This window comes from Fundulus heteroclitus, unplaced genomic scaffold (assembly GCF_011125445.2).
Source record: "Fundulus heteroclitus isolate FHET01 unplaced genomic scaffold, MU-UCD_Fhet_4.1 scaffold_209, whole genome shotgun sequence".
NCBI lineage: Eukaryota > Metazoa > Chordata > Actinopteri > Cyprinodontiformes > Fundulidae > Fundulus > Fundulus heteroclitus.
Genome location: NW_023396621.1, coordinates 194,777 through 266,865, shown reverse-complemented (window position 1 = coordinate 266,865; position 72,089 = coordinate 194,777). Strand labels below are relative to the sequence as shown.

At 41.3% G+C, this 72,089-nt stretch overlaps 1 protein-coding gene across 1 annotated transcript; it reads left to right on the top strand.

The window, feature by feature from the left end:
* Window positions 1-17,319: 17,319 nt before the first annotated feature.
* On the top strand, window positions 17,320-64,463 carry LOC118559042 (NXPE family member 3-like). Its single transcript, XM_036129733.1, has 4 exons — window positions 17,320-17,352; window positions 61,474-61,544; window positions 62,912-63,109; window positions 63,188-64,463. Exons 2-4 carry the CDS (start codon window positions 61,484-61,486, stop codon window positions 63,760-63,762), a joined length of 834 nt encoding a protein of 277 aa, XP_035985626.1. The 5' UTR covers window positions 17,320-17,352; window positions 61,474-61,483; the 3' UTR covers window positions 63,763-64,463.
* Window positions 64,464-72,089: the final 7,626 nt, after the last annotated feature.

Below are 72,089 nucleotides of genomic sequence, written 5' to 3'. Positions count from 1 at the left end.
TTGACTCGGACTTGAACACTGGTGACTCGAACCTGGACTCGGACTCGAGGCATAGTGACTTGACTACAACACTGGTGCTAACTATTACTTACAATGTGGTGTGCTATTGATATTTACTCTAGAAATTCATAGTCATGATGAATCGACAATCATTTGTAGAGTGTGATTTATTTTGTGACCCTTGTCAGGGTCACGGGGGGAAATGTAGTAGATTAACCTCTCACAGTACTTGTATTTTCTTGTCACATTAGTTAAAGGGTGTGCTTATATATCTCACAATAAATGTATTCCTATCACTATGATTAAAAGTGTGCCTTAACATGTATCTGAGGGAAATGTGTGTGTCAGTCTTGAGGTCAAGCTGAAAGTTAGACGCACACAGGCAAGGCCAGTCAGACATACATGGTGCACCATGGAAACATCATGATCAGAAATCAAATTATGTTGTATTGTGAACAAAAGATGTATGGTAAAGGTCCAGGAAGAGGAAACGATGTGCAACTGTTTAGCATGGCCACATGATGTTAATATAATGGAGTGTTGTCATCAGCAAAAAGATAATGATGGGGAGCCAGTTTGCAATTGAGGTTAACATAATGAGGAGGGGCCATGTGGAAGGAGGCAGGACAATAAAGTGTTTTAAAAAATATGCACCCTCAGGAAGTTTCCACTGATATGTAACAAAATAATAAAGCTATCCGTGGAAAAGTGATAGAAAATGCGTAATAAAAAGGTGGAGCTCAAAGGAGGAGCTCCAAGACATAGAGAATGTATATAAACAGCCCATTTTCTGTATGTTGTCAGATGATGTTGATGTTGTCCGGAGCTCATCTCACGTGTGGTTGTCTTGTGTTGTTGCAATAAACCGCCCTGGACCGAAACTCAGCTACTTTTGTTCACCTTTTGACCACTGTTGGATATTCTTAACTGCCTTATCAAGAACTTAGAATTTTTGAAGGACTTTGTACAAATTATTACGTTGTGGGAAGAACGTTCCACGCCAGCTTGTGGAGGAACTGGCTGCTCACTCCCGAGACTGATCTTGGTCTTGAGCAGTATTTAAAGCCTGACCTCCTGTGTACTCATTGCCAGATGGTCACCGCTTAGTTGGTAGATCGCCAAGCATCTTCTCTAGTGAAAGCCACCTTCCCTTCCATGGTGGACATTGTCCTTTTTAGCCACTCTTACCGTTACCTTTGTGTTACTAGGGTAGTAGCATCCCAATAGTGCCTTATTGTCTTCTTGAGTCCATTGACTTTGTGTTCCAGTAGCGCATTTGTCATCTTACTGTCCTGGCTTCTCAGCACCTGAAGCAACCTTAAATGAACCTTATATGCTACTATCACTCCATATATAGTGGGCTGTACAGTGGCGCAGTGGGTAGCGCTGTTGCCTTGCAGCAAGAAGGTCCTGGGTTCAAGTACACCCCTGGGTCTTTCTGCATGGAGTTTGCATGTTCTCCCTGTGCATGCGTGGGTTCTCTCTGGGTACTCCAGCTTCCTCCCACAGTCCAAAAACATGACTGTTAGGTTAATTGGCTTCTCCAAATTGTCCTTAGGTGTGAGTGTGTGCATGAATGGTTGTTTGTCCTGTTTGTCCCTCTGTGTTGCCCTGCGACAGACTGGCGACCTGTCCAGGGTGTACCCCGCCTCTCGCCCGGTGAACGCTGGAGATAGGCACCAGCACCCCCCGCGACCCCATGAGGGATAAAGCGGTTTGGAAAATGGATGGACTCCATATATAGTGCCCCAGTATGGCACATTGAGAGTCTGAAATTTTTGCCCATTCCTCCTTGCAAAATAGCTTTGAGCTCAGTGAGGTTGAATGAAGAGCGTTTGTGAACAGCAGTTTTCAGTTCTTTCCACAAATTCTTGATTGGATTCAGGTCTGGAATTTTACTTGGCCATTCTAACACCTGGATGTGTTTACTTGTGAACCATTCCATTGTAGATTTTGCTTTATGTTTTGAATCATTATCTTGTTGGAAGATAAATCTCAGTCCCAGTCTCAGTTACTTTTTTTGCAGTTTTTCTTCCAGAATGGCCCTGTATTTGGCTCCATTCCATTTTGCTATTTATTTTAACCATCTTCCCTGTCCCATCTGAAGAAAAGCAGGCCCAACCATGAGGCCACCACCACTATGTTTGACAGTGGGAATGGTGTTTTCAGGGTGATGAGCTATGTTGTTTTTACACCTAACATAACGCTTTGCATTGTTGCCAAACAATTTTTATTTTGTTTCATCTGACCACAACACCTTCCATGTTTGGTGTGTCTCCCAGGTGTCTTATACATATCTTTAAAAATGGGTTTCTTATTGCCACTCTTCCATAAATAATTAATATTTATATTTGTGCAGTATAGGACTGATTGTTATCTAATGTTATCTAATGAGTCTTCCCCTTCAGCTGTAGATCTCTGCAGTTCATCCAGAGTGATCATGGGCCTCTTGGATTCATCTCTGATCAGTTTTCTCCTTGTATAAGCTGTAAATTTAGAGCACAGGTCACGGATTAGTGGACCAGGGTCCGGATTCCGGACCCGCCTGCTGGCTAATCCTGACCCAACCTGATTTAAAACATTTATATATTACTGCATGTCATCCGACGACATTGTCTAACTCAGATGTTAAAGTTCTCCATTGCTGTGACGGATTTCCGTCATTTGGAAATTGAGCGCAAAAAGTCCCGTCTAGACTTTTTATTGTGAAGCTGCTCTCAACCAATTAAACCTGGCAGAGCCGAGACATTAGCCAATCAGATAGAGAGTAGGGCAGGTCTTTGCAAAGCGGACATTGCCAGTCTGAGGTTTATCGGTGTTCAATCATTTTAACTTTTGGAAGAACATTTTAAACTGACCACAGATGGTATGAATAAAAGCAGTGGTGGTGAAACGTTTTCTTTGGATTAATATGAATCAGCAGATTGTTCCATGTACAATGCAGACGACTCTCCCTGTGGCTCTACGGTTCCCCAGGAGTGAATGCTGCTTGTCGGGAATTTGATGCAATCAACTGGTTTCCTTATATAGGACATTTTTGACCAATCTGTATAATCTGACCCAATCTGTATAATATGATTGAACTTGATTTTGTAAAGTGCCTTGAGATGACATGTTTCATGATTTGGCGCTATATAAATAAAATTGAATTGAATTGAATTGAATAGAACAGCTGACAACAACTTCCCTCGGTAGGTGTTTCTGTCGCTGCTCATGGAATTAATCAATGAGTTATTCAGCGTTTATTCCCTCGCTGATAAACGCGGCAACCAACTGGGATCTCCTCGTGATTCGCTATTATGTTTTATTTAAAAACACAAAGAAGAGTATCTCGCTAGCTCAGGCTAATTTAGCATGACCCTTGAATAAGAAAAGTCGGAATGTGAAACGATGTCCTGCATTTGACTGGGTTCGATTCAGAAATAGTACAAAAAAAAAAAGAAACCCTGCGCTGTTCTGAAACAAAGAAGGCAGAGCTGCATTGGCTGTCGGTATGCAGCAGTGTTCACCTGAGGAGCAGCTATGCTCCAGGACACTAAATAAAATGACAAGGATTTTGATGCTTACAGAATTGTTAACAAAACTACATCAAAAAGATAAAACAAACTCCAGCTACAACATGGACTGGAGAAAGGGTTCTAACTGGGTGAGGCCAGAGAAAGGCGATTCTCAGAATTTTTTTATGAAGTTAAAGTGTAGCGCGGATACAGGGTTCATCCTGGACAGGTCTCCAGTCACTGGGCTAAAATATAACCATTTCACTAAACTTCAAAAAAGTTAAATCATGCCTTTTTATAAACTGTAATGATTAATTGGTGAACAATAACTTGCAAAGGGGAGACTGATTATTGTGCGATCTGTGTCAAATTAAAATGTATTATGTCATGATGGTGCTGGTTATGTGTCCTTCATTTCCAAGGCTGTTGTTGGCCTTGTATGATCATAATATTGGTTTATATTGAATGTGACAGGGAGCCAGTGGAGTTGATGTACAGGTGTGAAGTACATGATGTAATGATGCAAGCTGCTGTCCTTTGAACCAGCTGCAGTTTATGGAGGTTTTCTGGAGGACAGAGAGGAAAGGAAGCTGGGATTGTAAAGTGGACTGTGGACCAGTTTGTCAAAAGTGTGAAGGAATAACTTGATGCTGCAGAGATGAAAGTCACCCAGATGATGATGTGGATGTGGAAAGTGATGGGGAGGCTGTCCAGGATGACGCAAAGGCTCTAAAGCTGAAAGGTGGCAGAGATACAGGAATTTTCAATGGATATTTTAAAAGTACCAGATTTGGTTGACTTTGCACACTAAGCAAGTGAGCCAACTAATGCGGCATGAGGTCCACGGCCCCGGGAATATATGGGCTGGTGAGAAATTTTTTTTCAGTCAAACATTATTTTTGCTACAACCCCTGTGCTAACTTCACTTGCGCCGCTTCTCTTGTTAATATGGCAAAGCCATCCGGAGTGTCAGGCACCAGGATGCACCTGATGCAAATTAGCCAATGAGCTATGTCAGTAAGGGTTGCTACTGCTGGCTACTTCTTAGACACAGCAGGCAAACCTGTGGCAAGCTGGGTGGTGAGAAACAATGAGAAGATGCAGTGAAAAAGAGAGTAGAGTGGAATTTTAAATCACAACTCAAAACTCATCTGTTTAAGACCGCCTATTCTCTTTAATTATCAATTTCCCTGTCCCAGCCTCGGTATTTATTTATTTTTTATTTATTTTTTAAATGTTTTTTGTTTTGATTCTGTTCCTGACATTCTGTTTTTTACCCTTCTGTACGGCGACCTTGAGTGTCTAGAAAGGCGCCTTTTAAATAAAATGTATTATTATTATTATTATTACTGCTGGAACAGGTGGCGTACCCTGGTGAAAGAAAAGTGAAGTGTCTCATTTGTTCTGAGACAGTCGCTCTCATTAAAAGCAGCAACATAAGGGCACAGCACATGTTCCCAAACATATCTGCTTGCTCATACATACGGAGAAAATAGCCGATTTAAAGGCGCTGAATGAATGAGCACCTTGATATGTGCTTGAGGTTGGCTTTGTTGCCAATCAAACCCAGGTTTAAAATCCTTGCAGTGCAGCCTAAAGCTCACTTCTCTCATTAAGCCATAAAAAGCCATAAAAAAAGTTCAGGTGTGAAAGTCATGAAATTGTCTATATACCAAACTGTGAAAGATTGAGGTTCTCTATTTCAAAAAGCCCTTTGGATTTTAAAATTGAAAAACTTTCTATTTCTATGTTATTTTTTGTTTAAAAAGTCAATGTATAAGGTAGTTGCATAAACATTTTATTTCAGTGTTAAATACTGTTTGAAGTAACGGATTGTAACTAAAATTGTGTCCGGACCTTTACTGGTTGTTGATTTTTTTTTATTCGGACCCTGCTGATTTTTAATTAGTGACCCCTGGTTTAGAGGGACAGCAGGGTCTTTGTAGATTCGTAGTGGTCTGATACTCCTTCCACTTCAATATCATCATAGTTTTCCTTGAGATGTTTTAAGCCTGGGAAATCTCTTTGTATCCAAATCTGGTTTTAAACTTCTCCACAACAGTATCTCAGGCCTGCCTGGTCTGTTTCATGTTCTTCATGATACTCTCTGCGCTTTAAACGGACCTGAGACTATCACAGTGCAGGTGCATTTATACGGGAACTTGATAACACAGGTCGATTCTATTTGTCATCATCATCAGTCATTTAGGTCAACATAGGATCATTCACAGATCCACAGTGAACCTCTAGAGAGAGTTTGTTGCACTAAAAGTAAAAAGCGCAATTAATTTTGCAGGCCCCTCTTTTCAGATTTTTATTCTGAAAAAGTTTGAACAATCCAATAAAGTTTGTTCCACTTCATGATTGTGTCCCACTGGTTGACTCTTCACAAAAAAATACAGTTTTATATTTTTGTGTTTGAAACCTGAAATGTTGCAAAAGGTAGAAAAGTTCAAGGGGGGGGCGAATACTTTCGAAAGGCACTGAACATACATGTACCTAACTAGGTAGGTATAGAGGGATAGGTGCACAAGGAGCAGAACCAAGCTGTCAAACTCTGTCAAATACAAGAAACTTGGGCTACCTGCAGGCAGAAGGGTAACACTGCTTTGTTCTGATCCTTGTGCTCCTTAGTTACTGTAGTAACCTCTCCTAGTATGGAAGTTTATTTCAGTCATTGTTCATTCTAACAGCTGTGCATATGTCAATTAGAGTGTCTAAGAAATCAGCTAAGAACTCTTGAATTTATGTTAAAAATATAAAAGTATTACGAACATCATAAAAAAGGCACCAGTAGCACACAATTGCACTGAAGTCTCCAAACCAAATAACACAAAATCAATCTTCCATCATGTTGTCATAGTAACCACAAAATGTTTTACCAAGAACCTTACAATATGAGTTGTAAATTTAACTTAATACATGGTAGATATAATAACAGATTGCAACCTATTTAGACCATTTACAGTTGAAATTGACCACTTCATAGTGACACTAGAATAATTAGAGACTATTAATCATTAACGGTATAAGGTTTGATAGATTCTTAACATGTCAGAATAAATTAACTAATAAAATGGTGCAAGGAGACACCTTTTTATTTTAATGTAGAAGTTTTTCTTTTATGCCACACATTGACAATTATTTCGATATAATTTTCCTTGGAAATCTCTATACAAACTAAGTAAATGTTGTGAAAAAAACAGTTAAAATGGAACAACCTGCCTAGAGCAATTTTTCTTGCCCAACATGTACAAAAATAGCCCAATTGACAACCCTTTTTTCAGCACTGAAAAAACAAATAAAATATTTGCTTAAAAAGTGTTCACTCCTGAAAGCTCCATTTTCAGTTTTTCTGCAGCTGGTTCTGTGCAAGTGTTCTCTGTGCATACCATGAGTCTTGAGGACTGCCTGCAGATCTTTTATCCTTTCTAGTCAGGCGTACCAAGCACCTACATTTCTTGTGGCAATTTCTTTTAATTTCCCACACTTTCTGCCAGCGGCATGTTATGGGGCATAGTAGCATGTTTGTTAAGCTAGTTGGCACTTAAAGCCTTTTCTTCTGCAGCAGGCACCCACCACTCACCTGTCAATAAGACACAGAAGCTGTGACACCGTTCATCCTTTCCTGTTTGATGCAGTTCAGCGCATCATTAACATTTTGATACGGAGACTTCTTCCAGCTGAGCAGATTACTGGGTGACTGCAGTCATAAAATCAATAGTGTTACCTGCCTGGGCTCATGCCTGCAAGTATGTGGGAGGAAATCTTTAGTTGGCACCACTTTTTTGTTCAAAAAAGTGATCAGCTCTTGCTAGTGCTCATATTTCAATTTGATGCTGTATGTGTGTGCTAACCTTTCCACAGTGTTCTGTTTGTTGGTAGATCAGAGGTTTAACTTTACTGTAAATTGTGCAATTCTGTCCGTGTTTTCTGCATTGTTTAAATTATGGACACCAGCATGTAGCTACTATAACAATACTTGATCGACTACATAATCCGTCTGAAAACAACATCTCATTAGCTCTGAAATACCAGTTTAACACTCTGTAGGTATTATATGAAGTAGGCTGCTGATGCAGATAGTTGCGTGATGCACACGAGTGAGGGCGGATAATCTTTTAAAATGGTGTATTATACTGCTATAAGTATACATCAGAAGATGGGTACACTGTGCTTGTAAAAGGATGGACATGGACAGGAACAACACCCAGGTTGGTTGTGGTGTTTAAACAATCTTGACAATGTTAAAGCTAAAATTTAGACACATCAGATCAGGCAAAGTTTTTCCAATGTTAACAGTCCAGTTTTGGTGTCTTTGTGCTCCTTGTAGCCACATTTTCACATTGAAATTCTTGTAATCCATTTAATGTGGTTTATATTACAAGCCCTGATCAAAAATGACACCAAAGTGTTTTACATTATTATCAGACACCAATTTTAGGCCATCTGGATGAAGTGACTGAGTAATCAGCTTGTTTTTCAAACATCTGTCCCATATATTTTCTCCTATATACTCCTCAATATATACATATTGTTTATAGTTTTTAATTTCCCTCTTGTTTAATTGTGGTTTGTTGTGTGCATTCCATTTATTACATCAGCTTTGCAAATAACAGCTGTTCTATTTTATTCTATTCTTTTCTAAAGGCCTTTTATATACACAGTATTCTGTATACTATAGAGTATTCTACAGTGCTTGATATATTTTTAGCAGTCCCCCATCAACCAACTGTTACCAATATTATTCTCTTCTTGTTTTAGAAAAAAATAAATATAACAGATATATCCATATATGAGAATCTCTAATTTGACTTTGTAATTCTATAGTATGTATTGGTGTAATACTTAAACCCGTTACCAATATTGAAGAGTGTGTTAGTGTGTGTTAAGTACCAAAAATGGCCACTAGTTGGCGAAAACGAAAATCATGATTTTTTTAAGACTTTGGAGATTTTTGGTTAGGATCATGTTGGGGTGTTGTAGAACACTCTAGTATGCTCCGAAAAATTAGGACCTAAAAAATGTCCTCATATTTCTAAGCATCCTGATAGTGAAGGTGTGTTATCACAAAAATGTCCTCATATGTGATGTAAAAAAGTGAACACACACACTAATGGAACTATGACAGACTGGTTTTAATAATACATTTTTGCCTTGTGAGAAAATACTCCTCTTTTGTGTAATTCAATGTAAGTAAAGCTTGTGCTAGCCAATAATCACATGGCATAAGTAGCTTGAAAGGATTACACAGTTAATCTCCAGAAACCTGCCCACAGAACCGCCATAAAAAAGTTGCTTTCAGATTTTGCATGGTGTGACGGCAGTTCAACAGATGTGGTTGAATAACACTTTAAAGCAACACACCCAAGTCTCGTTATGTATGACCAGAAAAAAAAAATACCAAAGATGTCTTTTGGCACTGATGAGCAGATACACACTCTGATGCGTTTGTCATTTACTGCTTAAGGTGGTAGATTTACCAGTTAGGCAAATCTTGATTCAACGTGTACTTTCTCACACAATACAGATTTGCAGGAAGTGCTTCTTGTCTTTTTTTGTTTCTGCTTGGTTGAATTTACATCCTCTTGAATCTTGCCAGGATGGGTACATGTTATATTCCCTCCACTCACCTCAAAAAATTACAATACTTACAGAACTCTGCTGCCCACCTACTGACCCGCACTCAGACCAGAGATCCCATCGCCCCTGTTCTCCAAAAGCTTCACTGGCTCCTTGTCCAATACCGCATCCAGCACAAGCTTCTTCTCAAAACCTACAAGTCCCTTCATAATATGGCCTCTCCATATCTGACTGACCTCCTGAAAACCCACAACCCCTTCTACTCTGCATACACCATCCTCCTTAAACCCATCACTCAAACCAAACACCGGACCTTAGGGGACCGAGCCTTCCCTGCTGCTGCCCTGACCTTTTGGAACTCACTGCCCCAAACCATAAGAAACTCAGACTCATTGGTTAGAATTATTTCCTTTTCAGTTAATAACTGAATCAACTGACATTTTCATTGGCTTGTGGTGAAGGAGTAAGGATTAAAACTCCAATTGCTATTATAATGAAAGTTATCAATATTTGCTGGACAAGTCTAACCAGTCAACAACTGGTAAGGAAATATTTTTTCCCGTATAATTAAGTTCATAACTGCTAATTAATAAACTAATTGTTAGTGTTAAGCATTACAGGCATAGCCCTTGATCACAACCATTTGATTTAAATTTGTTATAGCTATCCTTTGACTTTGAATGATATATTATTAAATTATAATAGCAAATTATACTTAATAATAATCTTCATAATCATACATGTGTAAATGCATAACAGCCATAAAAAAGGTTGCTTTCAGATCAAGTCTCATTATATATGGCCAGAAAAAAAGAAAATACCAAAGATGTCTTTTGGCACTAATGAGCAGATGCACACTCTGATGTGTTTGTCATTTAATGCTTATGGTAGTAGTTTACCAATTATGCAAATCTCGATTCAACGTGTACTTTCTCACACAATACAGATTTGCATGAAGTGCTTCCTGTTTTTTGTTTCTGCTAGGTTGAATTTACATCCTCTTGAATCTTGCCAGAATAATATCGGTGCATGTTATGTTCCCTCCACTCACCTCAAAAAATTACAATACATGCAGAACTCTAGTAGCTGCCCATCTATTTACCCACACTCAGTCCAGAGATCCCATCGCCCCTGTTCTCCAACAGCTTAACTGGCTCCTTGTCCAATACTGCATCCAGTACAAGCTTCTTTTCCCCACCTACAAGTCCCTTCATAATATAGCCCCTCCATATATGACTGACCTCCTAAAAACCCACTGCCCCTTCCGCTCAGCATACACCATCCTCCTCACATCAAACACCAGACCATGGGGGACCGAGCCTTCGCTCAGGGTATCAGCTTCAGTAGGGAGGCCCAGACGTCCCTCTCCCCAGCCACGTGGGACAGCTCCTCTGGGGGAATCATAAAGGCGTCCCCATCCAGCCAAGAGACATAGTCCCTCCAGCGTTTCCTGGGTTTCCCTTTGGGTCTTCTCCCAGTGGGATGTGCCGGGAACACCTCACCAGGGAGGGGTCCAGGAGGCATCCAAACCAGATGCCTGAGCCACCTCAACTGGCTCCTCTCGACGTGGAGGAGCAGCGGCTCTACTCTGAGTCCTCCCCGGATGACTGAGCTCCTCACCCTATCTCTAAGGGAGAGCCCAGACACACTACGGAGAAAACTCATTTCAGCCGCTTGTATCCGGGATCTCGTTCTTTCGGTCACGACCCAAAGCTCGTGACCATAGATGAGGGTAGGAACGTAGATCGACCGGTAAATGGAGAGCTTCGCCTTTTGGCTCAGCTCTCTCTTCACCACAACAGACCGGTATAGCGCCTGCTTCACAGCAGACTCCGCACCAATCCGCCTGTCGATCTCCCGCTCCATCTTCCCCTCATTCGTGAACAAGACCCCAAGATACTTCAACTCCTCCACTAGGGGGCAGCACATCCTCCCTAACCCGGAGAAGGCATTCTACCTTTTTCTGGCTCAAGATCATGGTCTCGGATTTGGAGGCACCGATCCTCATTCCGGCCGCTTCACACTCTGCTGCAAACCGCTCCATTGAGAGCTGTAGATCACGCCCTGATAAAGCCAATAGAACCACATCATCTGCGAATAGTAGAGGCGCGATCCTAAGGTCACCAAAATGGATCCCCTCAACACCTCCATAAAAGTTATGAACAGAATTGGTGACAAAGGGCAACCTTGGCGGAGTCCAACTCTCACCGGAAACGAGTCTGACTTACTGCCGGCAATGCGGACCAGGCTCTGACCCCGGTCCTACTGAGACCTAACGGCCCTTGTTAAAGGACCCGGTACTCCATAGTACCCTCCACAGGACCCCCCGAGGGATACGGTCGAATGCCTTCTCCAGATCCACAAAGCACATGTAGACTGGTTGGGCAAACTCCCATGCACCCTCCAGGATCCTGCTGAGAGTGTAGAGCTGATCCAGTGTTCCATGGCCAGGACAAAAACCACACTGCTCTTCCCGTATCCGAGATTTGACAATCCGACGGACCCTCCTTTCCAGAACCCCTGAATAGACCTTACCAGGGAGGCTTAAGAGTGTGATTCCTCTGTAGTTGGAACACACCCTCCTTTCCCCCTTTTTAAATCGGGGGACCACCACTCCAGTCTGCCAATCCAGGGGAACTGCCCTCAATGTACACGTAATGTAATTGAATATTGTTGTGTTTTTTAATTGTTTTGTAAAGCGTCTTTCAGTGTTTAAAAAGCACTATATAAGTTTGATTTATTATTATTATTATTATTATTATTATTATTATTATTATTATTATTATTATTATTATTATTGTTGTATTTTGATGTAGTAAAACTAACGATTCTTAAATGGTGTGTAATTTTATTTTTTTGGCAACCTTGTAACTGGAGATAAAAAAAATAAGCCACCATAAAATGGAAGGCCTGAATGACCTAATGGCACATTTTGTCTTTGTCATGATTTGTTTACCGAAGAACTCAGGAAGCACACACGGAACTAACCTCCTCGTGGGTCTTGGACAGAGGCAGGTCCTCCTGGACCTCCTCTTGGTACGTGGACGGAGGCAGAACAGACTCCTCGGTGGCCTCGGGCAGCGACGGGCTACAGGCTTCGGAGGGCGGCGCCGGGCTACAGGCTTCGGAGGGCGACGAGGTTGGAGGCAGAAGCGCGTCCTTGGCGGACCTTCCGTGCCGGTGGTCCTGCCGTCCTTGCCAGGAGGAACCAGATGAGGAATCCGGGGCAGTCTCGGGGGTAGCAGCTGGCCAGCAGGGCAGAAGGTCGTCTCGGTCACCGTAGTAGAAATCCCACACCTGACTCTCCTTGATGCGTGGGGCTCTGTTAGTTGGGCCGATGAGCTTCACTCGAGGGGCCAGCTGCGAGTCATGGAGGTGATGACAGAGACGATGAGAGGCTGAGCGGCTTCCCTCCCTGGGCTCCGAGGTAGCCGTAACAACGCCCACGTGGACCACCAGGGGAGTGGAGTCAACCCGGATTGCTGGCGTAGGGTCCCGGGCAGAAGCCATCTTGGCGTACCTCTCCCTCATCTGCCGTTCACACATCTCCACATATGCGAGGATGTCCGGGTCGTCAACTCCTGCAGGTAAGCCCCATGAGGTCCCTGAGTTCATCTTAAGACTGGGCCGTACTGTCATGATTTGTTTACCGAAGAACTCAGGAAGCGCACACGGAACTAAAGTTTAAGCGTCTTTATTTAAAGGAAGGGTGGTGATGGCTAATGACGAAGTCCGGAGGTTCAGGGCTGCAAAAGGTCAGTGTTGTAGGTGATGGCAGGAGCTGACGGCCCGGAGAGAGAGAGTCCACACTCGCTAGGTGCTGCTCGGCTAGTAGGCCTCATAGCAACACCAGGACTCAGGGCGGCTAGTCAGGTTAGCAGTTATCCGGAGACACCAGGGCACAGAGCAGGGCTTCACCAGAGCAGCTTGACAGGTTAGCAGTTCTCAGGAGACACCAGGACACAGAGCAGAGCCTTTCCGGAGCAGCTAGTCAGGTTAGTAGTTCTCAGGAGACACCAGGGCACAGAGCAGAGCTTCACCAGAGCAGCTTGACAGGTTAGCAGTTCACAGAAGACACCTGGACAAAGAGCAGAGCTTCTCCAGGAACGAACAGTAGAACACAAAGACTTACAGAGGGACTGGCATGGAGTGGTGTATAGCAGAAGACGGCCCAGTGCTGAACTGAAGACAGAGGGAGGTTTAAATAGAGCACTAACAGGTGAAACAAGGGTCTGGCTAATTAACAAGCAAATGATTATCAGGTGTGACTGACTGCCACTGCATGAAAAGTGAGATTTTCGTCCCCGTAAACTACCGCAGATCTCCCTCATTTTCGGCAGTTAACGACAATTTGCAACCCGCGCTTGTCGCCGTTTGTCAGTGCCACAAATTGTCGGAACCGGACAATGACGTATGTGGAGAGCGATCAGCCGTACTAATGGCCCTAATTAGCATATGAATGCAGCGAACCCGCGCGGCGGGCCAGATCTGGCTTGAATAACCTACTCAGTATTGGCTGAACCCACTATTTCAAACAAGTAAAATCGCTCCTGATTGGCAGCAAAACCACACGTGGCCAGGCCAGGCTTGAATGTTCTTACTCGTGATTGGTTGGCATATATATATATATATATATATATATATATATATATATATATATATATATATATATATATATATTTTTTTTTTTTATATATATATTTATTTATTCATATTATGCTGTATATTCATGTTATCCTACACTACTACACTATTATTAGGCTACCATCAAAGACATGAATGAATTTATACAGGAAATGAACATTTGCCAGGAAGATGTTTATGCAAAGAAAGAGCTTTATTAAAACAAACAACTATATACAACACGAGGATCTGCCCACACATGCGTATCCAAAAATTACAGCTCCATGAACTGTCCGTTTGCCTCCTCGGGGTTGTAGGTAACTCGCAGCATTCTCTCCGAGGCAGGTCCGTTGTGCAGACGCCTAGTGTGCGTGGCTCTGTACTTCGGCGTCACCTCTAACCGGGACTGCAGCTTCACACAGAGTTCAGAGAGATCCGGCCTACGAAATGACGGCGGCCGTACAATCCATCCAGAGACCCCGCCAACGACGCCATCTTCTTCGCCAGACATGAGGTCGACGGTGGCGGACTTCCAGAGTTCCACTTCCTCATCAGCTAGCACACTCTGCCTCGATTTCAGCAGCTGTAAAAAAACAAAAAAAAACAACAACAATGAATCAGTACTGTGCGATGGGATGCACTGCGTATGGATACAACACATCTACAGGGTTTCCCACAGCGCTATCTTGGCTAGGCGGCCAACACGTGACGTTAACACGCGGTTTTTTGTTGTTTCTTTCGCGCGTGCGTAAATGGCAGGGGAAAAAACGCATGGATACCCCCCGCTCTGCGAGTCGGTCCGCTCAAAACGTGTCGTCCCCCCCCCCAACTCATCGCCTCGCCTAAGCAAACTCCTGCGGTAAACACTGATCTATCAATGCACCGGAAAAAATAGTCACCAAATAAAGTCTTACCCTCTTTCTTCTAGCTCGACTCCGAGCTGAATTCTTGGCAGCTTCAGCTCCTGCGTACCGTCTCATAATACGTCTTGCAGGCGGCTGGAAAACAATTAAATGAGAGTGGTATGAATAAAAATCAAACGCAAGTCACAGTAACAAGGAAGGAGAAAACAGTAAAACAAGTCACTTACACACAATGTCGTCTTTATCAACATCGTGTAAATTTGGACTTGCAGTTATTGTTCCGAGCAAATAGGAGGTCACTGCCTCATTATGAGGCGAGATTAGTCTGTGAAAACAAAATGTACAGTTATGATCGGTATCTATCCGTATCTATTTCCTTTTACCGCAGAATGAAAGCATATTCTTTAAATCTTACCCTTGCTCCGGTTCGTAGCGCCTGAGGAAATGAACACACAGGAGTGGAGCGCTCAGCACGTTTTTTTTTTACTTCTTCTTCTTCTTCTTCTTCTTCTTCTTCTCTTCTATCATGGCGGATCGCAAGCAACTTTAAGGTGCATACCGCCAACTACTGTTCATGAGTGTATAGCAACACTGTTTTACATCTGTTAAATTCTATTTGTTAATTTTGTATTCTGAAGATAATACATAATAAATAAATAATGCTTTCCTTAATCTATAAATATCCTTTATATTTCCTTTATTTCCCAATAATCCTTTAAGACTCCATTCTTGGCCTGCCCTTTTATTCCCAACAAGTTTGTAAAATTGTTGAACTTACATTTTCATCCATACTACTTTTAATTTTCATCCAATATACTAAACCTAATTTTATTCTTCTGAATTCCAGTGGAGTTTCTCCAGTCTCTACTAAAAGAGCGTTGATAGGTGTTGTTTTCACTGCTCCTGTGCATATACGTAAAGCCCTACTTTGTAATCCATCTATTCTTTGTAATGTTATTTTAACTGCTGCTCCATAAATGAAACTGCCATAATGTATTATCGATCTCATGAGAGCCCTATATATGTTTAATAATGATTGTCTATCTGCACCCCAATTATTTCCAGCCACTGCCTTCAGTAAATTTATAACTTCTAACAAAATAACACATTTTACGAAGTGATCAGTCCACAAGTGAAAAACCAGGAGACTTGTTGATGAAACTTCTGGCCATGATGCTTTTGTCATGGCAATCAACCTTCAAGATTTCTGACAATGCCATCACATCACTTCTTCTGTGCATCAAACATTTCATGTGGATACTTGGAAATGTTGTCTGTGTGTGCTAATTCCCTCACTGCCTTTGCAAGCAATATTCCAAAGACTTTATTCTCCTTGAGGAAATGGACTGGTGTCCTCCGTGACAACTTCTTACAGTATGTGGTTTGTCCAAAATGTATGACAGTATACATGCTTACTGAAACCTACGAGCTCAGACGCGATGGCACAATGGTTTGTAAGACTTGTGGTCACATACCATTCTACAATCACCCACAGCTAAAGTCTGCACTCTGTCTTGCTAAAGGCGAAACCTCCCCCTGCAACACTGATTTGCGTTTGTATAGCTCACAGCATTTTCATTTACATGTTAAAGCCTCCCCTAGAATTAGGAGGAGGGGGGTCATGGGGGGGACAACTGCCACGTCAATTTCTGACAATTCATGGCAGTTTTCGGTGTTGCCTGCAAATTACCGTGAACAGCCGTTAACCTGAACTTCCACGACAATCTACAGTGCCGCATAGTGACGGAAATCACACTTTTCATGCAGTGTGCTGAGGAGGTGAAGTGAAAATTGACAGAAAATAACTGATGACTGAAAACTAACAATAAATAAAGTCAAACCTAACCCAAAAGAGATGAAAAAATTAAAACAGAAAAACAAAGCCAAACCAAAACTCAACCATGACAGTCTTTATGTTTTGATCAATGATTATGTTTGAAGAAGTACCCTTTCTATTATAATTACCCTTAAAAAAGCACAATTAATTATTTTTTGTCTTATTTCTCTTCCAGGGCCCTGTTTCAGAAAGCTGGGTAAATGGATATTTAGAGTAATTTCTGGGGTAAATTCCTTCATGTCCTGGCTTTTCCGTTTTCCGAAACAACCCTGCCACTTACAGAGTTGTTACAGCTAACTCAGAGTTTTTTTCCTACTTCTTAGCTGAGATCTGCATAAGGACGTGTCAGGAAAGGTGTGTCCTTTTCTGGAAGAGCCTGTATGCTGGAGCAGAAAGTCTCTACAGAAATCTCTGTTGCAAGAAGTTTATCAGATCATGATGAACTATCTTATCATATCTGGATTAGTGTTTTAAAGCGTCACCGTTTTTCACCTCTGTCAATTATTTATCCTAATAGCCCACACATTGCTTTTCTAATACAAGGGGAAGCGCTCAGTTCTGAACAATTTCTTTATGTTGCACTTCGTTTTTATGCCAACAGCAGCTTTCTGTCTCGCAAATGTATTTTCCTGTGAGTGCTGCGAGTGTGAAGTTTGTTGAGTGAGTGAGTTGAGTGAGTGAAGTTAGTTAGGTAGAGCTGCATATTTTACTCCAACCAATCCTTTTAATGAAGAGGGACATTTGGTCTGACAAAACAATAAACTTACATTATTTTTAAATTAAATTCTTTGGACAATTTACATATGCAGCAATATCAACTAAATGAAATGGTTGACGTCATGGAATGAGGAAGCATGCAGACAGACAGACCAGTATCATGACAGTATGACAGACCAAACACAGGAGGCGCAGAGGACAAAGGAGGACGATGTCGGAGGAAAAGAACAAGGTAAATAAAGAGAATTTTTTTTCTTTGTTTTATATTTTACTTCTAGAACTATTTTACTTCTGAGAACTAACATCTAATGCCATTACAATTAATAATCATCAAATGGGAGCAGATCACTGTTTGGCTTGTGATTATCTTGAGATACATAGATTTTCTATCTTCACATAGACTATATTTTTAGATAAAATATATTTTTCTGAATCACATAACAATAGGAAGACTACTTGTTTTGTTGCTTTTAAAGCTTCAAATATTGTTGCCAATGATCAGTTAAGCATGCTGCATTTGTCTTTTTATGGAAAGAGCAGATGTATGTAAATCTTTTAAGAATTTCTTGTTTGAATTCAGTTTTAATTATTTAACTAAAATATTTATAGATCCATATACAAAAATGGATACAATTTGTTTTGTTTGTAATTTGATAGAAAACCTGTCTTTTGCCAGCTTCAGATAAAGTACAGTTTATCCGAATTCTCTTAAAAATTTATTTGATTGAATCTAAAATAAACTCAACTCAATTCTTCATATTTTTTGAACGAAATTATCAGTCCCTCACAGCTTAGTGGAGCTCTTGCTGCATTGTCTTCTCTCTGTTGTTGCTCAGGTGTATTGGGAGGTAATTGGACTGCTTTGTGAAAATAACGCTAACCGGTTTTTCCATGGGAGTTCCTAGCCAGGGATTAAACTCACATTTGTCATCTTCTGTGGGTAGGGTTTTGGAGACAAATTAAGCCTGTTTTAAACTTCCAAGTACTTCCAGCATAAGCCTGGCAGAAGACCAGAAAATTATTTTAGAAGCTGATCCAAATTTGAAACAGAACTTGAATGTTCCTGCTTTTTTTTCTTTATGCTCCATTTGTTCCAACTGGCTACTGTAACACAAATAATGCTATTGTTTAGCATTCTTATTTTGAGAACTGGTTAGAAAAATATATTATATATATTCAGATGAAAAATGTGGGTATCCTTTCCCTAAATAAACTGAAAACAGAACCCCAGCAAATGTTGCAAAAAGTCACAATTGTTATAATAATTTTTTGTTTGAAGATATTTCTACCCATTAGAATGATTTGCATTAAGTTGAAATTATGTTAATAACATTATAAACCTTCTCATAAGAATCTCCTTAAAAAAACGACACAGCACATTCTTCTGATCATAGGGAGCAAATGGAGCAGTTTCTATGTCATTCAAGAGTGGGTTAGGTTTCTGTTCCTTCATTTGTTTGACCCCCAAAAATCTGATGACTCCCTGCAGTCTAACAAATACAGAAATTCCCTTTTGATTATGATTGTACATATTTTTAAACAAGCAGGTAAAAATAATTATTAGAAATAAATTCCAAATTTGCCGTATGACCACGGGAGACACGCACCAGCAAAACTGCACAGATAAATGGGTATAGGCAATGGATGGAAAAAAAACTTAGCATATGGCTACAATGACGGTGCACTTTTGTTTGGAATTAATGGGTTCAACTGAAGCCACACAAACAATGATTGGCTCAACTTATTTACTATGATGAATAATTTGTTATTTATCACACAGCTTTTCTACTTTTTGTGTGAAGTACATTTTTTTGTGGTTTGTACACAGTTAAATTTACATGTACTTAACAAACCTGCTAAACAGCTGATGATGTTTTCTTGACTTGACAAAAACAACCAGTTGAAACAGGGTGTGGTTTATACCATGTGTGACTGCATAGAGAAGGCTTGCTTTTTTTCCTGCCTGTAAATCTATTCTAGCTCATGAAGCCTCTCTGAATAGAAATCCCTAAATAAAAAATTTATAAAAAAAGCTGTTATGCTGTACTACACATAATTACTTTTTGAAAAGTATAAAATGTTATTTTAAAGAAAATCAGGTGCTACCTAAACGAGAACTTAAAATAAATGGCATCCTGGGGGCACAGAGTGTCCATAGCAAATTTTGGACAACCTTTAGCAACCTAGTATAGAAAGTTTGCCTGCTACCTACAGACCAACCAGTTGTTAAAAAACTGGCATATTGGGCACGCAGATGGCGCAGCGGGTACCTCAACCCATGTACAGAGGCTTTAGTTCTAGACGCAGTCGACCCGGGTTCGATGCCGGCCTGTGGTCCTTTGCTGCATGTCTCTCCCCCTCTTCCACGCCCCTTTCCTGTCAGCCTACTGTGTTTAAAAAGCAAGCCATTCGAGTTAAAAAAATCTCAATAAAAAGATAGCCTTGCAGAAAAAAATGCCTTTTCTTTTGTACTGTCACAAATTGGAGCACGAAGATTTGACTAAACTATTCTCTCTGCAAAATACTAATCTTTATCATGATCCCCAGTAGTTTGATTGTTATCAGTTTTACGTTCCTGAACATCCTACATTGTTCTGTATTTCACCTTTTTGTGTTATTTATCTGTACATTCTGTTTTTTCTTCTTACTTGCTGGTCATCATTTAGGTCATACTATACATGCCATTCTGTTAAAGGTGTTTTGAGCAAGGTTTAAATTTAGAAGTGTCAAGGTTTTTAAGTGTTTAGCCCACATGCAGATACAGACGGGAGACAGGAATAAATTTAAGATGTTTATTAAAGGCTCAGACAATGGGGAAAGACACAACGTGTGGCTCGAGCAAGGTCTGAACGTCAGTGCTGGAACGACTACGGAAAGAAAAAGGAACAAAGTTACGAGAGATCGAACCAGGGGAAAATTCCAGAAGCTGCGCCGCTTACCATTTAGTTGAGAAGACTTATCCGGAGAGAGTAATGACGAGGGAACTCTGTGACCGTAACTCATTGATGGTAACAGGTGGCTGAGTGACTGGGGGGCTGACAGATGGTAATGCTGGCGAGGGATCCAGAGCGCACCACAGTTGACGGCAGACGGGAGGAGCAGATGGAAGAACCGGAGTATTGCGGGTAAATCCAGGGAAGGGGATCCCACGCCCGGCTTGGTACCACCAGGAGAGTATGAGAGGAGCTGCCAAAGCAAAATCTGAGTGACGGGGATTCTGAGGAGCTGGTTTTTAGAGCACGACGTAAAGGCAGGTAACTAAATCCAAACACGAAAAACCGAAGAACACCAAGAGGGACAAAAATTATTCCAAAAACAGGATTTCCAAGAACTCACAAATATAAGGCACAGGAGACATGTCAGAGGCCTAGGCATACCACAAATGGGTTAACACTCTGGCGTCTTCCATCTGTCTGAGCACTCCTTAAGAAGCCAGTGGAAGCCGCTCCTGATGAGCCGCAGGTGTGGGCCATGCCCCCTAGTCAACTAGAACCACCTGTGGAGCAGAGTTAGAGCATGGAAAACACAGAGAACCCTGACAAGAAGTAGACAAGACAATTTTCCAGTGAAGTGTAGATCCAAAGTTAAAAACATGTTTGCTCATTTGCTTTATTAAAAGATGGTCACCCAGTTTGCAAATTATTTAGGCAAAGTTAAACACAAACAGCATTTCTTTTGGTGTAGCAATATAAGAATAGGACTTGGGCCAGTATTCTTTTTGTAAACACTTAATGTATTTAGATTACTTTAATAAATCAATTCATGACAGATTTTAGCATACCGAATTCTGCATTTGAGTTAAAGATCTCGGAGAGATGTAGACCTATTTACAATGAAATTAAAGAAAATTTAAAAAGTCTGGTTAAAGGATGAATATCTTGGGTTATACCTAACATTTATTCTTGTCTTTAATAACTTTTCCCTAATTAAAAATAAAGTTTCCATCTGCATCAGCGATCTCTGTGCTGGTCTGAAAAGCAGTTGGGAGTGGGGGGGGGGCACACAAAATCATTCCAGGGAGCACAAATGGCCCCCTGGCCGCACTTTTATGGAGTGAGGATTGTCTTAAAAAGATTTGAATAAATATAAAAGGATATATATACACATATACATACATTTATAAATATCCAAGTACAAAATACAAATATAAAAATGTGACATACAAATAAATAAACAAAATACAAATATAAAAATGTGACATACAATTAAATAAACAAATTTATATAAATAAACGTGTCTAAATATATTTTCGAGATTTGAAAATAAATATGCTTGACTTTGTATGTGGAATCTGCATTTGTGAATCTCCTTTTTGCATTTGTGAATCTCATTTTTCCTTTTATGTCGATGACGTAATTTTGAGACATTCCTACTGCACGCCGAGATCCACAAATAAATACCACTAGATTTGAATGCGAAGACACCCTCCACTGAACAACCAGCAGATGGCAGTGCTGTGCAACGATAGCTAGTCTGGCAGAGCCGAGGCCGTTTCTCAATTCACGAGAACGAAAGTCCGTACTCGCGTTCTCGTCAAGTCTGTTCTCGGTAAGAACACAGGAAGATCGGACTTGACGAGCACGCAGCACGTATTGTGTATTGGAACAGAAGTATACTCGTGACGTCATCACACCCGCAGCTCTTGAGCATTTCTTTAACGTTCAAAACTATTTATACACTACACCATCATATCCTATTAAAAACGTTTTTTTTTAATTAATTTCTAAAAAGTCTAAAAAATATCTAAAAAATTACAGAACTTTGGGTATAAAACCAGCAGTAGCGGGAATTTCTTTGTTGGGAGTTGTAATTGTTGTAGTTGCAGAGGTGATTGAAACTTCTTTAAAAATCAGCCTTTTGTAGAAGCAAAATGAGCAATACCAGCAATATTGCTGTTGCTTCGGTTGTTGGTCAGCTTTACCAGCAGGCTGAAGAGGAGGTGATGCAGTTGAGGAGGCAAATCCAAGCAAGGAGAAGATTGAAGCGCCAGAGGAGGCTCAGAAGGCAGGCTTTGCTCTCCCATCTATTGCCAACTGGTAGGCATTTTAAGATTGACAGCCTATTTCTGACTTTTATCTTTAAAAAAAAACATTCAGGATGGTATTAAAAACGTGATCAGGTAGAAAATGGGACTATTTTTCTCTAAATTATTCAAATGAAGAACCAATTTTAACATTAGTAAAACTAGGGTTAAGCTACTTTATTGCACCCACCTACTGACTTCACAGCATTGATCATTAAGAAAGTTCAACTCCCGGCGAGATGAACCAGAGGCGGGGCGTCTCGGATGAAGACCCCGGCGAGACGAATCAGCGGAGACCTCAGACTGGGGAAGCGGAGCAGAATCCTGCCAGCTCCTGCACCAAGCTCTGTGTGTGCCCGACTTGAACAAAGAGTTCATCCTTTGGCCGACTCGTATTGTCATGATTTGTCTTGGTTGAACCCGGACACAGCACGCACACACAGAGCTGGTTTCGAGAGTTTATTGCAACAATGGTTAATGGATGGTGAGAGCCAGAGTCAGTTTACCAGGTGGGGTTGAAGTGTGCAGGAGCTGGCTGGCGGGAACGGACCGGAGCAGACAGAGCAGGATCTGGAGACGGACAGGAACAGGACAGGCGTGATGTTCTGAAGACTGAAGACGAGCCAGCAACCACAAACAGACTGAGGTGACTCTATAAAGGGGTGTGAACAGGTGGAGCCAGTCATTAGTTGATTGCAGCCTGACAGGTGCTACTAATCAGGTCTGCACTGAGAAAGGAAGAGGCAGGAAATGTCCAGAGCCAAAAGGCTGCATCATGACATTTATTAAAAGATTTATCATCGAAAATCCTATTTTCTCTCTATTTAGTAACGACTTTAAGTACTGTCGTTCCTCTGAATACTTATTACATTCAAATGATACATGTTCCACTGTTTCTATCTGATTACAATAATTACAAGTGCCTGTTTCATGTTTCCCTATTCTGAAAAATCTTTGCCTGTCTGCCCCGTCTTCAGTTATTTATATGTGGGTTTATTAAGGCAATGAAGATAATGAGCTGAGGGGGAGTGAAGTCGATCAATCGGTGAGAAAACAGAAATCTAACAGAAACAAGATACCAAACTAATAAAGAACAAACTAACAGAAAACACTAACTAAATCCCAAATGTAAACATAAACAAACACAAGGGTGTATTCCAGATACTTTCAAAGAGCCCCCTTAAAAAAAAAAAAAAAAAAACTAGAACTGCAAGCAGTTAGTAACAGTTTCCAAGCCCACCCACGGCCCGCCCCTTTGAACATGCTCCTGGACTTCAGTTCAGTGTCCAACACCCTCATCCCACAGCATCTGGTGGAAAAACTGAAACATGTGGGCTTCAGCACACCCCTTCGCAACTGGCTGCAAGACTTCCTCACCTCCTGACCTCTGTCGGTCCGGGTCAGGCAGAACACCTCTGATGTCATGACCCTTAGCACGGGCTCCCCTCAGGCCTGTGTCCTGTGCCCCCTGCTGTTCACTCTTATGACACAACTGCGTCCTCAGGTTCACCACCAATCACATCATGAAGTTTGCAGACGACACGACGGTGGTGGGCCTGATCATAGACAAGAACGACCAGGACTACAAAGAGGAGGTGGAGCTGCTGGTGGGCCGGTTCAGAGTCAACAGCCTCATCCTGAACGTGGACAAGACAAAGGAGATCATGGTCGACTTCAGGGTTAGGGTCAACAGCACCAAATTCCTCAGGGTGCACATCATAGACAACCTCACAGGGTCTGTGAACACCACATCACTGGTGAATCAGAATCAGAATCAAGTTTATTGCCAAGTAGGTTTGCAAGGTTTGCACTTACAAGGAATTTGACTTGGTGTTGATGGTGCAGACAAAAGATAAAATGAAATAAAATAAAATGGATATACTGTATATACAGAAGCCATATACACTCTGTAAACTGTGGGTTAATGTAATGCAGAAGCTTGTAAGTACTGAACGAGGGAGAGAGACAATGTCCAGTTTCACGGGCGGCTCTTTGCCTTGTTGATAAGGCTGGTAGCAGATGGGAAAACACTGTTCTTGTGGCGTGAGGTTTTGGTCCTGATGGACCGCAGCCTCCTGCCAAAGGGAAGTGTCTGTGACTGGGGTGCGAGGGATCAGCCACAATCTTCCCTGCATGCCTCAGAGTCTTGGAGGCGTACAGGTCCTGCAGAGATGGAAGATTGCAGCCAATCACCTTCTCTGCAGACCGGATGACATGCTGCAGTCTGCCATCGTCCTTAGAGGTGGCACCAGCATACCAGATGGTGATGGAGGAGGTGAGGATGGACTCAATGATGGAGGAGTAGAACTGCACCATCATTGTCCTTGGCAGGTTGAATTTCTTCAGCTGCCGCAGGAAGTACATCCTCTGCTGGGCTTTTTTGGTGAGGGAGTTGATGTTCAGCTCCCACTTTAGGTCCTGGGAGATGATAGTTCCCAGGAAGCGGAAAGACTCCACGGTGTCAAAGGTGGAGTCACAGAGGGTGATGGGGGCAGCTGGGGCTGAGTTCTTCCTGAAGTCCACAACCATCTCCACTGTTTTTACAGCATTGAGCTCCAGGTTGTTCTCCCTGCACCAGGTCGGCCAGATGGTCAGCCTCCCACCTGTAGGTGGACTCGTCACCATCAGAGATAAGTCAGATGAGAGTGGTGTCATCCGCAAACTTCAGGAGCTTGACAGACTGGTGACTGGAGGTACAGCTGTTGGTGTACAGGGAGAAGAGCAGAGGAGAAAGAACACAGCCCTGGGGGGAACCAGTGCTGATGAGCTGGGAGTCAGAGTCATGTTTTCCTAGCTTCACCTGCTGCTTCCTGTCAGACAGGAAGTCTGTTATCCACCTGCAGGTGGAGTCAGGCACATTCAGCTGGGAAAGCTTCTCCTGAAGGAAAGCTGGGATGATTGTATTGAAGACAGAGCTGAAATCCACAAACAGGATCCTGGCGTAGGTTCCTGCAGTGCCCAGGTGCTGGAGGATGTAGTGAAGGGCCAGGTTGACAGCGTCGTCTGCAGACCTGTTGGCTCTGTAGGCAAACTGTAGGGGGTCCAGGAGGGGGTCGGTGATTTCTTTTAGGTGTGAAAGCACAAGGCGCTCAAAGGACTTCATAACCACAGAGGTCAGAGCGACGGGTCTAAAGTCATTAAGTCCTGTGGTCCTTGGCTTCTTGGAAACAGGGATAATAGTGGAAGATTTGAAACAGGCTGGCACATATCGGCTGTAGAGCAAGTCCCAATGCCCTATCTGTCCCCTTGTGAATAAATATCCGTATTCATGCCAAAATATTTTTTTAACACCTTAAACAAAGATAGGCATAATACTAATTTAACATTTTAGGGACATAAAAAGACAACAAATAAGCATTAAAGTACGGTTTATTGGTTGGGTTCTGCAATGTTAGAAGATGAGTATAAAACTCATCTTTAGAACCAATCTCTTTTCAAAATGGTGATCTGCACCGCCTAATCTACTTCCAGCAGTTATCATAAGGTTAGACTCTTTCTGAGTATTCTCTCTACTGCTGTCAGGATGAGCCACAGTGCGTTATGAGGTGGAGGGATATTTCGGCGTCACTTAATTTAGACCTCAAACAATCGACTTCACTTTCAGAAACAAGCCCAAAAAAACTGCAACCCACAACTCATGAAATTTACAAGCGACATTAGAAAAAATAAGGCCAAAGTTGCATAAAATAAGTGGGCTTCGCAGCAGTGAGCATGCTTTCTAAGTGTGTCGTATCCCTCCGCCGCTCTCGTCGGTAAACAAATGTTCCAGCAAACTCTACATTAAAAAAAAGAATAACCTACCAAAAGTCCTCGTTCTGATGTCATGTTCAAAAGATTTTTCTTCGAAATGTTGGCTGCATGACGTTGTTTCTCTCTGGCCAGAAGTTAGATGGCAAATCCTCTCTCTTCAGGTGGGTATTCCAACAAAAGTACCCGGTGGATCATGAATGGGAAAAGTGAAAAAACTAATGTTTTTTCCACTTTAATCCGATGTATTGTTACATCCAACTGCCATGCACGTGGGCATTGTTGCTTCAACAATAGCTCTCGTGAATTTCAATGGTGAAGTACTCTGGAAATCCGAAATAACCGTTAATACAGGCCGAACAGCAGGGTCTACCCCCACATACTATATATCGAAACATTCGTCTCGACGTCTCGCGAAGCGGGCTTTTTGTACTTGACGCCATTTCCAGTTATGGTTGGAACAAAATTAGCAAAAAAAACACCAGAAAATTGCCATTTTCAACGCTCTACTGTGTCGTCATCCTTTCACCTACGAACATCGTTTAGCTTCCAGTTTGTAGATATATCTTTGATCTATTCAGAAGTGAAAACGGAATGTGGATATCTTTTATCGTTTTCTCATCACGCCATTTTCAGTTACCATGGTGACAAAATTCTCCAAAAAACACCGAACAACTTTAGCCTACTCGCTCAATTATCACTCTACGTGCAGAAATTATACATCAAAACATAGGTATTTCTGTCTGGATTTAGGAAATGTAACCCTCATTGGTGTAGGTCTTATAGATTTTTCGCAAATAACCTCAGACCGGCAACAACCCCAAACCCTTCCCAAATAGAGCGAGTAAGCTGCAGTTGTTGGGAGTTTTCCGTGCTGCAGACAGGCAGCCAGGGCTGGTCCCAGCCATAGGTGAACAAGGGGCCGCTTGGGCCCACTGGTGCAATGGGGGGCGGTCCCAAATTTTCCTTTTTTTTTTTTTTTTTTTTTTTTTACAAGTAACAATTAAATAACTTGAACAACTGATATAAATGAATGATGATAAAGGAATTTGTTTAATTTATTTCATTTATTTTGTATTCAGAAGTTTTAAGAAAACATTAAAGTATTTTATGTATTGTTTATTAATTTATTTCATATTAATACATAACCTCCTCCTTTTCCTGTCAAATCCTGCACCTCTATGCATATCCTGCACTTGGGATCTCACCTGTTATGGTAGATCCAGGCCTCTATTACTCTGGTACTCAAGCCCTTTCATGATCATTTATATGAATGTATTCATGTATGTATGCATGTATGTATGTATATATGGAACAGTAAATATCTATACATATGTAGAACAGTCAATATATTTCACTTAACTAGACAGACTAAAAAAGAAACAGTGGATCCATCCCTCTGGAAACGTGGATTTTGTCGACCACTAAGAAGACAGTTTCTGGTTAACATTTTTGCATGTGGTGTTTGTTGCATCTGCTGCTTATAAAAAAAGCTTCTGTGTTTGTTATAGGGCATTCCTGGACTTAATGCTGGGAGGATTATTACTGTCATGTTCCTGGTCTCTGCGTGGATGTTGTCACTGCTTTTTCAAAATAGGGGACATATACTTGAAGCCATGGCTGAGCTACAGCAGGAACCGCACCTGTCTTGGTTTTGCTTTTTCACTTGCCGGGGATTTAAGGAGCTGCACCACAAACTTTTTTCTTTTTTTACAAGTAACAATTAAATAACTTGAACAACTGATGTAAATGAATGAAGATAAAGGAATTTGTTTAATTTATTTTGTATTCTGAAGTTTTAAGAAAACATTAAAGTATTTTATTTATTGTTTATTAATTTATTTTATATTAATACATAACCACCTCCTTTTACTGTCAAATCCTGCCACAACATTTTGCTGGCTCTCCTTAATATTGAAAACTTTGTAATGTAACAAGAGCTCAGGGACATCCTCCATCGGGATAGAATGGCACCTTTTGACACCCACTGCATTGGCTGTGATGAATGTAGGAATCTGAAATTCGCACAGTCACTTCCTCTTAATATTTTTAAATTTTCCAGTGATTATCAGCCGTGAATCACTTTTCTGTCCCGTTTTGGATTTCACATGCTTTCCTATTGGCCCTTGGACTCCAAGAGGATCTGGCAGGATGCCCAGACATGACCTCCCCCCCCCCCCTCTCCCGGCCAATACAGCACCACTCACCTGTGGGAAATGGCGCTACACACCATTTTGGTCAAATGTTGAGTTTCCTTGCCCAGATTTGGTGAGGCTTAGTTGCTAAAGGAGGCCAATCTGACCCATGGCCTTTGGTGAGCTTTGGTGACATTAAGTATTGGCACCCTTTTTGAGGAACTTCCCAGTACAGGATTTTGACCAAACTAACAAAGTACAATCACCCGGTGATACTGGACACAACCATGTTAGCGGCTAACGCTTAGCATGTTGCTAACCGGAAGTAGCTCTATCTAGGAAGGTCTCACCAACTTCTGCTTCACAGAGTTTGTACTTCCTTTAGTACTTTGTAAAGCCTTTAACATTTTTATTCACATATTTCATTTTTTCATGCTACATTGAAGTATTTAATCATGTTTTAATAACACCAATTTCCCATGCTGCTTGGATGCAGACCTTTTCCTGTCGGCTGGTTTTGATGAAGACAAATCTTTTTCACACTCAGAAGATTTGATTTAAAATCCCCAAGTGATAAAAGCCTACGACCAAGGAACTCGGAAGCTTTTGCTTTGACGGTTACGCGCACCAAAAGGCGGGCGCCTTCTTCAACTTCTTCAGAAGTTGAACGATTCTAGTTAAAAGCTCTTGTTCTGCTTGGGAGAAAAAATGTGCGTGTTCTTTGGCCATGCTGAACAGCCAATAGCAGCGTTGCTGATCATTGTTTCTACTATCAATACATTTCCCCTTTTAAAGCGCATGAATGCGCAGTTATCTCAGATAACTCAATCCAGCGATGCTAATCATAAACAACAGGTGTGTTTGAATAACCCAATTAGCCGGATCATGGTTAGCACGATGATATCATCTTGGATGTCTCATTTGATCTCAGATGTTTTAAGCAACGTACGAAGAACGGACCTCAGTTGCTGACTGAGTTAGACTTATATAGCAAACGTTGACAACTTTAATTATAATTGCAAATTGAGTATTAACCATTACTCATTCACCACAAGTTAATGAAAATGTCTCAGTATATTCAGTTATTAACTCAAAAGGACATAATTTGGTAACTCTTTGAGACAATTAAATTTCTGATACAAACACCTGCGATTTAGCTAGCTTTTATTTATCAAACTGATAATTCCCTGTCACAGAAATTATTTCCTTATATAGGACATTTTTGACCAATCTGTATAATCTGACCCAATCTGTATAATATGATTGAACTTGACTTTGTAAAGTGCCTTGAGATGACATGTTTCATGATTTGGCGCTATATAAATAAAATTGAATTGAATTGAATCGAATTGAATTTTGCTTACTGATAGTACTAGAAACACTACTCGCTGGTATATAAAACATGAAAAAGAAACAAATGAAAATAAACTCAGTCAAAATGGAATAGTGATAGGTAGTAATTTATACTCAGTTCACAGTTTATTATGAATTCTATTGGTTTCAACACTGGCTATTGTTAAAACTTCGGTCTGTTCCTACTCCATTTTACCACGGCCCGTCTCACCCATCCGGTTCGATGATTTGGCAGCAAGGAAAGGAACAATGATCAGAGACCAAACACTTAAAACATACATATATTTATTACAATTCGGAATTCCAAAATTGGGAGACAACACTTATGGACTTATAAGCAACCCGCATAACCTATTTTATCCCGACGTGCCTTCTATGAAATTGCAAGTTGTTTTCCTTTCATCTAAACCCAAAACACGTCTTTTTAACCACACCTCACGTACTCCCGAGGGGGTTGGGCTAACCCCCCTTGCCGACATCCAGTTTCTAACAGACATGTGCTATCTGACAGTTCAGCCATTAGATGTAAGTAATGGCCCTGGTCTGTTTCTTGAGAGTGGACTAAGATAACCTTCAGGGACATGAGAAAGTTTTAAAAACCGTTAACTAATCTACAAAACTCTCATATCTCCCGAGATTTTCTGCGCCTGGCACCATTTACTGAAGCCTGAATGCAGTCATTGTTCTGCAGAGAACTCTTCATCCTAGTTACTGTGTTAAAGGTTAATATCTGTATAACTTCAAAATACACTATTATCATATAAATGATTATATATTTTCGTAACACTATCTTAAACATGTCAGCACTTTGAGGTAACAGCACTAGCTCTGAGGTAGAAAAAGGCTGGTATACACAAATAGCCCTGAAACTTTAATGGCAGACGCTTCTGGCAAAACTAGCCACTAGCAGTGTTAGTTCAAGCAACAGTGAGCTTCTAACCTGTTCTAATTGGGGCTTCTAGGTGCCGATAGGCTAACCATACCTAGTCAGTTAGCATTGATTCACACAAAGTATATGTCCAGATTATAGATGTGTGTGTGTGTGTGTGTGTGTGTGTGTATATATATATATATATATATATAAAGAAGAGAGTGAGAGAGAAATATATATATATGTGTATGTATTATGAATATAAAAATCAATTGGTTAAATCTAAACATTGTGGTCTTCATTATTTCATGAAACCGTTTGAACCTTTTAAGATCTCCTCTAGCAACAGACTTTTTGGGGGAGTATTAGGGTTAAGAGATAAAATCACTAATATGAGAAAAAATTCATAGGAGAAAAAAATACAAAAAAAGACAAAAATGGTAATATTATGGGAAAAACATCATATTATGACAATTAAGGGGAAACATTTCCAGAATAGTCACAATTTGCAGAACTATCTTAGTCCTGGAGTAATAGGGCTAGGTTAGATTCTTATAATTTTTTTTATTCTTTACGAGAATAAATTCAGGAGAACGAAGCCAAAGGGATACGAAAATAAGCTTGTAATATTACAAAAATAAAAATATTACAAATATAAAGTATATTCTGAGATTAAAGTCCCTCTGATACTAATTAAGTGACTGAGTCCAACTGCAGATTTGCCACATTCAACATGGCAGACACTCCGATGCATCCGCAGCATAGGCTGAACCCGCTCAACGAGGCGTCTACGTTTATAATGTCTATGTTCACAACAGCCTGCAGCTAATGTCAAACGCGCAAGATGGTGGCTCTGACATCACAGGCTAACTCATTAGCCTACCATGATGGCAGATTTTGAACGAAGGGCGGTAACCAGTTGAGACAAAGACTTCAACCAAACGTAGGAAACTCAGGAAGGCCGAACGCGCAAAACCACAAAGAGAAAGGGGAGGAGGGAAGAAGTGTGGAGAGAAAAAAAAACTCAGCCGATCGGCGCGGCTTGTTTCTTACCAACAGAAATCAAAACAACACAAATCCCTAATAACGTAATCACACATTGGAAATATTCAGTACAGTACTTAAGGATTAAAACTTTTCCTAATATGTTCCACACAGGTATAAAATATCACCTTATGGTGTAAAAAGAGAAAAGGGAGATCTTTTTACTTGATGTTGCTGCTAAAAAGGAGATGCGGCAAAATTCAGAGCTGATTGACAGAAACCGTCGATTCTTTGGACTACTCAGTGTTGTGGATGTTGGAAGTAGCTGCAGTTTGTCATGTCATAATGGCATAACTCAGTGGTGGAACCTGGGAGGCTGCCGATGATGGAGGAACCAGGGAGATGATGTCTTGGAGGAAAATAGTCAACCTGGGGCTTTGACCCAGAGGGCTGAACCCCAGACATTGACTCTGCAGGCTAGACTGCTGGATCCCACTGAAGAGCTGTGATGGATGTTGCCTGATCGCTGGAGCCCACAGAAGAGCCATGAAGAATGTGGCCTGATCGCTGGAGCCCACAGAAGAGCTGTGAAGGATGTGGCCTGATCGCTGGAGCCCACAGATGAGCTCTGAAGGATGGTGGCCTGACCCCTGGAATCCTTGGGGACAGCCTGACCACTAGAACCCTTTGCAGAACTCTAAAGGATGGGAGCCTGGCCACTTAAACCCACAGCTTTGGAGCTTTGGAGACTTGGAACCAATATTGAGAACTGGAGACTTGGAACCACTGAGGAGCTTGAACAGGAACCCAGCCAAGAACCCAAGAAGGAGCCCGTAATGACATGGCATGTCCACCTAGACACCCTCGTCAGAGAACTCAGGAACATGGGGATGAGGGAGGTCCACCTGGACACCTCATTGGCAAACTCAGGAACATGGATGATGCAAGTCCATCTGAACCCCCTAATCAGAAAACTCACAAACAGCATCAGGAGGTGAGAGTAAGGATGAAGTTTTAACTGGAGATGCTCCGCATACGTGTGGGGGGATGGACTCTGACTGTTGTTTGTGCTTACGTGCCAAATGGCAGCTCGGATTACCCACCCTTTTTGGAGTCCTTGGAGGGGGTACTGGAGAGTGACCCTCCTGGGGACTCCCTCATTCTTCTGGGGGACTTCAACCCTCACGTGGGCAATGACAGTGAGACCTGGAGGGACGTGGTTGGGAGGAATGGCCCACTTGATCTGAACTCGTGGTGTTCTGTTGTTGGACTTCTGTGCTCGTTATGGATTGTCCATCACGAACACCATGTTCAAGCATAAGGGTGTCCATATGTGCACTTGGCACCAGGACACCCAAGGCCGTAGTTCAATGATCGACTTTGTTGTCGTTTCGTCTGACCTGCGGCCACATGTATTGGACACTCGGGTGAAGAGAGGGGCGGAGCTTTTCACTGATCACTACATCATGGTGATGAGTTGGCTCCGATGGTGGGGGAGGAAGCCGGTCAGACCTGGCAGGCCCAAACATATTGTGAGGGTTTGTTGGGAACGTCTGGCAGAGTCCCCCGTGAGGCGGAGCTTTAACTCCCACCTCCGGGAGAGCTTTGAACATGTCCCGAGTGAGGCGGGGGACATTGAGTCTGAGTGGACCATGTTCTGCACCCCTATTGTTGAGGGGATTAGTTGGAGCTGTGGCAGCAAGGTTGTTGGTGCATGTCGCGGCGGCACCCCTTTAACGCGCTGGTGGACACCTGCGGTGAGGGAAGCCGTCAAGCTGAAGAAGGAGTCATATCGGGCTTTTTTGGCCTGTGGGACTCCGGAAACAGCTGATATGTAACGGCAGTCATATCAGCTTGGCTGGTTGCCGATGCAAAAACTCGGGAGAAGAGTTCGGAGAGGCCATGCAGAAAGACTTCCGTACGGCTTTGAAGTGATTCTGGTCCACAATCTGGCGTCTCAGGAGGGGGAAGCAGTGCAGTACCAACACTGTTTACAGTGGGGGTGGTGTACTGCTGACCTCGACTCTGGATATTTTGCGGCGGTGGTCGGAATACTTCGAAGACCTCCTTAATCCCACCAACACGTCAGACTATTGCGGAAGCATAGTCTGAGGACTCTGGGACGGGTTCTCCCATCTCTGGTGCTAAGGTCGCCGAGGTTGTTAAAAAGCTCCTCGGTGGCAAAGCCCGGGGGTGGATGAGATTCGCCCTGAGTACTTTAAGGCTCTGTTCATAACTTTTATGGACAGAATTTCTACGCGCAGCCAAGGTGTCGAGGGGATCCGTTTTGGTGGCCTTAGGATTACGTCTCTGCAATTCGCAGATGACATGGTCCTATTGGCTTCATCAGGGCGTGACCTACAGCTCTCGCTGGAGCGGTTTGCAGCCGAGTGTGAAGTGGCTGGGATGAGAATCAATGCCCCCAAATCTGAGACCATGGTCTTGAGCTGGAAAAGGGTAGAGTGCCTTCTCCGGGTTGGGGAGGATGTGCTACCCCTAGTGGAGGAGTTTAAGTATCTTGGGGTCTTGTTCACGAATGAGGGGAAGATGGAGTGGGAGATTGACAGGCAGATTGGTGCGGCGTCCACTGTGAAGCGAGCGATGTACCCATCCGTTGTGGTGAAGAGAGAGCTGAGCCAAAAGGCGAAGGTCTCGATTTACCGGTCGATCTACGTTCCTACCCTCATCTATGGTCATGAGCTTTGGGTCATGACCGAAAGAACGAGATCCCGGATACAGCGGCCGAAATGAGTTTTCTCCAAAGTGTGTCTGGTCTCTCCCTTAGAGATAAGGTGAGGAGCTCAGTCATCTGGGGAGGACTGAGAGTAGAGCCGCTGCTCCTCCACGTCGAGAGGAGCCAGTTGAGGTGGCTCGTGTATCTGGTTAGGATGCCTCCTGGACGCCTCCCTGGTTCAATTTCAATTCAATTCAATTTTATTTATAGAGCGCCAATTCATGAAACATGTCATCTTGAGGCACTTTACAAAGTCAAAATCAATCATATTATACAGATTGGTCAAAAATTTCCTATATAATTGAACCAGTTGATTGCTTCAAAGTCCCGACAAGCAGCATTCACTCCTGGAGAAGCGTAGAGCTACAGGGAGAGTTGTCTACATTGTCTATGGCTTTGCAGCAATCCCTCATACTGAGCAAGCATAAAGCGACAGTGGAAAGAAAAAACACCCATTAGCGGGAAGGAAAAACATCCAGCAGAACCGGGCTCAGTATGAATGGTCATCTGCCTCGACCGGCTGGTGGTTAAAGAAGACATAGCAGAGACACAAGACAGACAAAAAAGCACAGAAGCACACATTGATCCAGTAATCTGTTCTACATTAGATGGTAATAGCCGGTGATCTGTCTTCTCTGGATGATGTCACAGTTAACAGAATGTCAGACCAGGTGTACCTACTATGAAGAAAAAAGAGAGCGAGCAAAAAATTAAAAGCTGAAATGACAACAGTCATTTCAATGTAATGCAATGCAAAACTGGAGAACAGTAGACTGGAGAACAGTAGAAATCAGTAGAGTGAGAAAAATAGGCCCTGATGTCCTCCAGTAGCCTAAGCCTATAGCAGCATATCTATAGAGGTAGCTCAGGGTAACATGAGCCACTCTAACTATAAGCTTTGTCAAAAAGGAAAGTTTTAAGATTAGTCTTAAAAGTAGACAGGGTGTCTGCCTCACAGACCAAAACTGGGAGTTGGTTCCACAGGAGAGGAGCCTGATAGCTAAAGGATCTGCCTCCCATTCTACTTTTAGAGACTGTAGGAACCACCAGTAGACCTGCAGTCTGAAAGCGAAGTGCTCTGTTAGGAATATATGGGGTAATCAGAGCTCTGATATATGATGGAGCTTGATTATTAAGGGCCTTTATACATTAGAAGAAAAATTTTAAATAAAATCTATTCTTGATTTAACAGGAAGCCATTGAAGGGAAGCTAAAATTGGAGAAATACGATCCCTCTTGTTGATTTTCATCAGAACTCTTGCTGCAGCATTTTGGATCAGCTGAAGACTTTGAACTGCATTTTGTGAACTTCCTGATAGTAAAGAATTACAATAGTCCAGCCTTGAAGTAACAAATGCATGGACTACTTTTTCAGCGTCACCCCTGGACAGAATGTTTCTAATTTTGGCGATATTCCGGAGGTGAAAAAAGGAAACTCTGGAAACCTGTTTAAAATGGGAATTAAATGACATGTCTTGGTCGAAAATAACAACAAGATTTTTTACTTTATTACCAGAGGCCAAGTTAATGCTATCCAGTTTAAGTGAAGAAGTTTATTTTTTGAGGACTCTGGTCCAAAGATTATAACTTCTGTCTTGTCAGAATTTAAGTGCAGGAAATTTAAAGTCATCCAGCTTTTGATGTCACCAAGACATGACTGCAGTCGAAGTAATTGATTGGATTCATCAGGATTTATGGATAAATATACCTGAGTGTCATCAGCATAACAGTGGAAATTAATCCCATGCTGTCTGATAATTTTGCCAATCGGAAGCATATATATATAGTAAAGAGAATTGGTCCAAGGACTGAACCCTGTGGTACTCCACAAGTGACCCTAGAGTTTGACTGAACCCGAGCTGAGTTTGGAGCGGAATCCAAGTTAGGGAGGAGTGCGGTCAGGAGAGGACTGCTGCGAAAGCAGGGAGTCAGTGTTTCTGGAGTGAAGTCGAGAGTCTTGTGGCAAAGGAAGACAAGAGATTAACTGGCAGGGATGAGCTAACTGAGGTGAGTTTATTTAGAAAAGCTGACATTCTGGGATGATTGAGACAGCAGGTGGAGATGATCGGGGGTGAATGGAATAAAGGCTGTATGGGAGGAGGAAGGTGCCAGGAATGTTCAGGGTGCAGCAGGCAAAACTGCACCCTGACATCATCAGGTGGGATTCCAGATGACGGAAAAAAATTCCCAAAAAATCAAAACAATCCAGCCAGGGTGGGTGGAGGGAAGCTCAGGACAGCGGGCGAGGGTTCAACTAAAAACAACCCCGATGGGGTGAACGAATGGGGGCTTGAAAAAAGGCAGGTAGAGTTTGGCGGCCGACCAGGAGGCGGATCGACCACTGGTGAGCTCAAGCGGCAGCTTTGGGAGTGCTTGAGGGCAAAGGAGAGCTCGAGCTGAGGCTTGAGAGTGAAGGAGAGCTCAAGCTAAGACTTGAAAGCGAAGGAGAGCTCAAGCTGGTTTGAGAGTGCCGGCCTTGGGAACGGGAGGAGGCTCAGCCGATGACTGAGGTGCGTAGGGAGGCGGCGCGCCGACGGCTTGGGTCCGCTGGGAGGAGGCTCGGCCAACGGCTTGGGTGCACTGGGAGGCTGTGCGGCCGACGGCTTGAGATCGCTGAGAGGCTGGTGACCAAATTGGGGTCCGTGGAGGACGGCCAGGGCGTGGCAGCCTCTGAGGCAGGTGTCGCGTTGGGCGACCCCGGCGGTGAAGCGGCAGGGGCTGCAGTGTCCGGCAGAGCAGCAGGGTTATCAGCATGTGTTGAGGTGGGCGACCTTAGTGGCGGAGCAGCAGAGTCATAGGCAGGAATCATGGTGGACCCTCTGATGAGGCCGGCGGCAAGGCTGGATCCTCTGAGGCCGGTGGCGGCAAAGAGGCAGGCCAACAGGGGAGTAGGTTGTCTCAGTCACCATAGAAAATGTCCCACAGCTGTAAGTTCTCGATGAGCAGGGCTCAGACTGGTGGGATTATAACCCTCCGAACCCTGGCCAGAGCTTGCACTCGAGGGAGCAGTTGAGTATCATGAAGTGGTGACCGAGATGAAGAAGAGAAGGAAAGCGTCCCTTCTCGCTCGCCAGAGTAGCTGCGATGCCGTCAGGCCGCACCACTAGGGAGATAGAGGTGGTGTCGGCCCCGGTCGGCGGATTCGCAGCATTGGTCCCCAGCTGAGCCTCAGATGGAGTAGGGGTGGTGTTCTTGTGCCGCCAAGCTCGGTGTCGATAGGGAGGCTGCTGCCGGAGCCATGGCCGGAGCTGGGGTGAGAGTAGTGGCTGCGGTGGGCACAGCAGCGGGAGTTGCAGCAGCGGCGAGAACAGCAGGGGGTGCTGGAGTAGCAGCTGCGGCGGGCACAGCAGCAGCAGTGGGAGTTGCAGCAGCGGCAAGAGCAGCAGGAGCAGCAGCAGCGGCCCACAGAACAGAGGAGGGGGGAGAGCCGAGTGGCGGAGAGACTCCCTACCAATAGTCCCAGTCTATCTCCTCGAAGAAGTTCATCAGTTCGGGGTGTCCAGAATACTGCCGCTCCAGGCTCGAAACCTGTCCCTCCCAGACGGCTCGAACCTGTGCTGCAGCCTCCTCCCACAGCGGTGGGGGGTCCAGGGAAGCAACAATGGTCAGGCAGCACTTGAGTCCCTGGAGAGCGGTCTCCGCTGCACTGACCACATGTAAGGGGAGTGGATTCATCTGGCCGGCTCCTGCACAAGAGCTCTGTGTGAGTGACAGGTTCATCTTTGGCCAGTTCGTGCTGTCATGAGTTGACTGAGGTGAGTTTATATTGTAAAGCTGACAGGTGGATTGAGTTCAGGATGAGTGAGACGGCAGGTGGAGATGATCTAGGGTGAATGGAATCGGGGCTGTATGGGAGGAGGAAGGGGCCAGAAATGTTCAGGGTGCAGCAGGCAAATCTTACAATCAGGAGCAGAAGTGAAAACAATTAGACCATTCAGTGACAGGTGAAAAGAAGGAAAGTGATATAATCTTAAAACTTTCCTTTTTGACAAACTTATAGTTAGAGTGGCTCATGTTACCCTGAGCTATCTCTATAGTTGTGCTGTGATAGGCCTAGGCTGCTGGAGGACATCAGGGTCTAATTTTCTCACTCTACTGATTTCTACTGTTCTTCAGTCTGCTGTTCTCCAGTTTTGCATTGTATTACATTGAAATGACTATTGTCATTTCAGCTTTTAACTTTTTGCTCTCTCTCTTTTTCTTCATAGTAGGTACACCTGGTCTGGCGTTCTGTTAACTGTGACATCATCCAGAGAAGACGGCTCACCCGCTACTACCATCTAATGTAGAACAGATTACTGGTTCAATGTGTGCTTCTGTGCTTTTTTGTCTGTCTTGTTGTGTCTCTGCTGTCTTCTGTAACCCCAAGTCGGTCGAGGCAGATGACCGTTCATATTGAGCCCGGTTCTGCTGGAGGTTTTTCCGTCCCGTTAATGGGTGGTTTTTCTTTCCACTGTCGATTTATGCTTGCTCAGTATGAGGGATTGCTGCAAAGCCATAGACAATGCAGACGACTCTCCCTGTAGCTCTACGCTTCTCCAGGAGTGAATGCTGCTTGTCGGGACTTTGAAGCAATCAACCGGTTCCCTTATATAGGAAGTTTTTTGACCAATCAGTATAATATGATTGATTTGACTTTGTAAAGTGCCTCGAGATGACATGTTTCATGAATTTGGTGCTATATAAATAAAATTTAATTGAATTGATAAGGAAAGAGACAGGCAGGACAAGGTAGAACACAGGGATCTAAAGGGAACAGGAATACAAGGAGCTAAAAAATAAAGGGGACGGAACACAGGGGAAACTACCTGGTGACTGAAAAAAGAATCTAAAGATAATTAACCATACCAAGAAGGTTCACACCTAAACAGAACTGCAGAATGCCCAGGGACCTAAAACTAAGCAATCACACCCCTAGGGATACCTGACCTTAGGATTGTGTTTTTCGTTTTCTTTCTGATATTTAACTTTTGACCTGAATTAGTATTGGTTCAGTCTCAAGAGACTTTTTTTGCTGTCTTTTAGTTCATTTTTGAGATGACCTCTGAGTATTGCTGAATTTGGCTTGCATATCTCTAAACTTATATTGAAAATAAATGAAATTAATATTTTTTAAACAATCTTTCAATCTTTCAAGCTTCATCATTTATATTGCATTCACAACAAGGATATAATAGGGATGTTTTTAGAATATTGACACCAAACGTATTAGAATGCCTGTTACATATTGAAAAAAAGGAAATCACCAGTGTTTATTCTAAAAATATTGAACTCAAAGCAATGTATTTTTCTTGCCATACAACTAAGTATTTAAGATAATTTGCTCTGATGCTTCTTTTTCATATTGCAGAATAATGTCTTTTCATCCCCAAAGGGAGGATTGAGGTGCAGAAACCTCTTTCTGTGGAAGCATGCCTGGATCTTTCTGTTCTTAGTGATGTGTGTGTTATGCTTAATGTTTCACAATTTGGGCATCACTGAAGAAATCTATAAATTAACAGAGGTGAGTATCTATTGTTGTGCTATTATTATGCACTATTATGCACAAGTTATTTAATGTTTAATAAATAACTCTCGGTCTGTTAGTTATTGTAGGGTAAATATTAGCCCAAACAGCTGATATTAGGGCAATAGTTTAATGGAATGATTCGAGCACTGGCATTCTTTTAACAGCAAACTGCACACATGGAATAAATGAGTGACAACTTCCCTTTGAGTTTAAGAAATTATTAAGAGAAATTAAAATAAACATCCAGAGAACACCACTATATACTGCTGTTTATCTGAATTAACACTATATTTAAATTAACAAACTCTCTCTACTAGGCTAGTGAAATCTAAACTACTAAGCAAAATTAAGATAAAAAGAAGCTAAGGAACTATGTACACACAAAAGAAACAAAGGACAAAATAAGATAGTTGAAAACCATAATCAGAATGATTTAGTGAATCCTGGTTCACTGCAGATTTTAGTTAGGGAACCAAAGTTAACCTTAAAGGATATGGGATGAGATCAAATTAGCTTAACTAATTTAGAAACAGTTTGGTATGTGTTTCAACCCATTCACAATGCAAATTCTGAGTTAAAACAAAACATTATTTGATAAAATGAAATTTTAAAGAATGATTTGCACAGCAAATCAGTAACTTTAGGATACTTGATTTTATCAATCCAATAATTCCTCCGGGAAGCTGTGGGGTGATCGGTCGCTTGAGGGGATAACCTTAAAGATATACAAAACATCCTTAAATCGACATTAATCTTCCATATTAATGCGATAATTATGCTCATAGCACTTTCCAACGATGGTGGAGTGAAACGAATCGTGAAGATCTCAACATACCAAGACTGCCTAATATGAGGAGAATCGCTTTTCTTTAAACTCCGTTCACAACATTTATGCTCAATATGGCACCTTCTCAACAAGTAAACGGCTATGTGGTCGTTTTAAAATTGCTGCCACCAAAACTCTACCTTCCTGAGTCCATTCCAGCTGTCTGCTTTATTCTTGTAAAATATGTTTTACATAATTACAGATAATTACTGAATAAAATAAGAAAGTAGTTTTAAGTAGTTTTTCACTCATTTTTTAATAATGGAGATCTGCTTTTTTATTTTATTTTGTTAAGATTTTGGCCTCTTCCTCTTCTCTCCTTACCCCGTCTCTTTGGGGTCAGTTAGAAAACCAGTGTTTAGCCTTCTTTTTTTAGGCAGAAGACAGTCAGACTTTTATGACACTAAAAAGGAAAATAGTTGCTCTTTTTTTTTTTTTTTTCCCCAGTGTCCTGTCTAGCAATATGGCAATAGGAATTGATGTCTCAATGCCAGATAGAGCTCGACAGATTTTGCTTTTACAAGTGGAGCGAACAGCTTTCGCCATAGTGCTCCACTTGATTTATGCTTGTAAAAGCTTTATTATGATTCCTGCAAGGAGAATTTAAAATTATATGGACATGACAATGGGAGAGTAAAGGAAGAACAAAAAGTGAAAGAAAAGAAAAAAAAGAGTAGAGGTGAAAGAAAGAGGAGATAAAAGGGAGAGAATGATAAAATGTCCTCTGTCTGCTCCATCACCTGGAAAGAGACACAAAAAGAACAGCACAACCAACAGACATAAAGCAACAGATATACTCGAATAACACCTAGATGCCCTTGCTAAATCATATATATTATTATGTAAGCTGACATGTGTAATGTGATATTTGAAAAAAGAAAGTGAAAGAACATAAATAAATAAATAAATTATAAGATTACTGTATATAAGTGAACACTTAATACCTGGGACCCAGCACCTGTGGGAGATGTGAAAGTGCACTAGTTTAGGTGAAGATTATCCAGAAATAGCTTGATAGTGATTGTGGAGAACCGAAGACCCACCTTCCCCGAGCACAGAGGCAGGCGTCAGGGGACCCGTAACCCCGGACTCCCAAAGGGGTCCCTAAAGCATGTCGCCCAGGAGGGGCCGACACAGGATATCTGCAACCCCCCCCCCCCCCCCCCCCCCCAAGGAAGGAGCAGAGACGACCCCGAGGAAATCCCCCAGCCACCGCAATGCCGACGCCCTCAAGAGCCGCGGGGACGAGCCCGTAGGCTCCGCCGGCAGCTAGCCCCGCTGAAGTGGTCCCGGCCATGGGCCCTGAGGGCCAGAGGCCCCAGGGGCGCCCCGCCCCCGCGACGGGGGCCCCGGCCGACCCCCGGGGGGCCAGGCCCCGCGAAGAGACGCCCGGGAACCCGCCCCAAACCCGAAGCCAACCAATGCGCCAGAGGGCCAAGGCGCCCGCCAACGAAGTGGAGGAGGGCAGGACGTGGGGGGATGGGCTCCGCACCTAGCGGAGACTTGAGATGTTCTTGGGAGAGGGAGCGGACCACACCCATACCTGGAAAAAAAAATAAAAAAAAATGGAAAACTCATTCACACCATCCCTCCCTTGTGCCCCACTCACATCACACAGAAAAAAAAAAAAACGCTGTACACACATTCCCACATAACACTCACATCCAATACTGACCAAAGGGGGGGGGGGGGTCACCCCAAATCGGCTATACGACTGCTTGTAGTTGCTCTAAAAATAAACTTCCCAAAAGTTACTGTTGTTTGTGTGCATTGATGTCTCTAACATTAGTGTTGACCTGAGACCTTAAAGTCAGTATCTGACACTGACTGCAACAGACTTAAGCGTAAAACTTTAGAACACGATAATATTAACTTTCATGCACTGTTAAAATCTGTGGTCAAGTCCAGCTTTTTTAAAGTCGGGCAGCTGACTAAAAATGTTAATCTATTTTTAATTACAACTTACTAACTTACTGCACTGCACTTTACTCTGGGCTTGATAAAACTCTAGTGGCTTGCAGCTGTATATATATATATATATATATATATATATATATATATATATATATATATATATATATATATATATATATTAGTGCTGTCAAACGATTAAAAAATTTAATCGCAATTAATCGCATAATGTCGATAGTTAACTCGAGATTAATCGCAATTAATCGCATATTTTATCCTTTTATTTCTGAAAGTGTAATAGCCTGTTTGGGCATTTTAATGTGCAATTTTGCAATAAATGACACTAATAAAATACATGCTTGTACAAAACATATTTTTATGTTATTTTTCAAGCACTTTTCAGAATTGGAATGAAAACATCCTGGTGCCAAATGTTAAACTCTGGACTATAATGGCTAAATGACTAATCATGACGCCCTGATGTTTACACCATGTGTAAACAAATGTGTAAATAAATACCTGTTTTCATGCCGATATATTTTTTTTGCCTCTTAAACAAAGCTAGACATGGTATTATGCATAAACATATAAATTAATAAAAATTGTTCATTTCAATAAAGTCATAAGTTTTGTTCATTTCTTCACTCTCTCTCTCACACACATCTAATTCTGAGCTTTCACACCAACAACAATACAGGTCATTCCAGTCTTACACTTTGCTTGCAACTGTGCAGGAGCTTAATACCCTGAATGAGACTGTTTAGCAACTGTTTAGTAACTCCAGGTCCTTCGTTTGGCAACGTGATTCAGCCTTAGTTTGTCAAATACAGAGAAAACCAATTAATAAGCATTAAAGTACAGTTTATGGGTTGGATTTCTGCAATGTTATCAGCATGTTAAAAACTCATCTTCAGAACCAATGTCTGATAAAATGGTGATCTGCACCAAGTAATCTACTTTCAGCAGTTATCACCGGTTATTGCACCGTAAACTGCAGAAAATACGTGCAGAGTTGCTCTGTCTGCCTTTACTACCGTCGGCTCCTATGGCGGAGGGATAGTTCAGCTGGATACAAAGTGTCTAGTGCAGGCAGGTCTCTTAATAACCGTTGTTTCGTCACTTATTTTAGAGCCCAAATAAGCGATTTCACTTTCAGAAACGTGCCCAAAAAAACCCGCAACCCGTGACTCATGAAATTTAGAAGCGCTTTTAGAAAAAAGAAGCCCAAAGTCGCATGTGTCCGAGGGTAAAAGAAACCCTTCGGGGCGGGTGTGTTTTGCTACAGTTTTCTAGCACTCTTGAAACTACGGAAAGCGCCGAGGGTAAAAGAAACACAGTCCGGAGAGCGCGGCGGGGGAAAAACATTAGGGAACAGTGTGTGTGTTTTAACGCGCGGCGACAAAAAAATTGTCGGCGTTAAAATGGGTTTGCGTTAACGCCGTTAATAACGCATTTAACTGACAGCACTAATATATATATATATATATATATATATATATATACATAGACAGACAGACAGACAGACAGACAGACAGACAGACAGACAGACAGATAGATAGATGAAGGAGGACGGCAGGAGAAAATCCAGACCACTGATGTTAGGACACGAAAGCTGCTCACCATGCATGGTGGAATCCACCCGAAATTCTGTATCCACATGCTATACACTAAGTGCAAAGAAGGAGGCAGTGATCTAGTGAGCATCAGAGCCACCAATGAAGATAAAACAGCTCGAGGCTCCAAGAATATATCAGAAAGATGGCCAGAGGGGATGAAACGCTCAGTAAATGTCTCAGACAATGGAAGCTGGAAGAGAAGGAACTGAAGAAACCATTGTGGGAGGTAAAACGCTGCATGGGCTGTACCACTGAGAGATAGCTGAAGTGGCTGATATGACCAAATACTATCAATGGCTAGAGAGGGCTGGACTGAAGGACAGCACTAAAACACTGATCATGTCAGCACAGGAGCAGGGATTGAGTACCAGAGCAATAGAGGCCCAGATCTACCATACCAGGCAAGATCCCTGGTGCCGGATATGCAAAGAGGCCCTAGAATATGGGGCCAAAATAGTAGCTTTAACATTTGCAAATGTGTGTGGAGAGTTGTGTGTCTGTATCTCGATTTGTGTGTGTGCAGTGGGATTTGCAAACGTGTAAATAAATCTGTAAATGTGTGAGGAGATTTGTGTGTCTGTACAACAATCTGCAAATGTGTAAAACTACTTGTGTGTAATCCGTTTTGCAAATGTGTAAAAAATCCACAAAGCTGTATTCAGATCTGCAAATGTGTACAGAGATTTGCAAATGTGTAAAAAATCCACAAATCTGTATTCAGATCTGCAAATGTGTACTGAGATTCGCAAATGTGTAGATCAATCTGTAAATGTGTGAGGAGATTTGTGTGTCTGTACAACAATCTGCAAATGTGTAAAACTACTTGTGTGTAATCCGTTTTGCAAATGTGTAAAAAATCCACAAAGCTGTATTCAGATCTGCAAATGTGTACTGAGATTCGCAAATGTGTAGATCAATCTGTAAGCACACACAGAGACACTTGTGTCTGAAGTATTTTCGCTTCAAGACCCAGAAATACAGACAAATCATTGGTTACAAGTCAAGCGGTTTTTCGGTTGGCTCTCTTTACACACGTGATTTTTGCTACTCTTCTGCCACGTGAGATGCACAAATGCGTGGAAGGATTTGTATGCGTATCTTTTCGATTTGTGACCCCTTGCGCAGGCTCACAGGCTGCCAGGCTGCCCTGAGCGCAGGCTCACAGGCTGTGTCTTCCGGCTGCGGGAGGTCACGTGACTTTCAAGGATTGAACCAAAGCGTTTTGCTACCAGACGGCTGACAAGGCAACTTGTTATAACTATATAACTTTCTCCCTCTAACGGCAAAAGTTTATTGTTTTAATGAGAGACTTATTTTGCTAAAACGACATAAATCTTCTCATAACAACGCAACATAACCCTGCATCAGCTCGCGGGATATTTGAGTGTCATGGAGAAGAGGAGAGACGGAGGGGCGCCTTTTATTTCTTTTTAAGAAGTCATCATTTGTCGGAGGAATGTATTTCTGCACTGAGGAGTGACAAGGTAAGTCATGCATATACAAGTCCTCTACTTGAATTTTGATCAATTCGGCAGTTATATATATTTAACAACTATGCTTTGGAAACACTTGCTTCACTGTAGTACAGTCTCTGGCTCTGTTTACACGGTGAAAACAGGTTTGCGTTGCCTTGGTACTCTTCATTTACACACTACAAGGTTTAACTGTTGCTTAGGGGGGGCTTTCAGCTATAGCTGTGGGTTTATTCACAACAGTTTGCAGCCGAAACAGTCCTCCGCCAGCCGCTGTTTTCTTCTTCTGGGCAATTTGATGCGGAGCTTCAAAAATCACAGTGCTACTAGTGGTGCGGCATGGGAATTACACCGTTTAAGTACTCTGTAAACAGCGCCTGTGACTGCAAATGTTCTTCATGGATGTTAATGAGATAGAGATAAAGATAAGCAGCTTATTTTTTAAAAAAAACATGTCATCCATTTAATCATAAATTCTGATGTAAAGATTAATAATCATGTGCTTAAAATAGTCTTTTTATTTTTTTCGGTTTTTATATTAACCATAATTTCATTGTGCTTGTAGACTGATATATCAGGTATAGCAAGCATGGATGAGAGCTTGGCTATCTATATTCCCACCTATGCTGAAAGAATTGCCACCCAGAGATTTTGCTCCGAGTTCCAAGGAAAAGGTGAAAGAGATGTCCTTCAACAGACATCGCTTGAAAAACTCTTTACATGCAAATCTTCATGGAAAAAGTCCAATTTGATCTAAAATGTTTTTGGTTTCAGGTAATATCACTATGTAATATATTTAAAAAGAAAGCTTACCATTTGACTCAAAATGTGTTTTTAATATGTTTTCTTGAACATATGGAAGTGAGCCACAATAGAGTCAGTTAGCTGATATAGAGATAGAGAGCAAAAATACTGATTAAAAAGATTACTCCAACAACATTGTGAAATACAAGTTTTTGAAGTGAAATTATTTCTGTTGCTATTAAGCTTCTTTAAGGTAAACATTTTTGAAGCATGTGTTTAAACTGTACTTATTTTTCTTTTCTTTCCATAGGGCATTGTATTTCTTTTATATTCTTCAAAGTTGATGTAAAATGGATAAATGCTTTGAGCACAATAGTGCCCAGATTTCTAATGACTTTTGTCATATGTAAAAGGATTTTCTCATGTTCAATTTTGAGATCCATGTATTCATCTTTTTAATACTCATAGATCATGTTCTAGTTAGGTCATTATCTGGAGGTAGAGAACTTCCTTTCAAAAGGATCTTTCAGAGAACTTGTTAAAGGTATTTTTAATGTATGTTCTTCTGTGAGTTGATGTAACATTGCAATATAATGTTATGTTTCTAAGGAAAGAATGAGTTGGTTTGATCACAAACCATTGCATCTCATTTTGTAATGGGTTTTTACCAAAGATTCATTAAAAGTTTTCATATTGAACATAAGCATAGGCACTTTATTTTTCATCTCATTTGACCATATCATCATTTTCAAACAGTACATAACTTGGGTCTCAGTGTTCAGTAACAGAGAACTATAAGAGTCTTGCTGTTATAAATATTAAAACTATGTCTTCATTATAAGGAGCAGTGGTGGGGTTTACAGAATATGTCATTTAAACATTTTGTCCTACATGACAGATTACAAGACAAATGTGAAGTTAAATTTCTTGTTATTGTCCTAATATATTTAGTAGTGTATATGTGCTGTCACACACAACAAGAATCACACAAAATATAAAACCTGTTACCAAAATTCAAAAAATTATGTACATCATGATGAAACATTTAAGTACATGGGAGTCAGTGAAAACAGAGGTCTGTTTTTTATTCCTCCATCTGTATTTCTTTGAATGCTTTTCCTTTATTGGTTGTGGGGTCTGCAGCTGCCTAATTCTGACTGTCGGAAAGTGACAGGTTCATTCTGGACAGGCTCACAAGGTCATTTGCTCCACAAACTCTTTTTTACAAGAAAATGTCACACGTGTCACAGGTTTGTGTGCATACAAGCTCTTAAAAATAAGCATAACTCAATTGTTTCATCATGTGTGGACGGTGCATTAAGAAAGTTTTCCGTCATCAGAAGGTATGATAGTTTGAACTGTCTCATCACATGTGAATGGTCCTCTGAAGACGTTGGACTGTGCAAGTTTCTGCCGCTTGCTCAGAAACCTGTTTGAGATGATCTTGTTCACCAAAAAGCCATGGAAGGGTTCACAGGTGTCAAAGTCCAGTCCTCGAGGGCCGGTGTCCTGCAACTTTTAGATATGTCCCTGGTCCGACATGCCTGAGTCAAATAATCAGGTAATTAGCAGGACTCTGAAGAACCTGACTGCATACTGAGGAGCTAATTGTGCCATTTGATTCAGGTGTGTGGGACCAAGGAAACCTCTAAAAGTTTCAGGACACGCCCTCGAGGACTGGAGCTTGACACCCCAGGTATACATCATGTAGGGCCGGCCACCTGGAGCAATTGCATCTCTAATCTTACAAATGATGTTCCATAAGTGAACCACTTTTTAGAGTTGTTCCTGAAAGACAAGAAAATAAACAAGTTCCTAAAGTACATACTCCATATTTAAAAGCATGTATCATATAGTATTTATCTTTTACATTCAAACATACCTCAGTGATATTTAAACAGGTGAGCAGAATTGGCTGCTTATCCAAGAAGTCACCAGTAAAGCAATCTGTATTCTTCAGCTTTTGAAAAAGGTTCATCCAGTACTGTGCACAACGTTTCCTTAAGAAATCCCAACAGTTGTTGATGTGCTGGCTGTGGGTGCTGGATCCCACAATGAAGTGGTTTTCAGGATAGCTGTCATCAAGACGCAAAAATCTTTGAATGTCTTTCATTGTACCATTCTCTGTCTCCATGTCTATAGACCAGTTCACTGCTATTGTTTTCTTCCGGGTTTTTCGCGCATGCGCGCCGGACTGGTAGGCAAAAGGCGAACACAATGGCGGACGCAAACAGAGAAACTGACGAGTTCTCCGCGTATTTTTCTTCTTTAGATAACGTATCACAAGATCGTTTTAAGAGTAAGTTGATAGTTGATGGTATCAGATTGCCAGATCCACACAGCAAAAGCCTGAAGGGACGGAGCGAGTCTATGAAATGCTGGCCAAGTGTTCCGTACCGCGACATATACAGCTGCCTTATAAACACGCAGGCCAGTACACACGAGAGAGCATGGAAGCATGAAACCACTGGACGGCTACAATTATTTTATATCGGGAAATAGGCTCCAGCAACGCCCGCGACGCCATGAGGGATTAAGAGGGTCAGAAAATGAATGGATGGATGGATGTTCAGACATGTTTGTGTAGCAGCAGAAAGCGGCGTGGGACACAGACCGCGTCTCAGGAGGCCCGGTAGGTTAAAAAAAACCAATTGTTCACTACGGATTATTTTGGTGTTTTTGTCTTATTAAAATGGGTGGGGGTGTCGGCGACATTGCAACGTAAACACAGACGTACTAGCGCCCGTGAACAGGGGCGTAATGGAGCAGCGGCTGCTGTCTGCTGCTGCTGCTGCAGCAGCCGCTTCTCCGGCCTGTGTAGCGATCGCCACCTCCCCTCCGCCGCTATTTAAGTAGAACAATGAATAGAGCAGAAGTAAGTTGTATTTACCGGAGATGAAGTGTAGACTGCAAATTCTGTCGTGGTATGATGGCTCCCCCAGTCAATTGGGAGTGTCTGCCTGCGCTCTTTTAATTGAAAATATCCATTTCTTTCTTCGTCCTTCCTCCTTCGGTAAACGACAGAAACGTACATCCAACGATTTGGAATGCCTCTCTGTGCAACCGGGAGCACAACAAGTCGTAGGCATTGTCTAGATTCCAAAAATAAACTAACTAAAAGTACGCTCTAAATCACCCGTTTTGTCATGTAGTAGACAAGAACAGTTCTGTTTTTGCCTACCAGCGGGACCCGGATGTAGCGCTGACGTCACGCATGAACTACCCTATATGAATTCTGGCTGTGGTACCCCCCCTGTTACTGCTGGAACAAAATATCCAGCAGTAACGTTTGGACAGCACCATCCATGTATTCAGCTTTAGAGATGCCAACCTGTAAACACAGCAGACAATTTGTTAGTGTTTTTTCAAGTTTTTTATTTTAAACAAAAGGTAAAAATAACATAATTTATTCTTTCTAAAAATTGAGCACGTTACTTATGCTAAATGTGAGAAGCTAAATATTTCAAATTCAAAATTTTTAAGTATTTAAATTTTCAATGTCAGATCAAATGCACAGGCATTCTAAGATGTAAAAGAGAACATTGATTTTCTGGCTGTATTTTTAATGTAGCTATCTTAATCCTGGTCCTCCTACCTTAATGTTTTTGTTTATGGGAATTTTAAAAAGTACTTTTACAGAATTCCCATCAGAAGGAGAATAGCTGCTGTTTAAAATTATGATTTAAGGTTAGACTGGATCAACGTTAAAATTGCTTAAACCTAGACTGCAATGGAACAATGTGGTTGATTAAGATTTGTTTTCTTTTCTGAGTAAGTTTAAAGACATCAGAAAAAACAAATGGAACAACAAATAAACTGAGAATAGTCGTGCCTTGCTGGCAGGTGCTTTTATTGATAAATTCTGATATGAACTTTTGAATTTGCAGCAATGATAATTGATTATCAGTTTTTGCTTTTCCCCTTATTAAAGCATGTCAGTAGTTGACTGGGTTTATTAATGAAGTTCATATAAAAAGTTGTCCTTCACTGGCTTGTGAATTGTCCCATTAGAAAGCTCTGTATTCATATCTTTGTTTTGACACAATAAAATATGGATAAATGTAGCTTTAACTAGCCTCACTTTCATTGTGTAGAATACACTTACTTTTAATTAGCCTTACAAGTGTTGAATTAAAATTTAATAATATTTAATTAAAATACATAAAGGCATAGGTACATTTGCAGTCACAGACGAGTACTTAAACAGTGTAATTCCCATGCCGCACCACTAGTAGCACTGTGATTTTTGAAGCTCCGCATCAAATTGCCCAGAAGAAGAAAACAGCGGCTGGCGGAGGACTGTTTTGTATAAACCCAAACTGTTGTGAATAAACCCACAGCTATAGCTGAAAGCCCCCACTAAGCAACAGTTAAACCTTGTAGTGTGTAAATGGAGAGTACCAAGGCAACGCAAACCTGTTTTCACCGTGTAAACAGAGCCAGAGACGGTACTACAGTGAAGCAAGTGTTTCCAAAGCATAGTCGTTAAATATAAATAACTGCCGAATTGATCAAAATTCAAGTAGAGGACTTGTATATGCATGACTTACCTTGTCACTCCTCAGTGCAGAAATACATTCCTCCGACAAATGATGACTTCTTAAAAAGAAATAAAAGGCGCCCCTCCGTCTCTCCTCTTCTCCATGACACTCAAATATCCTGCAAGCTGATGCAGGGTTATGTTGCGTTGTTATTAGAAGAAAAATTATGTTGTTTTAGCAAGATAAGTCTCTCATTAAAACAAGAAACTTTTGCTGTTAAGAGGGAGAAAGTTATATAGTTATAACAAGTTGCCTTGTCAGCCGTCTGGTATCAAAACGCTTTGGTTCTATCCTTGAAAGGCACGTGACCTCCCACAGCCGGAAGACACAGCCTGTGAGCCTGTGAGCCTGCGCAAGGGGACACAAATCAAAAAGATACGCATACAAATCCTTCCACGCATTTGTGCATCTCACGTGGCAGAAGAGTAGCAAAAATCACGTGTGTAAAGAGAGCCAACCGAAAAACCGCTTGACTTGTAACCAATGATTTGTCTGTATTTCTGGGTCTTGAAGCGAAAATACTTCAGACACAAGTGTCTCTGTGTGTGCTTACAGATTGATCTACACATTTGCGAATCTCAGTACACATTTGCAGATCTGAATACAGCTTTGTGGATTTTTTACACATTTGCAAAACGGATTACACACAAGTAGTTTTACACATTTGCAGATTGTTGTACAGACACACAAATCTCCTCACACATTTACAGATTGATCTACACATTTGCGAATCTCAGTACACATTTGCAGCTATGAATACAGATTTGTGGATTTTTTACACATTTGCAAATCTCTGTACACATTTGCAGATCTGAATACAGCTTTGTGGATTTTTTACACATTTGCAAAACGGATTACACACAAGTAGTTTTACACATTTGCAGATTGTTGTACAGACACACAAATCTCCTCACACATTTACAGATTTATTTACACGTTTGCAAATCCCACTGCACACACACAAATCGAGATACAGACACACAACTCTCCACACACATTTGCAAATGTTAAAGCTACTATTTTGGCCCCAAAAACCATACAACATCTCACAGCAGGGTGTAACATACTAGCAGGGAAGGAATTCATGGAATGCCATAACCAAGTTGCTGGCATAGTGTACAGAAACATCTGTTCAGAATACCAACTGGAGACTCCCAGGTCAAAATGTATCTACCACATAAGTAAATGTATGCAAACTTCTGAAGAAGCAGTAAAAAATGTCATAAAAAATTCACCAGACATAAATAATTGAAATTTAATTTAATGTCAGACATCCATCCGTTTTCTGGACTGGTTATCTGTGCAAGAAAGCATGGTGATGGTGCCTATTTCCAGCAGTCTTTGGACAAAAGGCAAAGTACAGCTTGAACAGGCTTATTGCTGGGCAAAACAAAACAAAAAACAAAAAGACCCTGGCCAGGAAATAAACTCAGGAACTTTTTGCCACAAGATAGCTGTGCTAAAATCTGCTCTACTATGTACCCTAATAATGTCAGCTAGGATCGGTTACTATCTGCTTTCAACTAAAGAGATTCAAGTTTTTAAAGCATAAAAAAATATTTCAGCAATCATTTTAGTCTTTCATGTCAAACTGTAAAGCCTGAAACCACCCACATGTTGGATAGAGACTGAAAATATTCTTAAATGTTATCAGAATTGAAAAACCAAAAACAGAAAAAACCTGGAATGTACTTTAGAATGAAGTGATTCATGTTAATTTGTGAAAAACATTTAGAAAAAGTTTGACAGAGTCAAAATTCATAACAAAAGTTTGGGGAGCTTCAGATGAAAAGTTATATCTTTAGCTTTTATTTACCTTAGGGGTTGATAATATTTAAAATTAAAATGAACCAGTAATTTTTTACTAAAACTGTTTGTATAACGATCTGTTTAATTTCTATAATTTTTCCTAGTTAAAGAAGAAAATTCCCTCCACTGTGGCCCAGATCAATTCCAATGTGACCCAATTACATGTGACAAAGCCTCCCAAGCCTACCAGAGTGTGCTCCTTCCATTCAGTATCACAAGAATATAGTCTTGAGTTAGATATGCTGAAGGAATCCATTGCTTGGCCTGAAACACCACCTCTATTGTCAAATTTTTCTCTGAATGACACCAGTGATCCAGCACATAGTACTTTCACCATTCTCCAACGGAACAGAGGAAGACAATTGCATGTAGGGGATCAACTGGAGGTATTGATAAAAATCTCTGACTTCTGGGGTCGCCCCAAGAATTCTGGTGGAGACGTCTTATTTGCCCGGCTGCACAATCCTGCTTTTCATGCAGGTGTGGTGGGTAAAGTGTTTGATCATCGCAATGGTTCCTACACCGCTGTATTCACTTTACTCTGGGAAGGAAGTGCACAAGTTGAGGTAATATTAAAACTTTACAGTCAACTACAGTTGTAATTTGTGGCATATAATGTGTTCTCTGTAACTGCTGTAAGCTGCATACACCTATGGTTTCCCCACAGTACATGCATTAAGAAAATTTGAATAATGAATATGTCCTTTTTTCAGCTTTGTTTAATGAAAAATATGAGACATTTGTTTCCATTTTTTCATAAAATATATGCTGTATTATTAAATAAGCAAATCTGGTAGAGATTTTTTAACAATAACAAAGGCTGCACAGGTTACATATGTGTGTGTGTGCTCCAAACTACTTTGTTAAACCACCTTTTTATTCAGTTCTAATGTTTAGTCATCTCTCCTTTACACTTGCTATAAGTTAAAGAGAATTTAATGAATAGAACCTGTGAATAGTTCAGTTAGTAGTTCAACATTTTGGCTTTTTGAATCATTTTGCTAACATCACTATTGCTAGGAGATTAGAAGAAATATCAGAATTCTGCACAGTGAAGTCAGTCAATATTTTGAGAAAAGAAGGAAAAACTTATATTATAGAAACCAAATGTTTCTTCAAAGTTAATAGAAAGTAGTTGAAAACTGTTCATATAGGCTGCCAAGAGTCTCACAGTGACAGTAAATGAGCTGCACAAATTTCTGCCAACTATCACATGTGAAAACAGTATTCTGTTAAATTGGGTTTCATCTGACTATCCGTAATTACATTCCAGATATATAAAAATGCATTTTGACTAGACAAAACTACATTTTTACTATCCAGAATGGTAATTTAAGATATCTGTATTTACATTCTGATTAGAAAGAATAGTAATTCAAGATATCTTCAATTACATTTTGACTAGTCAAAATTCCTTTCAAGATATCTCAAATTACGTCACCGGATTCATCATTGAAAGGGTCACACATCCGTAATTATAATTTAAGATATCTTGAACGTAATTATGACTACTCAGAATTACAATTTTAGATATCTGAAATAAGAGATTGTGTGTAAGCCCCTTTTTGGCTGTACTAAGCTGTCCAAACAATTGCCTGAACATTCAATGGCGCTGGCAGTTTTGGACAAAATTGTAAAAAGAAATGCCACAATATAGAAAGAGCTTTTCAGTATGGGATATACGGAGAGCACAAAAGTCGTGTACTTGAAGAATGCTTAAGAAATTTGCAAAGAATTTCTGATTTACTTTCTGCCGACACACACAATGCACTGAAAAATGGCTTAGGGGAGCTGAAAGCGCTACTATCAACCCATGTCCAAGCTGTAAATAAGGAATATTCCACAGCCCGGGCCAGTTCAGGTAATAACCAGATGTAGTTTTTATACTGTGGTAAAGCTATCTGCCTCTTCAGAAATTATAGTAAAGCCAGCTAGCTCTTGATTTTGACATGCTAGACGGCACAAGGCATTACAGCACCCTCCTTTAGCTTCTCTGAAAATAAAAGCGCACATTTTCACATATGGCAAGCCATTTTATAATTCAAGATATCAGTAATGTAATTTTGACTAGTCAGAATGTCAATTTAAGATATCTTTAATGGAAAAGCTGAATAATTCAAGATATTTCTAATTCATTTAGAGATATCTTAAAAGGAATTTTGACTTGTCAAAATTACAATTCAAGATATCTTTAGTTTTGCCTAGTCATTATTTGCTTTGAAGATATCTATAATTTAGTTTTCACTAGTCAAAACTGGCCCTGCGACAGACTGGCGACCTGTCTAGGGTGTACCCCGCCTCGAGCCCAGTGAATGCTGGAGATAGGCACCAGCAACGCCTGCGACCCCATGAGGGATTAAGCGGGTTGGAAAATGGATGGATGGATAGTTAAAACTGCATATCTCCCATCCAAAAATACATTTAAGATATTTTTAATTATGGTGGCATCTGAGATATCTTTAATTAGAATTATGACTAGTCAAAACTAAAACCGAGATATGTTGAATTTACTTTATGACTAGTCGTAATTTAATTGTAGATATCTGAAATGTGTATTTCAGATAGTCAGTAATTCATTGTAGATATCTTGAATTGACGTCTCCATACAACTCAATGGTAAATCTGACATCATTTCAACTAGTCAGAATGTAATTAGAGATATCTCGAATAGGTATTTTGACTAGTCAAAATATATTTAGAGATATCTTAAATCGCTAAAACGTCTAGTCATAAAACAATTTGAGATATCTGGAATGTAAGGGCAGTACAGCCGAATTTATGTTAATTCGGCTTGCCATATACCTGGATTCTCCATATGTCTGAACTGAGAAACAGACAGGTTATGTTTCTGGACAGTTTAAGTTTTTGTCATTAATAGTGGTGGTTGAACAGGACTGGTGCTAGACGGGGCTAGTGCCTATCTTCAGCAATCATTGGGTGAGATTCAGGGTACAAACTAAATAGGTGGACATTTCATGACAGGGCAACACAGACCCACAACCATTCCAGAACACACTCATACCTAAGGTCAAGAATAGCTAATTCATACATTGGTCGTTGTTGTTTTTTTGGACTGTAACAGGATGCCAGAGTAGCGTGAGAAAACTTAAAGGTGCATGGGATGAACATGCAAACTCCAAAGTTCAAAGTTCGCTGCAAGGCTAGTGAGACTCCTGTTTGCTTATCATCATGGAGTTGGAGTTAAACATACATCTGCTTCAACAAACCTGTTATCTGAACAAAGCATCTTGTCTTTTGATTATTTCAGTCCATTTAACACATTTAACACAGTCTCAAGTGGAGGCCTCAATAATTACCTGGATCAAAGAATACCTGACAAACAGACCACAGTTTTTGAGAGTTAAGGGTGTTATGTCTAACCAGGTAGTCAGCAGCACAGAAGCACAACTAGGGACTGTACTCTGAGCATTCCTTTTCACCCTGTATACATCAGTCTCCTAGAACAAGACAGTTATCTGAGAAACACTCAAATGTTTCAGAGATGGACAAGAAACTGAGTACAAAGAGTTGAGTGACCGTTTTAACTTCCAGGCCACATTTCTGTTACATACGTTTGATACACAACAGTAGAAATCATCTAAAGAAGACAAGGTCTTTAGTGAAACATAGTGGTGGCATCAATATTCTCCTGTTAGTTTTCCTTAGATAAAAGAAAGGTTTTTATCCAAGGTGGATAAAGGTAGGAATACATTCAGACAGCTGTTGAATTTGGCTAGGAAACTTCAGCTGTCTTCTCGAAAGCTAAAAAAATTGAAGAGGGATGTCAGCATCAAAGTTAGTCAGCTCAAAAATCAATTTTAATGAAATATAGGCTTCAGTGGGGGAAAATTTAAGTTTTGGAGGGGCCTAGACAGAGCCCAGAACTAAATCTAAGAAAAGCTGTGGAAAGGCCTTAAAAGGATTGTTGACAAGAGATGTCCTCACAATGTGAGAGATTTAGAGAACCTTTGCAATGTAGAAAAAAAATAATTGTGGATGTTAATACATGCCAAAGATGAGATAATCCTAAAACTGAATGAAAATGTGCTTTAACAAAGAAATTTTGCAGCTTTTCTTGTTTTTTTTTTAATGTACAGAATAATTATCAGTATACAATTCAATTCAATTCAATTCAATTCAATTTTATTTATATAGCGCCAAATCATGAAACATGTCATCTCAAGGCACTTTACAAAGTCAAGTTCAATCATATTATACAGATTGGGTCAGATTGGGTCAGAAGAAAATAATTTTAGATAATTTATCATTCTCACATTTTTTTCCAACTACAGCCTGACATTTTAACAAGGTTGTGTACATCTTTGAGAAACGCTGCAATAGGAGCACATTTATCATATTAACATGACTTAATCACAATACACTTATGGCAAATACCAGATCACATTTAACATGGCTTTTCTTGTAAATGTTATTTTTCTAAAAGGTTACCCTGGTTCATCCCAGTGAGGCAGTCACAGTCCTGGAAAAACTGAACCTGGACCAACCTGACAGAATTTATTTTGAAAGCATGTTTCGTTCAGGCACGGTCTCTGAAAGGACTACATGTAATGTATGTCTAAACGCTCCCAAGCAGAAGTTGTGTAACTACACAGATCCCTACACAGGTGAACCCTGGTTCTGCTACAAGCCAAAGAAATTGAACTGTGACTCCAGGATCACGCATGCCAGAGGAGGTTTCAAAAAAAAACTGAAACTAATGGAAGAAAAGCTCTTTCAAAGGTAAATTTAATGGTAATTTATATTAACAGCACAAGCAAACAATACTGCATAATGTGATGAAAATATGTCAAATTGCCAGGTGTTGTAGTGATGTTACAGAGCCTAAAGCAAATCCCATGTTTTTTAAAATGCACATGCTGGACATTTAAAACTTAAAATGAGATGGAAGAAAACATAAGCGAACAGATCCACCTGAAATGAAGCCCTAGTAAAACACATACATTTAAATTGTGGTACTTGTACAACATTTCTGCCTGAAGCATAGTTGCAAATCTTCGTGGAAGGAAATGAAAGGTTTTGGAAGACAGAATGAACTGTTTGATGCACCACGGGTGTGAGCTGATTGTTAATGTGCTATGGGTCCTGAGTACAGTACTGTGTAAAGTATTCAACCCCTAAGGATATTTCATATTTTGTTGCCTAACAGGGAATTCAAATGGATTGTTTTAGATTTTGCACCATTTGATTGGCGTACTTATTTTTATTGTAAAGCAGACAACAAATTGGACAAAATAACATCCCCTCTAAACTCAGTGCTTTGTAGGGACACTTTTAAAGCCAATTACTGCTGCCAATCACTTTAGCTGTGTTTCTATGAGTTTACCTCTTATCGCCACAGGGATTATTACCCATTCCTTATGACACAATTCAATTAAATTTTATTTATATAGCGCCAATTCATGAAACATGTCATCTCGAGGCACTTTACAAAGTCAAAATCAATCATATTATACAGATTGGTCAAAGATTTCCTATATAAGGGAACCAGTTGATTGCTTCAAAGTCCCGACAAGCAGCATTCACTCCTGGAGAACCGTAGAGCTACAGGGAGAGTCGTTTCCATTGTCCATGGCTTTGCATCAATCCCTCATACTGAGCAAGCATGAAGCGACAGTGGAATGAGAGGAGCCTGATAGCTAAAGGATCTGCCTCCCATTCTACTTTTAGAGACTCTAGGAACCACCAGCAGTTCCTAACAGAGCTAAGTGCTCTGTTAGGAACATACGGGGTAATCAGAGCTCTGATATATGATGGAGCTTGATTATTAAGGGCTTTATACGTTAGAAGGAGAACTTTAAATTCTATTCTTGATTTAACAGGAAGCCAATGAAGGGAAGCTAAATTTGGAGAAATATGATCCCTCTGGTTGATTTTCATCAGAACTCTTGCTGCAGCATTTTGGATCAGCTGAAGACTTTGAACTGCATTTTGTGGACTTCCTGATAGTAAAGAATTACAATAGTCCAGCCTTGAAGTAACAAATGCATGGACTAGTTTTTCAGCATCACCCCTGGACAGAATGTTTCTAATTTTGGCGATATTCCTGAGGTGAAAAAAGGAAACTATGGAAACCTGTTTAATATGGGATTCAAATGACATGTCTTGGTAAAAAATAACACCAAGATTTTTTACTTTATTACCAGAGGCCAAGTTAATGCCACCCAGATTAAGTGATTGGTTAAGAAGTTTATTTTTTGAGGACTCTGGTCCAAAGATTACAACTTCTGTCTTGTCAGAATTTAAGTGCAGGAAATTTAATGTCATCCAGCTTTTGATGTCATCAAGACATTACTGCAGTCGAAGTAACTGATTGGATTCATCAGGATTTATGGATAAATATAGCTGAGTATCATCAGCATAACAGTGGAAATTAATCCCATGCTGTCTGATAATTTTGCCAATCGGAATTATATATATATATATATATATATATATATATATATATATATATATATATATATATATATATATATATATATATATTATAGTAAAGAGAATTGGTCCAAGGACTGAACCCTGTGGTACTCCACAGGTGACCCTAGAGTTTGAGGAAGATTTATTATTAACATGAACAAACTGGAATCTGTCCGACAGATGAGATTTAAACCAGCCTAATGCTTTCCCCTTAATCCCTACAGTATGCTCAAGTCTTTGTAGGAGAATATTGTGATCAACTGTGTCAAATACAGCACTGAGATCTAACAGGACAAGTATAGACACAAGTCCATTATCTGAGGCCATGAGAATGTCATTAGTGACCTTCATCAGAGCTGTTTCAGTGCTATGATGAGCTCTGAAGCCTGACTGAAACTCCTCAATTAGGTCATTACTTTGTAAATGTGTTGCAACAGCGAGAGCATGACTTTGCCACCTATATGCCCTTTGGTGGGTCACCACCAGGGGGTAATACAAGCAAGACTCAAATTTGCACTCCACCAGGCTAAGACTTGCTTTTGTGATAGTGTTTAAAGTTTGGCCTAAATCCAATGTTCCCGTTGGAAGCTGTGGTCATTTTCTGTTTGGTGGCGAAAGATTAATTAATACTTCCTGTTGTGCTATGAAAATGTCTTCGTAAATTCTTGTGCAATGTTGGTTAATGTTTCAAACAGAGAAATACTGTCAATGAGGAGTAAACAGCAACAATGACACTCACTTAGTGCTCAGTGGGCATTGCTAAAGTGATGTCATCAGCTGACAAAATCAACCTCTTGACCACTTGACCATCCATGGTCAAGTACACAAAATTTGAGGAGATACAGATACTGTGTCAAGGAGATACAGCCTTATAAGTGTCCTAAGGGGCGACATTGATCCAAATAGTGATGTAATCCAATGGAGCTTTTGGTAGGTTGAAAAAGATCATTCTTATCCAGTTTGAAGCAAATCGTGTCATGCGTGTGTGATTTAGAGCCAAACGTATACAAATGGCTTGCTATAGACGTACGCCCCTCAGCAACATCCACACTGTCCAGCCTATGTTCAGAACAGGATTCAGTATCAACATGTTTTGTTGGTTCAAACTTTTCTTGAAAGTTATGAGTAAATGTTTAAAATAAGGAAATCCAGCAGTGAAACTGGCAACTTCCTGTTTTAAGTGGGCAGGACTAAAGTGATGTAATCAAATGAGCACATGACTGTAGTGAGAACATATTATATGACTCACAGAAAGTTATCCATTTTAACCATCAGATCCAGGTCAAATGTTGATAACACAAATGTAGTCTTTATCAGTCCTTTGCCACCAAACAGGAAGTGACCGCAGCTTCCAAGCTTAACATTGGAATTTGCCCAAGTTTTGAAAATATCTCACTGGAGCACATTGAAGCCTGGTGGAGGGCAATATTGAGGCTTGCTCGTAGTAACCCCTGGTGACGTCCTGCAGAATGGCAGGCGAGTCATGAGGAGGCGTGTAGGCAGTGAAACTGTACTCCTGTGGTCCCGACACAAGCCGAAGTGGCGCTGAGCTGCAAAGGCTGAGCGGCACTTTTAATTTTCTTAAATTTTTTGAATACTTATCTTTAATTGCAGCTTGTAATGAACCAGTAGAAACCAGAGACCCCATAATTTAGCTGATAAAGAGTCAGTTGAATTGTGAAAAAAATTACTGTTTTAAGGTTAATTTAAAAAAAAACTGGTGTTGCTGGAACAGGAACTCACTGGAGCACACATTGGAACCACTGTAAGGAGAACAGCAAGGTTTGTGGCTGAAAACAACTGAGTAAAAATGATAGAGCACTGCATGAAAGTCACTAACCTTCTCAGATGCCAGGAGGTTGCACTGGCTCTGATGACTGATTTCAATGCCGATTGGGTGATCCAGATCACTGACTGACTGATCCACTTCACATTGTTAGTTTGCAGGGCAGAGGGGGACAAGGTAGACAGGACTTGGATCATACACATGAAGGCAGTCGTCCAAGGGTAGAGGTTTCCAGAAGGGCTTAGGCAAGGGGCACGTCTGGGATGTAGGGGAAAGAATCTGTAATGAGAGACACACTACGAGCAGAGGTTTCTAGACAGGGATAGAGACAGGAGACAGTTCTGACGCCCAAGCTTTGGGTCATCCATGAGGGGCAGAGGCAGGAGGTCTCTGCCCCTCTCTGTCTGGAATACAGAAGCCTACTGGAGACAGGGCAAGACAGGCAGGAGAAATCACAGTAACAAGACAGGTCAACATCAGGAAGACAATCAAGGAACACTGGGTGGTTTACTCACACGGTTGCTTTCAACAATCTGGCCATTATACACTGGGAGAGCCTGGAATATATAGTGCTCCTCTCGGGTGCAGCGGCTCCGCAAAATTGGAGCAGCTGCAGGTGTAACTGCTCAAATCTTGATTACCTATGCAGCACAGGGAGCAGGAGCAGTGAACGACATCACGGGGATGGTAGACAGGGTTTTCACATGCAGGAACAGAAAATATCATAACAGAACTGTGACAGTTTTTGGACAGAAACATGATATTCACTGAAAATCATTTAAAGAATTTAGGAAAGACATGGTGAGAGATTCCATTTGACATGACAGTGTTTAAAAATCATATTTGCTTTGATGTAGTGGTATCAACATGAAAACTTCCATTCAAGCAGCAGGACCTTCCAATATCACCATTTCACCAAAAGTAAAAGGTAAGATCCACATTCTACCACAGTTACTGTATTATGTTGGGTTGTGACATAACAAGCCCAAAATGAAACATTCTTCCCACTGTCGCTTCATGCTTGCTCAGTATGAGGGATTGCAGCAAAGCCATGTACAATGCAGATGACTCTTCCTGTGGCTCTACGGTTCCCCAGGAGTGAATGCTGCTTGTCGGGACTTTGATGCAATCAACTGGTTTCCTTATATAGGACATTTTTGACCAATCTGTATAATCTGACCCAATCTGTATAATATGATTGAACTTGATTTTGTAAAGTGCCTTGAGATGACATGTTTCATGATTTGGCGCTATATAAATAAAATTGAATTGAATTGAATTAAACCCCTGGTATCTGCCCCTGCCTAAACTGAATGTAGACACTGATAGTTCTGTGTGTGTGTGTGTGTGTGTGTGTGTGTGTGGGTGTGGGTGGGATCCCAGTTTTAAATGCACTCGAGAACAACATGCAACAACACTACATGTTGTCATGTCTGGCTCTATCGGGGCTCTGCTGGGGGTTGGCATGCTCTCCAGTCTCTAGTCTCAGGTCTCTGCTATGGCATAACTGGCTGCTGGGGCTTCTGCACTGTTGCTGCTGGGGAATTTCCTGAGGCTCTCCTATGCTCTTCTCTGAGATGGAGGATGTTTCTACCCCCATGCCGATCCTCCTTGGGCTCCTACGGTCTGGAGGCCCTTTCAGATGTGAGGGGCTCTGGTCTCCCTGGTGTCTGCCGCTTCGCCCTTGGGGGTGGGTTTTTGGCTTCTCACAACCACTTTTTTGAACTTTTTTTTTAATCAAGAAGGCAAACACACTCTCAAAACATCCACAGTTATTTGGATCCAGGTGCTTACAGAAACATTTCCATACAGACAAACCCAATAGTTAGCGTTGGCTGCCACTAAATACATTTTGTATTACACAATAATGTGTTTTTCTAGTGATATTTTGTTGGCTGAGGATATTATCTTGTATTTTTTTCACCTACTCTATTTTTGTCACCTTCTCTCCCTTTTAACATGTTGCATCACCCTCTTCCCTTCTTTTTCCTTTTTCCGTTCAGTTTCTGTGTCCATTGAATTTGAAATATTCCCAAAATAATGTCCAATAAAGTTTTTTGCACGAGTACAAAGCAGTAAAGCAGTAATGCTCCACTTGAAAGTAAATCTGTTGGGCTCTCTTTAGCAACCAGAAAGCAATTCTGAGTGCTCCATTGCCAGACAATGAAAGAGCCCAAAATTAGACATTTGTTTAATTGGATGTAATTTACGCTCCCACTTTAACAACTTCAGAAACTGAAATTGCGTGATGACTTGTATTTTTATTGTTTTATAACCTCTTTTCTTATCTTTCAGGGGAAAATAGTCAAAACATAAAGACTAGACCTGCTGGTTATTACTTCCAGGGTGTATGGCAGGCATTAGATGGGACCAGGGTTCTCCAGTTTAATACATCCATGGCAATTAGACAGTGTCTGAAAGGCAAGGTGCTCCACATGTATGGAGACTCCACCATCAGGCAGTGGTTTGAATATTTTACGGAATCAGTACCAGGTAGATGGCAAGCAGAAATGTATGCCAACAGTTTGTTTTGTCTGTGTACAAATTTTTTTCTCTCTTTCATATTTACAGGTCTAAAGAAGTTTGACCTGAAAAGTCCAAAGCAAACAGGACCCTTCCTAGCCTTGGATTATGCAAACAACATTTTAGTGACCTTCCAGTGCCATGGTCCTCCCATCCGTTTTGGCACCATGCCTGCTAGTCAGGTGCGTTATATTGCCAATGAATTGGACAAAGTAGTTGGAGGGACCAACACTGTTGTGGTTATTGGCATCTGGTCCCACTTCAGCACTTTCCCCATTGAAGTCTACATCCGACGTCTGCTGAGCATAAGGAGGGCAGTGGTGCATCTATTGACCAGAGCTCCAGGTACACTGGTCTTCATCAGGACCCCTAATCCCAAAGCATTGACACTTTATGAGACACTGACAAACAGTGACTGGTATTCACTACAGTGTGATAAGGTCCTCAGAGCAATATTCAAAAGGGTGAATGTTCAACTGGTGGATGCCTGGGAGATGACTGTAGCCCACCACCTCCCTCACAACCTCCACCCACAACCTCCTATTATAAGGAATATGATAAATGTCATCTTATCCCACACATGCCCCACTGCTGGCAGTTCTAAAGCAGCAACAAAATCTTAGAAATTGTTTTGACTGGATAAACAGGCAACTGTTGGTGAATAATTACACGGATTTAACAACTGAACCTCTACCAAAATAGACCGGTCAGCTATAATGTATCATGTTAAGAGTTCTGAGAGTCCATGTCAACTCTGATTAACCTTTTCTATAAGGCTTTGCTAACTGGAAGATAACACAGTATTTCAGAAAGCGATCATATCTTTAGTAAAATTTGGTGGTAGTAATCTGATGATCTGTTTCTGCTTTGCTGTATCAGTGTCTGACTTACAGTAATCAATGGAACTATGAATTCTGTTCTTCAGCTGAAAATCTTGGAGGCAAATGTTTAGCTTTCAATTCATGACCCTCAGTGTAAGACTATCTGTATTATACAACATTTATCCATAGTACACCAGCAAGTCCACATCTGAACTGCTAAAAATGTTTGGTATGGGCTTTCCAAAGATGGTTTTATTGAGGCCAGAAAAAAATGATTAAATTAATGTGGTATTTCCTTACACTCAAGATGTTAGTGGTGTATTTTAGAAGATCTTTTGACTTGCTTGATGTTGCTTGATGATTTTAACAGGTTCTGTTTAAATTATTTCTTTATTTTATTGGTCCATCACCTATCAGGACTAACTAGGGAGATTTACAAAATAAACTGTGGTTAAATGCATAGAATGCATGGATTCAGCAATCGGATAATTAATTAGGTTGGATTTCATTGTTTTTCCTCAATAAAATACATTATTTGCAAACAGATTTGTGAGTGATGATGAAATTGATGATCTCCAACATTTACGTATGAGAAAGCTGAAACAAAAAAACCTGTAAGAGACAAAAACCTTTCAACACAGTATTATTATACACATTGACTTAAAACTTTGAAATAGCTAATGAATAATGATGGCTCCATTCATGGAAACTTCTCTGGGGCCCCCAGAAATGATTGTGCAAAAGAAGAAGGCTGTGCATAATGGAAAATAGATTGAAAGCTCTGACAACAATCCTGAACAACACAGTAACAGCAATTTTAGTCAGAGGCTTCTTCAAGACAAAGTATTACACACAATACTGTACTGGGGTGGTGGCCGAGTGGTTAGAGCAGTGTGCTTGCACTCAGAGAAGGATACAAGTACCCGGTTCGATCCCCAGTGCTGGCACTCTGGGTCCCTGAGCAAGACCCTTAACCCCTGATTGCGCCGCACAGTGGCAGCCCACTGCTCCCCAAGGGGATAGGTTAAGATGCAGAAGTGAATTTCTCCATTGTGAGATCAATAAAGTTCAATTATTATTATTACTTCCTTACCACAGCTATGACCACGTAAGATAAGATGCTCTTTAGCAGCAATCGATAATGTCGATCACGATCATTCTGTTAGAGTGCCTGGAAAACTGGGTTGGCCTTTCTGGTACATTGGAGTGGTTTAAATCCTACTTAAAGGAAAGGAACTTTTTGTGTCAGTAGGTAACTACATCAGATATGACAAAAATCACATGTGCGGTTCCACAAGTGTCCATCCTGGGTACCCTCCTCTTCAATATCTACATGCTCCCTGTAGCTCAGATCATTAAAAACATCAGCTACCATAATTATACAGACGACACATGGTACATCACCATGTTACCAGGTGACTATGAACCCATTCAAGCACTGGGTAAATGCTTAGAAGAAATCAATGCCTGGATGTGCCAAAATTTTCTTCAGTTGAATAAAAACAAAACAGAAGTAATAATTTTTGGACCAATAGAGGAGAGATCAAAAGTTAGCACACAGCTTCAGAAGCTTCAGCAAGTAACCACTGATCAGGCCCGAAATCTGGGTGTAGTGATGGACTCAGACCTGAACCTCCAAAAGCATCTAAAGACAATTACAAGGTCGGCTTTCTATCACCTGAGGAACATTTCCAGGATTAAAGGACTATGTCTCAGCAGGATCTGGAAAAACTAATCCATGCGTTTATTTTTAGTTGAATTGATTACTGCAACGGTGTTTTCACAGGTTTGTCTAAAAAGTGGATCAGACAGCTGCAGCTGATCCAGAACGCTGCTGCCCGCGTCCTCACTAAGACTAAGAAAGTAGAGCATATAACCCCAGTTCTAAAGTCCTTACACTGGCTCCCTGTATCTCAGAGAATAGACTTTAAAATACTTCTGTTAGTCTATAAATCCCTAAATGGCTTAGCACCTAAATACATCACAGACTTGTTATCAGTGTATCAACCCTCCACACCACTAAGGTCTTCTGGCTCCAGCCTACTCTGCATACCTATAACACGAACCAAACACGGAGAAGCAGCATTTAGTTCCTATGCTCCACTTATCTGGAACAAACTTCCAGAAAACTGTAAAAATGCTGAAAGCCTGGACTTCCGGCGGAACGAGCTAGATGTAGGACGTGTTTCGCAGAAGCTCCGCTGGAATGTGACTTTTTTTACACCTTTTATATTACACTTTTTATTCTTTTTGCCGGTGTTAAGTCATAACACTGCAGCCCATCACTATATGCAAACTCTTTTTCGCTCTCTGGCACCATATGATGGCAAACCGTGGGAAAGGCGATACTGCTAAAGCGGGCCGCAACAAGCCCCGGACATCGCCTGAGCCAGAGCTCCCTGATCAACCGGATGCTAATGCCGCCTTGTTGATGAACATGAGGGAGATGATGGACGAAATGCGCTCGGACATCCTCAGTAAGTTTGAAACCACCATCTCAGTGGCAGTTAAAAGAGAGATTGCGGCGGTGCTCGAGCCCTTTGAAAAGAGACTCGCTTCATGTGGCGAAGCGATTGCGGACCTTGAGCGCTCTGCAAACGCTAACGACACGGAGCTATCCGACCTCTGAGCTAATGTTAGCAAGCTAACCACCACTGTTGACTCCCTGTCAAAGAAATGTGAGGACCTGGAGAGCCGTTCGAGATGGAATAATATTCGCCTGGTCGGCCTACCTGAGGGTACAGAGGGTCCTCGTCCCACCGAGTTCGCTGCCCAGCTCCTAGAAGACATACTCGGTCTTGATGACAAACCTATGCTGGACCGAGCTCATCGCACTCTACGTGCCAAGCCCAAGGATGGAGAGCCCCCTCGTCCACTTGTTATTCGGGTGAACCTGTTTCAAGTCCGGAACCAAATTCTTCGCCGAGCCGGAGAAGCTTCCCCTCTTTCCTACATGGGCAGGAGGATCTCAATCTTCCCCGACTACACCCCGGCGGTGGCTAAGAAACGGGCCGCCTTTGCTGCAGTAAAGAAGGAGCTCCATTCCTGCCCCAACGTCAAGTTTGGTCTTCTCTACCCGGCAACGCTACGCATCACTCGGCCCGGCGGACAGACTCACAGGTTTGAGGATCCGACATCGGCGGTGAGCTTCATTGAGAAGAACATTAAAAAAGGAGTCACTCCTGACGCTGTTTAGTGGGCATGTTAATATTCTTGGCTCTTGAGCTCGGCTCATGTTGATTATTTAAATGACATATAGGAATACCTCAGGTTAAACTGTAGCACTGCAGGTGCCTTAATGGTTTGACACAATTCATTTTGCTGAAAGATTTTTTTTTTCTTTCTTTTTAATTATTATCATTGACTACTATTATTATTTAATTATTTTATCTATTTATTGTGTTATTATTATTATTTCATTCAATTTAATAGTCGTCTTTAGCTATCCGGCTTAACTATTAGTACATTTATTACTGTGTAATTTCATTTCACTGACGTAACTTCATGTCACAATTCCAACGCCTAAGAAGTTGTAGTTCGCTAGTTGTTCGGTATAGGCTTTCTTTAGAGCCACAAGAGGCGTGACAGATTGGTTGTTTTTGGGGGTACATTGCGCGCATCTCGTTCGGAAGGATGCTTCTGCTAAAGTTCATGTGGGTGGGTAGGGATAGGGATGTGTGCTTGAACGTGTTTTTTATTTATTTTTTTGCTTTTTTTTGTTGTCTTTTTCCTTTTGTCTTGTTTTATTTTGTTTGTGTTTGTGTTACATCAGTCAAGCTTTTACTTCCTGTTTTGCTTCAGATCATCACTACTACATAATACTATTGTTACTTCGCTGTGACCCCATCCAATGTGACAAGTTCATCTAGTGGGTGTGCCATTAGATTTACTAGTTTTAACTGTAAAGGGCTCAATAATCCTATAAAGCGAAGTAAGGTGCTGCACCATCTTCACCATCTCGGGGCTCACATAATTTTTTTGCAAGAGACCCACCTCAAAGTCCTAGACCACTCTAAATTGAGGAAGGGTTGGGTCGGTCAAGCCTATCATTCCTCATTTCAAGGCAAATCCAGAGGTACAGCAATCTTGTTACATAAATCTGTTCCCTTTGTGCATTCAAGCACTATTTCTGACCCTAATGGTAGATTTGTCATAGTTGCTGGCCAGATTCATAACATCCGGGTGGTCTTTGCTAATATTTATGCGCCCAATTATGACGATGATGCCTTCTTTAAGCGGCTTTTTCTAACTCTCCCCGATTTGTCGTCACACCACTTAATACTAAGTGGAGACTTTAATTGCTGGCTTGACCCTCATCTGGACCGTTCTTCCCCTAGAGCCTGTGCTCCATCGAAATCGGCTAAGGTAATCCAGTCATTTATGGAGGAATTTGCTGTCACTGACGTCTGGCGTTCACTTAACCCCTCTAAGAGGGAATATTCATTTTTCTCTCATGTCCATCACACTTTCACTCGCATTGACTATTTTTTGGTTGATAATAGACTCCTCTCATCAGTATCCATTTGTAAATATGATGCTATTGTGATTTCTGATCACGCCCCTGTCTCTATGAGTATATGCTTTAAGAACTTTAATTCTACGTGTGCGCCATGGCGTCTTAACACACGCCTTCTTTTAAATGATGACTTTATTAATTTTGTCTCACAACAAATTGACTTCTTTGTGACCATGAATAAAACACCCGATGTATCTGCTTCAGTACTATGGGAGGCCTTAAAGGCATACATCAGGGGGGAGATAATTTCCTACACAGGATACGAGATGAAACTCAGAAAGGATAAATTATCTAAGTTGACACAACGCATATCTGAACTTGACGGGTTGTACGCTGCCTACAAAACTCCAGAGCTATATAAAGAGTGCCTCTGTCTACAATCAGAATTCGATTCCCTGACGACACACCGTACGACTGAACTTCTCCTACAAACGAGGTCCCAGTTCTATGAACACGGAGACAAGGCAAGTAAATTGTTGCCGCACCAACTACGCCAGGCGTCTGCATCTCACCATATCCCACAAATTCAAACTGATTTGTATATCACCACTGAACCCATGGAAATTAATAAGGTATTTAAGGATTTTTATATGTCTCTCTATACTTCTGATCAAGATATCACTCCTGATTTTGATAATTTCTTTGAAAGTTTGGATATTCCCTCACTCAACCAACCAGCGGCAGAAGAGTTAGAGAGGCCAATTACTATCGCTGAACTTAATATAGCCTCATCGTCTCTGCAAAATGGAAAAAGCCCCGGGCCAGATGGCTTCCCCCCTGAATTTTTCAAAAAGTTTTGGCACAAGATAGCCCCTTTGTTATTGGATATGTTCAACAAATCACTTGAATCCGGCCACCTCCCTCAAACTCTCAATCAAGCTTCCATCTGCCTTCTCCTAAAGAAAGGCAAGGACCCGCTAGTCTGCACCTCTTATCGTCCAATAAGCCTATTGAATGTTGATTTTAAAGTGTTATCCAAATTATTAGCATTGCGTCTAGAATCCACTCTCCCTTCTATCATTTCCTTGGACCAAACAGGGTTTATTCGAAATAGGCACTCTTTCTCTAACCTTAGACGTTTGTTCAACGTACTTTACAATGTCCCCTCTTCTGACACCCATGAAGCTGTGATATCGTTAGACGCCGAAAAGGCATTTGACAGGGTTGAGTGGGATTACCTTTTCTATGTCTTGAAGAAATTTGGGTTTAAAATTAGTTTCATTTCGTGGATTAAGCTGCTTTATTCAGCCCCACATGCTTCAGTCAGGACGAACAATATCCAATCAGAATATTTTCGCCTCTATCGCTCTACCAGACAGGGTTGCCCTTTGAGCCCCCTATTATTTGCAATCGCTATTGAACCCCTCTCGATAGCCCTTCGATCCAACCCCCTTATTACAGGCATATTTAGATATAATACTCAACTGAAGGTCTCCCTTTACGCAGATGACCTCCTATTGTATGTTTCCAACCTGCCGGTCTCAGTTCCCGCTGCTCTTGCGACTCTTCATTCATTTGGTAAAATATCTGGATATAAATTAAATTTAAATAAGAGTGAGATATTCCCTATTAGCCCCACTGCTAACCAGTATTCCTTGGAAAATTTTCCATTTAAAGTTGCCCAAAATGGTTTTGTGTATCTCGGAATCCATGTTAGGCGCAAATTTGATGACCTCTACAAAGTTAACTTTGCCCCCCTATTGACCCGAATCCAGAAAGACTTTGAACGATGGTCGCTACTTAATCTGTCTTTGATCGCTCTTGTAAACTCTGTTAAAATGAATGTACTCCCAAGACTCTCATATCTGTTCCAGTGCATACCACTCTTCCTCCCTCAGTCTTTTTTTCGGAAACTAGATAGCCTGATTTCTGAATTTATCTGGGATCAGAAGGTTCCTAGGCTGCGAAAACAGTATTTACAGAGACCGAAGCCATTGGGAGGGCTGGCTTTGCCTAATTTTAGGTTCTACTATTGGGCCACCAATATCAGGATGCTCAAGTACTGGCTCCAATATGAGGCTTTCGATCCTCCCCCAGCATGGCTGGTTATGGAGGCAGATTCGGCAAAACCGGTGACCCTGAAAGCCTTAGTGCATTCTCCTATCCAGTCTTCCACTTTTCCCTACACCAAGAATGTGATTGTTAAGACCTCACTTAGGATCTGGGTCCAGTTTAAGCGCCACTTTGGCCTACAGACGTTCTCTATTTATGCACCACTGGCAGCTAACCATGCCTTTCCTCCCTCCCTCATAGATAATGTTTTTTTAAGGTGGTCAAATTTTGGTATCCATAGCTTCAAAGACCTGTATATCAATAATATATTTGCTTCCTTTCAGCAGCTTTCAGATAAATTCTCTCTTCCAAAGCAGCATTTCTTCAGATATCTACAAGCCCGCAGTTTTGTTCATGACACTTTCCCACCCTTTCCTAATTTGCCTTCTAACTCAGTTCTGGATGGTTTCCTGACGCCAATAACTACTCTTAAGGGCTCTATCTCACATATCTACAATCAAATTAATCTTTTACGTTCAGAGCCCTTGGGGTTAATAAAGTCACTCTGGGAGGAGGACCTGGGGGTAACAATATCAGAGGAAGTCTGGACAGAGATTCTGAAACGGGTGCATAAATCTTCTATCTGCGCGAGACACAGTCTTATTCAGTGTAAAGTTGTTCATCGTACATATTACACTAAGGCTCGGCTGGCTTTAAGATTTATGAGGGTGTAGATCCTACTTGTGATAGGTGTCAGCAATCTCCTGCAAACCTTATCCACATGCTCTGGCATTGTCCATCCCTATATAATTACTGGACTGAGATTTTTAATACCTTGTCAGAGATAGTTGGGGAGAAAATATTACCGAATGCTCTGAGTGCAATATTTGGGGTTGCGCCCCCTTCCCCTGCTCTCACTAAGTCCAAAAAGGATGTACTTGCTTTTGTTACCTTGTGTTATGGAAATATAATCATATATATATATATATAATAGTGTAGCTTAAAGTAATACAGATGTTAACTTTAACCCAGTAACCTAAAGAAATGGATGTGTGTGAAAACAAAGGGTGCATGCAAACTTCAGATAGATACCAGGAGCAGGAAGCACCAAGGCCATATGACAGTCTTGTAAGTGATAACACTGTTAAAATGCTTGCATGAGGGTGTATGTTGTTGCAGTCAAACTCCCAGGAACCAAGCTAGGAGATAGATTATATTCAAAAGTCAAAGGTTAAGAAACAGATGTGTGCAGCAGACTGAATGTCTCATGTAGGTCCAGCCCCGCTTGGACTTTCTGTGTTAAAAGGGGGGGATAACGTGTATGGGTTGAGACAGGCTTCAGACACAGGCAGAGAACTTAAGGTATTCGATGCTGTGATAAACGTGTAAGTGTCTCCCACTTTGGAATTCCAAATTGTAATAAATATATGTTTAACTGTTGTTTTTGCCTCTGAATTCACTGCCTTTTTTCTCTCTGTGCCAAATCTCCGACCGGGTGAGACGAGAAGGGGTGAGGGGCCGTTAGCTAAACGGGCCTCACAGGTGCCTGTCTCGATACTTGCTAGCCAGAAGATTAATTGTAATTAATTGGAAGTCAGCAATACCACCCTGTCACGCCCGC

Coding starts and splice junctions, on each gene's coding strand:
- LOC118559042 (XM_036129733.1), top strand. CDS start 61,484: ATGAAAACTTCCATTCAAGCAGCAGGACCTTCCAATATCACCATTTCA. Junction 61,545..62,911: donor CATTTCACCAAAAGTAAAAG/GTAAGATCCACA, acceptor CTTATCTTTCAG/GGGAAAATAGTCAAAACATA. Junction 63,110..63,187: donor TTTTACGGAATCAGTACCAG/GTAGATGGCAAG, acceptor TCATATTTACAG/GTCTAAAGAAGTTTGACCTG.